The 72,089-nt window shown below is 38.6% G+C and overlaps 1 protein-coding gene and 2 long non-coding RNA genes across 3 annotated transcripts; 2 read left to right on the top strand and 1 right to left on the bottom strand.

Moving 5' to 3' along the window:
* The first annotated feature begins 44,135 nt into the window (after window positions 1–44,135).
* Window positions 44,136–47,510, top strand: LOC121649052. Its single transcript, XM_041999580.1, has 7 exons — window positions 44,136–44,400; window positions 45,700–45,950; window positions 46,051–46,236; window positions 46,433–46,510; window positions 46,603–46,650; window positions 47,216–47,272; window positions 47,349–47,510. The coding sequence occupies exons 1-7, from the start codon at window positions 44,295–44,297 to the stop codon at window positions 47,508–47,510; spliced, it is 888 nt and encodes a 295-aa protein (XP_041855514.1). The 5' UTR covers window positions 44,136–44,294.
* A 1,632-nt stretch (window positions 47,511–49,142) lies between these two features.
* Window positions 49,143–50,251, top strand: LOC121649003. Its single transcript, XR_006012057.1, has 3 exons — window positions 49,143–49,248; window positions 49,354–49,568; window positions 49,649–50,251. It is a non-coding gene; the product is annotated as an uncharacterized LOC121649003 (long non-coding RNA).
* Window positions 50,252–51,182: 931 nt separating this feature from the next.
* On the bottom strand, window positions 51,183–52,013 carry LOC121649004. Its single transcript, XR_006012058.1, has 3 exons — window positions 51,628–52,013; window positions 51,433–51,544; window positions 51,183–51,309 (listed from the first exon to the last, which is right to left on the bottom strand). It is a non-coding gene; the product is annotated as an uncharacterized LOC121649004 (long non-coding RNA).
* Between the last annotated feature and the right edge of the window lie 20,076 nt (window positions 52,014–72,089).

Below are 72,089 nucleotides of genomic sequence, written 5' to 3'. Positions count from 1 at the left end.
TCTGTACAGCAGCAAAGCTGGAAGTACTATAATTGTAAAGGAAGTGTAATTTAAACTGAGAGGCAAATCGCCACAAGGATTACACAGGGATCACAAGGAAGCCACTTGGGTGGCCCCATTGGCTACACCACATGATGTGCATGCCTCTCAAATCCTTACGTGTGTGTATGTGTGTGTGTGTGTGTGAGAGAGAAAGTGACAGCAGGGAAGAAGAGGGGTCCTGCTAGCAGCACTAGGCACCCCCATTCCCCAGGAGGCCCCCCAGGCCAAGACAGGCCAGAGGCAGCCGTCCAGAGGCCACGACTAGGCCACCACCAGAAGACCAGAAGACACCCACTCACCAGATATCCAGGTGGGAAGGAAAGGAGCTGAATAGTGGGAGAGTCCAGAGCCATGTGAGGATTTGGTTATTTTTAGAAATCCCCACCAAGCCACTAAAGAGGAACTGATATTGATGCTTTTGAAACACTTAAGTGTTTTGATGGTTGAGCTGATGAATGGCAGGTCAGGGATAAACAGATCCTCACACAATGCTTGCTCTACATCTAACCATGTTTCATCCACTGCTAGGTTTAAGCCATTTGGAGATATACTGCAGCTTGTTAGCTAAAAAAAAGTTGGGTAGCTCCAATCCACGTCTATCTTTAGTCTGTTGTAAAGTTTTTAGACTGATACGTGATAGCTTGTTTTTCCATAAACAAATTAGACATATGTGAGTCCAGTGACTTAAACCAGCTGGAGGATGGAGGATCATTGAAAACAGGTAGTTTACTTTAGATCATTTTAACTGTGGCAACCCTCCCCATGAGTGATATGGGTAAGCGCCTCCACCGTGAGAGATCATCCTCTATTGCTTTAAGTAGCTGGACATAATTTAGCTTTGTTAGTTCTGATAACCTGGGGGAAATGTTTATGCCTAGATATCTAATGTTTCCAGACTGTATTGTAGTATTGGGTGTGTTTTGTAGGTCACAGTTGATGGGCATAATAATAGTCTTAGACCAGTTAATAGAGTAGTCAGATATTGATGAGAATGTGTTAATAAGTGTGATTGTCTGGGGGAGAGACGTCGGTGAGTTCTGGAGGAAAAGTAATACGTCGTCAGCATAAAGACTTATCTTATGTTCTATATTTTTGGCATGGATTCCTTTAATCTCTTTATTTTGTCTTATGGCAGCAGCTAGGGGTTCAATAAAAATAGCAAAGAGTGATGGAGAAAGCGGACAGCCCTGACTGGTTCCTCTTTGTAAACAGAAGCTTGGAGAAGTTTGATCATTGGTCTTCACACATGCATTTGGGTTGTTATATAATATTTTTATCCAATCTATGAAAGATGAAAGAAATGGATGGATTCTGATTTCTGACATGTCAATAATCAACGAGCTGCTAGTTGTGGGATGGTGAGAGCGCCAAGCATCACAGAGAACAAAATCCTTCATATACTGCTTTACAGTTTCTGAGGATTTTCAGACTCGAGGACTTCCTATAGTTCTGTGTTTGTCCAATATAATGTTAAAATCACCTCCTATCATTAGTGTGTTATCTCAGTGACCATAGAGCAGTGTTTCTCAATCCTGGTCCTCAGGGACCACTGCCCTGCATGCTTTAGTTCTTTCCAACTCCTGCACACCTGATGCAGATTAACTGAACTGCTCGTCAAGTTCTTTGCAAGCCTGCTAATGAGCCATTAATTTGAGTCAGTGTGTTTAAGATGAATACCTCTAAAATGTGCAGGGCTGTGGTCTCCAAGGACAGGGACTGAGAAACACTGCTCTAGATCCTGTCTTTGATTTTTGTCATTGGATTTTCTATGCTGTTTTGTGCTGTTATCATTAGAGATCCTCAGTTCCTTACACTACCACTATGTTACCAGTCATTATTCATCTTCATTCACTCATTCTGTGATCAGTTTCAGTCTCTGGTCTCTTGATTTTTTTATTTTTATTTTGTTTGTGTGAGTAGCCTATGTGTTTGTGTTTTATTTTGTTTGTGTGAGTAGCCTATGTGTTTGTGTTTTATTTTGTTTGTGTGAGTAGCCTATGTGTTTGTGTTTTATTTTGTTTGTGTGAGTAGCCTATGTGTTTGTGTTTTATTTTGTTTGTGTGAGTACCCTATGTGTTTGTGTTTTATTTTGTTTGTGTGAGTAGCCTATGTGTTTGTGTTTTATTTTGTTTGTGTGAGTAGCCTATGTGTTTGTGTTTTATTTTGTTTGTGTGAGTAGCCTATGTGTTTGTGTTTTATTTTGTTTGTGTGAGTACCCTATGTGTTTGTGTTTTATTTTGTTTGTGTGAGTAGCCTATGTGTTTGTGTTTTATTTTGTTTGTGTGAGTAGCCTATGTGTTTTTGTTTTATTTTGTTTGTGTGAGTAGCCTATGTGTTTGTGTTTTATTTTGTTTGTGTGAGTAGCCTATGTGTGTATTTTTATTTTTTTATTTTGTTTGTGTGAGTACCCTATGTGTTTGTGTTTTATTTTGTTTGTGTGAGTACCCTATGTGTTTGTGTTTTATTTTGTTTGTGTGAGTAGCCTATGTGTTTGTGTTTTATTTTGTTTGTGTGAGTAGCCTATGTGTTTGTGTTTTATTTTGTTTGTGTGAGTAGCCTATGTGTTTGTGTTTTATTTTGTTTGTGTGAGTAGCCTATGTGTTTGTGTTTTATTTTGTTTGTGTGAGTAGCCTATGTGTTTGTGTTTTATTTTGTTTGTGTGAGTACCCTATGTGTTTGTGTTTTATTTTGTTTGTGTGAGTAGCCTATGTGTTTGTGTTTTATTTTGTTTGTGTGAGTAGCCTATGTGTTTGTGTTTTATTTTGTTTGTGTGAGTACCCTATGTGTTTGTGTTTTATTTTGTTTGTGTGAGTAGCCTATGTGTTTGTGTTTTATTTTGTTTGTGTGAGTACCCTATGTGTTTGTGTTTTATTTTGTTTGTGTGAGTAGCCTATGTGTTTGTGTTTTATTTTGTTTGTGTGAGTAGCCTATGTGTTTGTGTTTTATTTTGTTATGTGTGAGTAGCCTATGTGTTTGTGTTTTATTTTGTTTGTGTGAGTAGCCTATGTGTATGTGTTTTATTTTGTTTGTGTGAGTAGCCTATGTGTTTGTGTTTTATTTTGTTTGTGTGAGTAGCCTATGTGTTTGTGTTTTATTTTGTTTGTGTGAGTAGCCTATGTGTTTGTGTTTTATTTTGTTTGTGTGAGTAGACTATGTGTTTGTGTTTTATTTTGTTTGTGTGAGTAGCCTATGTGTTTGTGTTTTATTTTGTTTGTGTGAGTAGCCTATGTGTTTGTGTTTTATTTTGTTTGTGTGAGTAGCCTATGTGTTTGTGTTTTATTTTGTTTGTGTGAGTAGCCTATGTGTTTGTGTTTTATTTTGTTTGTGTGAGTAGCCTATGTGTTTGTGTTTTATTTTGTTTGTGTGAGTAGCCTATGTGTTTGTGTTTTATTTTGTTTGTGTGAGTAGCCTATGTGTTTGTGTTTTATTTTGTTTGTGTGAGTAGCCTATGTGTTTGTGTTATTATTTTGTTTGTGTGAGTAGCCTATGTGTTTGTGTTTTATTTTGTTTGTGTGAGTAGCCTATGTGTTTGTGTTTTATTTTGTTTGTGTGAGTAGCCTATGTGTTTTTGTTTTATTTTGTTTGTGTGAGTAGCCTATGTGTTTTGTTTTATTTTGTTTGTGTGAGTAGCCTATGTGTTTGTGTTTTATTTTGTTTGTGTGAGTAGCCTATGTGTTTGTGTTTTATTTTGTTTGTGTGAGTAGCCTATGTGTTTGTGTTTTATTTTGTTTGTGTGAGTAGCCTATGTGTTTGTGTTTTATTTTGTTTGTGTGAGTAGCCTATGTGTTTTTGTTTTATTTTGTTTGTGTGAGTAGCCTATGTGTTTGTGTTTTATTTTGTTTGTGTGAGTAGCCTATGTGTTTGTGTTTTATTTTGTTTGTGTGAGTAGCCTATGTGTATTGTGTTTTATTTTGTTTGTGTGAGTACCTATGTGTTTGTGTTTTATTTTGTTTGTGTGAGTAGCCTATGTGTTTGTGTTTTATTTTGTTTGTGTGAGTAGCCTATGTGTTTGTGTTTTATTTTGTTTGTGTGAGTAGCCTATGTGTTTGTGTTTATATTGTTTGTGTGAGTAGCCTATGTGTTTGTGTTTTATTTTGTTTGTGTGAGTAGCCTATGTGTTTGTGTTTTATTTTGTTTGTGTGAGTAGCCTATGTGTTTGTGTTTTATTTTGTTTGTGTGAGTAGCCTATGTGTTTTTGTTTTATTTTGTTTGTGTGAGTAGCCTATGTGTTTGTGTTTTATTTTGTTTGTGTGAGTAGCCTATGTGTTTGTGTTTTATTTTGTTTGTGTGAGTAGCCTATGTGTTTGTGTTTTATTTTGTTTGTGTGAGTAGCCTATGTGTTTTGTTTTATTTTGTTTGTGTGAGTAGCCTATGTGTTTGTGTTTTATTTTGTTTGTGTGAGTAGCCTATGTGTTTGTGTTTTATTTTGTTTGTGTGAGTAGCCTATGTGTTGTATATTATTTGTTTGTGTGAGTACCCTATGTGTTTGTGTTTTATTTTGTTTGTGTGAGTAGCCTATGTGTTTGTGTTTTATTTTGTTTGTGTGAGTAGCCTATGTGTTTGTGTTTTATTTTGTTTGTGTGAGTAGCCTATGTGTTTGTGTTTTATTTTGTTTGTGTGAGTAGCCTATGTGTTTTTGTTTTATTTTGTTTGTGTGAGTAGCCTATGTGTTTGTGTTTTATTTTGTTTGTGTGAGTAGCCTATGTGTTTGTGTTTTATTTTGTTTGTGTGAGTACCTATGTGTTTGTGTTTTATTTTGTTTGTGTGAGTAGCCTATGTGTTTGTGTTTTATTTTGTTTGTGTGAGTAGCCTATGTGTTTGTGTTTTATTTTGTTTGTGTGAGTACCCTATGTGTTTGTGTTTTATTTTGTTTGTGTGAGTAGCCTATGTGTTTGTGTTTTATTTTGTTTGTGTGAGTAGCCTATGTGTTTGTGTTTTATTTTGTTTGTGTGAGTAGCCCTATGTGTTTGTGTTTTATTTTGTTTGTGTGAGTAGCCTATGTGTTTGTGTTTTATTTTGTTTGTGTGAGTAGCCTATGTGTTTGTGTTTTATTTTGTTTGTGTGAGTAGCCTATGTGTTTGTGTTTTATTTTGTTTGTGTGAGTAGCCTATGTGTTTGTGTTTTATTTTGTTTGTGTGAGTAGCCTATGTGTTTGTTTTATTTTGTTTGTGTGAGTAGCCTATGTGTATGTGTTTTATTTTGTTTGTGTGAGTAGCCTATGTGTTTGTGTTTTATTTTGTTTGTGTGAGTAGCCTATGTGTTTGTGTTTTATTTTGTTTGTGTGAGTACCCTATGTGTTTGTGTTTTATTTTGTTTGTGTGAGTAGCCTATGTGTTTGTGTTTTATTTTGTTTGTGTGAGTAGCCTATGTGTTTGTGTTTTATTTTGTTTGTGTGAGTAGCCTATGTGTTTGTGTTTTATTTTGTTTGTGTGAGTAGCCTATGAGTTATATTTTTATTTTGTTTGTGTGAGTAGCCTATGTGTTTGTGTTTTATTTTGTTTGTGTGAGTAGCCTATGTGTTTGTGTTTTATTTTGTTTGTGTGAGTAGCCTATGTGTTTGTGTTTTATTTTGTTTGTGTGAGTAGCCTATGTGTTTGTGTTTTATTTTGTTTGTGTGAGTAGACTATGTGTTTGTGTTTTATTTTGTTTGTGTGAGTAGCCTATGTGTTTGTGTTTTATTTTGTTTGTGTGAGTAGCCTATGTGTTTGTGTTTTATTTTGTTTGTGTGAGTAGCCTATGTGTTTGTGTTTTATTTTGTTTGTGTGAGTAGCCTATGTGTTTGTGTTTTATTTTGTTTGTGTGAGTAGCCTATGTGTTTGTGTTTTATTTTGTTTGTGTGAGTAGCCTATGTGTTTGTGTTTATTTTGTTTGTGTGAGTAGCCTATGTGTTTGTGTTTTATTTTGTTTGTGTGAGTAGCCTATGTGTTTGTGTTTTATTTTGTTTGTGTGAGTAGCCTATGTGTTTGTGTTTTATTTTGTTTGTGTGAGTAGCCTATGTGTTTGTGTTTATTTTGTTTGTGTGAGTAGCCTATGTGTTTGTGTTTTATTTTGTTTGTGTGAGTAGCCTATGTGTTTGTGTTTTATTTTGTTTGTGTGAGTAGCCTATGTGTTTTTGTTTTATTTTGTTTGTGTGAGTAGCCTATGTGTTTGTGTTTTATTTTGTTTGTGTGAGTAGCCTATGTGTTTGTGTTTTATTTTGTTTGTGTGAGTAGCCTATGTGTTTGTGTTTTATTTTGTTTGTGTGAGTAGCCTATGTGTTTGTGTTTTATTTTGTTTGTGTGAGTAGCCTATGTGTTTGTGTTTTATTTTGTTTGTGTGAGTACCCTATGTGTTTGTGTTTTATTTTGTTTGTGTGAGTAGCCTATGTGTTTGTGTTTTATTTTGTTTGTGTGAGTAGCCTATGTGTTTGTGTTTTATTTTGTTTGTGTGAGTAGCCTATGTGTTTGTGTTTTATTTTGTTTGTGTGAGTAGCCTATGTGTTTGTGTTTTATTTTGTTTGTGTGAGTAGCCTATGTGTTTGTGTTTTATTTTGTTTGTGTGAGTAGCCTATGTGTTTGTGTTTTATTTTGTTTGTGTGAGTAGCCTATGTGTTTGTGTTTTATTTTGTTTGTGTGAGTAGCCTATGTGTTTGTGTTTTATTTTGTTTGTGTGAGTAGCCTATGTGTTTGTGTTTTATTTTGTTTGTGTGAGTAGCCTATGTGTTTGTGTTTTATTTTGTTTGTGTGAGTAGCCTATGTGTTTGTGTTTTATTTTGTTTGTGTGAGTAGCCTATGTGTTTGTGTTTTATTTTGTTTGTGTGAGTAGCCTATGTGTTTGTGTTTTATTTTGTTTGTGTGAGTAGCCTATGTGTATGTGTTTTATTTTGTTTGTGTGAGTAGCCTATGTGTATTTTGTTTTATTTTTTTTGTGTGAGTAGCCCTATGTGTTTGTGTTTTATTTTGTTTGTGTGAGTAGCCTATGTGTTTGTGTTTTATTTTGTTTGTGTGAGTAGCCTATGTGTTTGTGTTTTATTTTGTTTGTGTGAGTAGCCTATGTGTTTGTGTTTATTTTGTTTGTGTGAGTAGCCTATGTGTTTTTGTTTTATTTTGTTTGTGTGAGTAGCCTATGTGTTTGTTTTATTTTGTTTGTGTGAGTAGCCTATGTGTTTGTGTTTTATTTTGTTTGTGTGAGTAGCCTATGTGTTTGTGTTTTATTTTGTTTGTGTGAGTAGCCTATGTGTTTGTGTTTTATTTTGTTTGTGTGAGTAGCCTATGTGTTTGTGTTTTATTTTGTTTGTGTGAGTAGCCTATGTGTTTGTGTTTTATTTTGTTTGTGTGAGTAGCCTATGTGTTTGTGTTTTATTTTGTTTGTGTGAGTAGCCTATGTGTTTTTGTTTTATTTTGTTTGTGTGAGTAGCCTATGTGTTTGTGTTTTATTTTGTTTGTGTGAGTAGCCTATGTGTTTGTGTTTTATTTTGTTTGTGTGAGTAGCCTATGTGTTTTTGTTTTATTTGTTTGTGTGAGTAGCCTATGTGTTTGTTTTATTTTGTTTGTGTGAGTAGCCTATGTGTATGTGTTTTATTTTGTTTGTGTGAGTACCCTATGTGTTTGTGTTTTATTTTGTTTGTGTGAGTAGCCTATGTGTTTGTGTTTTATTTTGTTTGTGTGAGTAGCCTATGTGTTTGTGTTTTATTTTGTTTGTGTGAGTAGCCTATGTGTTTGTGTTTTATTTTGTTTGTGTGAGTAGCCTATGTGTTTGTGTTTATTTTGTTTGTGTGAGTAGCCTATGTGTATTGTGTTTTATTTTGTTTGTGTGAGTACCCTATGTGTTTGTGTTTTATTTTGTTTGTGTGAGTAGCCTATGTGTTTGTGTTTTATTTTGTTTGTGTGAGTAGCCTATGTGTTTGTGTTTTATTTTGTTTGTGTGAGTACCCTATGTGTTTGTGTTTTATTTTGTTTGTGTGAGTAGCCTATGTGTTTGTGTTTTATTTTGTTTGTGTGAGTAGCCTATGTGTTTGTGTTTTATTTTGTTTGTGTGAGTAGCCAATGTGTTTGTGTTTTATTTTGTTTGTGTGAGTAGCCTATGTGTTTGTGTTTTATTTTGTTTGTGTGAGTAGCCTATGTGTTTTTGTTTTATTTTGTTTGTGTGAGTAGCCTATGTGTTTGTGTTTTATTTTGTTTGTGTGAGTAGCCTATGTGTATGTGTTTTATTTTGTTTGTGTGAGTACCCTATGTGTTTGTGTTTTATTTTGTTTGTGTGAGTAGCCTATGTGTTTTTTGTTTTATTTTGTTTGTGTGAGTAGCCTATGTGTTTGTGTTTTATTTTGTTTGTGTGAGTAGCCTATGTGTTTGTGTTTTATTTTGTTTGTGTGAGTAGCCTATGTGTTTTTGTTTTATTTTGTTTGTGTGAGTAGCCTATGTGTTTGTGTTTTATTTTGTTTGTGTGAGTAGCCTATGTGTATGTGTTTTATTTTGTTTGTGTGAGTAGCCTATGTGTTTGTGTTTTATTTTGTTTGTGTGAGTAGCCTATGTGTTTGTGTTTTATTTTGTTTGTGTGAGTAGCCTATGTGTTTGTGTTTTATTTTGTTTGTGTGAGTACCCTATGTGTTTGTGTTTTATTTTGTTTGTGTGAGTAGCCTATGTGTTTGTGTTTTATTTTGTTTGTGTGAGTAGCCTATGTGTTTGTGTTTTATTTTGTTTGTGTGAGTATCCTATGTGTTTGTGTTTTATTTTGTTTGTGTGAGTACCCTATGTGTTTGTGTTTTATTTTGTTTGTGTGAGTAGCCTATGTGTTTGTGTTTTATTTTGTTTGTGTGAGTAGCCTATGTGTTTGTGTTTTATTTTGTTTGTGTGAGTAGCCTATGTGTTTGTGTTTTATTTTGTTTGTGTGAGTAGCCTATGTGTTTTTGTTTTATTTTGTTTGTGTGAGTAGCCTATGTGTTTGTGTTTTATTTTGTTTGTGTGAGTAGCCTATGTGTATGTGTTTTATTTTGTTTGTGTGAGTACCCTATGTGTTTTTGTTTTATTTTGTTTGTGTGAGTAGCCTATGTGTTTTTGTTTTATTTTGTTTGTGTGAGTAGCCTATGTGTTTGTGTTTTATATTGTTTGTGTGAGTAGCCTATGTGTTTGTGTTTTATTTTGTTTGTGTGAGTAGACTATGTGTTTGTGTTTTATTTTGTTTGTGTGAGTAGCCTATGTGTATGTGTTTTATTTTGTTTGTGTGAGTAGCCTATGTGTTTTTGTTTTATTTTGTTTGTGTGAGTAGCCTATGTGTTTGTGTTTTATTTTGTTTGTGTGAGTAGACTATGTGTTTGTGTTTTATTTTGTTTGTGTGAGTAGCCTATGTGTTTGTGTTTTATTTTGTTTGTGTGAGTAGCCTATGTGTTTGTGTTTTATTTTGTTTGTGTGAGTAGCCTATGTGTTTGTGTTTTATTTTGTTTGTGTGAGTAGCCTATGTGTTTGTGTTTTATTTTGTTTGTGTGAGTAGCCTATGTGTTTGTGTTTTATTTTGTTTGTGTGAGTAGCCTATGTGTTTTTGTTTTATTTTGTTTGTGTGAGTAGCCTATGTGTTTGTGTTTTATTTTGTTTGTGTGAGTAGCCTATGTGATTGTGTTTTATTTTGTTTGTGTGAGTAGCCTATGTGTTTGTGTTTTATTTTGTTTGTGTGAGTAGCCTATGTGTATGTGTTTTATTTTGTTTGTGTGAGTAGACTATGTGTTTGTGTTTTATTTTGTTTGTGTGAGTAGCCTATGTGTTTGTGTTTTATTTTGTTTGTGTGAGTAGCCTATGTGTATGTGTTTTATTTTGTTTGTGTGAGTAGCCTATGTGTTTTTGTTTTATTTTGTTTGTGTGAGTAGCCTATGTGTTTTTGTTTTATTTTGTTTGTGTGAGTAGCCTATGTGTTTTTGTTTTATTTTGTTTGTGTGAGTAGCCTATGTGTTTTTGTTTTATTTTGTTTGTGTGAGTAGCCTATGTGTTTGTGTTTTATTTTGTTTGTGTGAGTAGCCTATGTGTATGTGTTTTATTTTGTTTGTGTGAGTAGCCTATGTGTTTTTGTTTTATTTTGTTTGTGTGAGTAGCCTATGTGTTTTTGTTTTATTTTGTTTGTGTGAGTAGCCTATGTGTTTTTGTTTTATTTTGTTTGTGTGAGTAGCCTATGTGTTTTTGTTTTATTTTGTTTGTGTGAGTAGCCTATGTGTTTGTGTTTTATTTTGTTTGTGTGAGTAGCCTATGTGTATGTGTTCTATTTTGTTTGTGTGAGTAGCCTATGTGTTTTTGTTTTATTTAGTTTGTGTGAGTAGCCTATGTGTTTGTGTTTTATATTGTTTATGTGAGTAGACTATGTGTTTGTGTTTTATTTTGTTTGTGTGAGTAGCCTATGTGTATGTGTTTTATTTTGTTTGTGTGAGTAGCCTATGTGTTTTTGTTTTATTTAGTTTGTGTGAGTAGCCTATGTGTTTGTGTTTTATTTTGTTTGTGTGAGTAGCCTATGTGTTTGTGTTTTATTTTGTTTGTGTGAGTAGCCTATGTGTTTGTGTTTTATATTGTTTGTGTGAGTAGCCTATGTGTTTGTGTTTTATTTTGTTTGTGTGAGTAGCCTATGTGTTTGTGTTTTATTTTGTTTGTGTGAGTAGCCTATGTGTTTGTGTTTTATTTTGTTTGTGTGAGTAGACTATGTGTTTGTGTTTTATTTTGTTTGTGTGAGTAGCCTATGTGTTTTTGTTTTATTTTGTTTGTGTGAGTAGCCTATGTGTTTGTGTTTTATTTTGTTTGTGTGAGTACCCTATGTGTTTGTGTTTTATTTTGTTTGTGTGAGTAGCCTATGTGTTTGTGTTTTATTTTGTTTGTGTGAGTAGTCTACGTGTTTGTGTTTTATTTTGTTTGTGTGAGTAGTCTATGTGTTTGTGTTTTATTTTGTTTGTGTGAGTAGTCTATGTGTTTGTGTTTTATTTTGTTTGTGTGAGTACCCATGTGTTTGTGTTTTATTTTGTTTGTGTGAGTAGCCTATGTGTTTGTGTTTTATTTGTTTGTGTGAGTAGCCTATGTGTTTGTGTTTTATTTTTTTTGTGTGAGTAGCCTATGTGTTTGTGTTTTATTTTGTTTGTGTGAGTAGTCTATGTGTTTGTGTTTTATTTTGTTTGTGTGAGTAGTCTATGTGTTTGTGTTTTATTTTATTTGTGTGAGTAGACTATGTGTTTGTGTTTTATTTTGTTTGTGTCAGTAGCCTATGTGTTTGTGTTTTATTTTGTTTGTGTGAGTAGCCTATGTGTTTGTGTTTTATTTTGTTTGTGTGAGTAGCCTATGTGTTTGTGTTTTATTTTGTTTGTGTGAGTAGCCTATGTGTTTGTGTTTTATTTTGTTTGTGTGAGTAGCCTATGTGTTTGTGTTTTATTTTGTTTGTGTGAGTAGCCTATGTGTTTGTGTTTTATTTTGTTTGTGTGAGTAGCCTATGTGTTATGTGTTTTATTTTGTTTGTGTGAGTAGCCTATGTGTTTGTGTTTTATTTTGTTTGTGTGAGTAGCCTATGTGTTTTTGTTTTATTTTGTTTGTGTGAGTAGCCTATGTGTTTGTGTTTTATTTTGTTTGTGTGAGTAGCCTATGTGTTTGTGTTTTATTTTGTTTGTGTGAGTAGCCTATGTGTATGTGTTTTATTTTGTTTGTGTGAGTAGCCTATGTGTTTGTGTTTTATTTTGTTTGTGTGAGTAGCCTATGTGTTTGTGTTTTATTTTGTTTGTGTGAGTAGCCTATGTGTTTTTTGTTTTATTTTGTTTGTGTGAGTAGCCTATGTGTTTGTGTTTTATTTTGTTTGTGTGAGTAGCCTATGTGTTTTTGTTTTATTTAGTTTGTGTGAGTAGCCTATGTGTTTGTGTTTTATTTTGTTTGTGTGAGTAGCCTATGTGTATGTGTTTTATTTTGTTTGTGTGAGTAGCCTATGTGTTTTTGTTTTATTTTGTTTGTGTGAGTAGCCTATGTGTTTTTGTTTTATTTTGTTTGTGTGAGTAGCCTATGTGTTTTTGTTTTATTTTGTTTGTGTGAGTAGCCTATGTGTTGTATATTATTTTGTTTGTGTGAGTAGCCTATGTGTTTGTGTTTTATTTTGTTTGTGTGAGTAGCCAATGTGTTTGTGTTTTATATTGTTTATGTGAGTAGACTATGTGTTTGTGTTTTATTTTGTTTGTGTGAGTAGCCTATGTGTATGTATTTTATTTTGTTTGTGTGAGTAGCCTATGTGTTTTTGTTTTATTTAGTTTGTGTGAGTAGCCTATGTGTTTGTGTTTTATTTTGTTTGTGTGAGTAGCCTATGTGTTTTTGTTTTATTTTGTTTGTGTGAGTAGCCTATGTGTTTGTGTTTTATTTTTTTTTGTGTGAGTAGCCTATGTGTTTGTGTTTTATTTTGTTTGTGTGAGTAGCCTATGTGTTTGTGTTTTATTTTGTTTGTGTGAGTAGCCTATGTGTTTGTGTTTTATTTTGTTTGTGTGAGTAGCCTATGTGTTTGTGTTTTATTTAGTTTGTGTGAGTAGCCTATGTGTTTGTGTTTTATTTTGTTTGTGTGAGTAGCCTATGTGTTTGTGTTTTATTTTGTTTGTGTGAGTAGCCTATGTGTTTGTGTTTTATATTGTTTGTGTGAGTAGCCTATGTGTTTGTGTTTTATTTTGTTTGTGTGAGTACCCTATGTGTTTGTGTTTTATTTTGTTTGTGTGAGTAGCCTATGTGTTTTTGTTTTATTTTGTTTGTGTGAGTAGCCTATGTGTTTGTGTTTTATTTTGTTTGTGTGAGTAGCCTATGTGTTTGTGTTTTATTTAGTTTGTGTGAGTAGCCTATGTGTTTGTGTTTTATTTTGTTTGTGTGAGTAGACTATGTGTTTGTGTTTTATTTTGTTTGTGTGAGTAGCCTATGTGTTTGTGTTTAAATTTGTTTGTGTGAGTAGCCTATGTGTTTGTGTTTTATTTTGTTTGTGTGAGTAGCCTATGTGTTTGTGTTTTATTTTGTTTGTGTGAGTAGCCTATGTGTTTGTGTTTTATTTTGTTTGTGTGAGTAGCCTATGTGTTTGTGTTTTATTTTGTTTGTGTGAGTAGCCTATGTGTTTTTGTTTTATTTTGTTTGTGTGAGTAGCCTATGTGTTTGTGTTTTATTTTGTTTGTGTGAGTACCCTATGTGTTTGTGTTTTATTTTGTTTGTGTGAGTATCCTATGTGTTTGTGTTTTATTTTGTTTGTGTGAGTAGCCTATGTGTTTGTGTTTTATTTTGTTTGTGTGAGTAGCCTATGTGTTTGTGTTTTATTTTGTTTGTGTGAGTAGCCTATGTGTTTGTGTTTTATTTTGTTTGTGTGAGTAGCCTATGTGTTTGTGTTTTATTTTGTTTGTGTGAGTAGCCTATGTGTTTGTGTTTTATTTTGTTTGTGTGAGTAGCCTATGTGTTTGTGTTTTATTTTGTTTGTGTGAGTAGCCTATGTGTTTTTGTTTTATTTTGTTTGTGTGAGTAGCCTATGTGTTTGTGTTTTATTTTGTTTGTGTGAGTAGCCTATGTGTTTGTGTTTTATATTGTTTGTGTGAGTAGCCTATGTGTTTGTGTTTTATTTTGTTTGTGTGAGTAGCCTATGTGTTTGTGTTTTATTTTGTTTGTGTGAGTATCCTATGTGTTTGTGTTTTATTTTGTTTGTGTGAGTAGCCTATGTGTTTGTGTTTTATTTTGTTTGTGTGAGTATCCTATGTGTTTGTGTTTTATTTTGTTTGTGTGAGTAGCCTATGTGTTTGTGTTTTATTTTGTTTGTGTGAGTAGCCTATGTGTTTGTGTTTTATTTTGTTTGTGTGAGTAGCCTATGTGTTTGTGTTTTATTTTGTTTGTGTGAGTAGCCTATGTGTTTTTGTTTTATTTTGTTTGTGTGAGTAGCCTATGTGTTTGTGTTTTATTTTGTTTGTGTGAGTAGCCTATGTGTTTGTGTTTTATTTTGTTTGTGTGAGTAGCCTATGTGTTTGTGTTTTATTTTGTTTGTGTGAGTAGCCTATGTGTTTGTGTTTTATTTTGTTTGTGTGAGTAGCCTATGTGTTTGTGTTTTATTTTGTTTGTGTGAGTAGCCTATGTGTTTGTGTTTTATTTTGTTTGTGTGAGTAGCCTATGTGTTTGTGTTTTATTTTGTTTGTGTGAGTAGCCTATGTGTTTGTGTTTTATTTTGTTTGTGTGAGTAGCCTATGTGTTTGTGTTTTATTTTGTTTGTGTGAGTAGCCTATGTGTTTGTGTTTTATTTTGTTTGTGTGAGTAGCCTATGTGTTTGTGTTTTATTTTGTTTGTGTGAGTAGCCTATGTGTTTGTGTTTTATTTTGTTTGTGTGAGTAGCCTATGTGTTTGTGTTTTATTTTGTTTGTGTGAGTAGCCTATGTGTTTGTGTTTTATTTTGTTTGTGTGAGTAGCCTATGTGTTTGTGTTTTATTTTGTTTGTGTGAGTAGCCTATGTGTTTGTGTTTTATTTTGTTTGTGTGAGTAGCCTATGTGTTTGTGTTTTATTTTGTTTGTGTGAGTAGCCTATGTGTTTGTGTTTTATTTTGTTTGTGTGAGTAGCCTATGTGTTTGTGTTTTATTTTGTTTGTGTGAGTAGCCTATGTGTTTGTGTTTTATTTTGTTTGTGTGAGTAGCCTATGTGTTTGTGTTTTATTTGTTTGTGTGAGTAGCCTATGTGTTTGTGTTTTATTTTGTTTGTGTGAGTAGCCTATGTGTTTGTGTTTTATTTTGTTTGTGTGAGTAGCCTATGTGTTTGTGTTTTATTTTGTTTGTGTGAGTAGCCTATGTGTTTGTGTTTTATTTTGTTTGTGTGAGTAGCCTATGTGTTTGTGTTTTATTTTTTTTTGTGTGAGTAGCCTATGTGTTTGTGTTTTATTTTGTTTGTGTGAGTAGCCTATGTGTTTGTGTTTTATTTTGTTTGTGTGAGTAGCCTATGTGTTTGTGTTTTATTTTGTTTGTGTGAGTAGCCTATGTGTTTGTGTTTTATTTTGTTTGTGTGAGTAGCCTATGTGTTTGTGTTTTATTTTGTTTGTGTGAGTAGCCTATGTGTTTGTGTTTTATTTTGTTTGTGTGAGTAGCCTATGTGTTTGTGTTTTATTTTGTTTGTGTGAGTAGCCTATGTGTTTGTGTTTTATTTTGTTTGTGTGAGTAGCCTATGTGTTTGTGTTTTATTTTGTTTGTGTGAGTAGCCTATGTGTTTGTGTTTTATTTTGTTTGTGTGAGTAGCCTATGTGTTTTTTGTTTTATTTTGTTTGTGTGAGTAGCCTATGTGTTTGTGTTTTATTTTGTTTGTGTGAGTAGCCTATGTGTTTGTGTTTTATTTTGTTTGTGTGAGTAGCCTATGTGTTTGTGTTTTATTTTGTTTGTGTGAGTAGTCTATGTGTTTGTGTTTTATTTTGTTTGTGTGAGTAGCCTATGTGTTTGTGTTTTATTTTGTTTGTGTGAGTAGCCTATGTGTTTGTGTTTTATTTTGTTTGTGTGAGTAGCCTATGTGTTTGTGTTTTATTTTGTTTGTGTGAGTAGCCTATGTGTTTGTGTTTTATTTTTTTTGTGTGAGTAGCCTATGTGTTTGTGTTTTATTTTGTTTGTGTGAGTAGTCTATGTGTTTGTGTTTTATTTTGTTTGTGTGAGTAGTCTATGTGTTTGTGTTTTATTTTGTTTGTGTGAGTAGCCTATGTGTTTGTGTTTTATTTTGTTTGTGTGAGTAGCCTATGTGTTTGTGTTTTATTTTGTTTGTGTGAGTAGCCTATGTGTTTGTGTTTTATTTTGTTTGTGTGAGTAGCCTATGTGTTTGTGTTTTATTTTGTTTGTGTGAGTAGCCTATGTGTATGTGTTTTATTTTGTTTGTGTGAGTAGCCTATGTGTTTGTGTTTTATTTTATTTGTGTGAGTAGCCTATGTGTTTGTGTTTTATTTTGTTTGTGTGAGTAGCCTATGTGTTTGTGTTTTATTTTGTTTGTGTGAGTAGCCTATGTGTATGTGTTTTATTTTGTTTGTGTGAGTAGCCTATGTGTTTGTGTTTTATTTTGTTTGTGTGAGTAGCCTATGTGTTTGTGTTTTATTTTATTTGTGTGAGTAGCCTATGTGTTTGTGTTTTATTTTGTTTGTGTGAGTAGCCTATGTGTTTGTGTTTTATTTTGTTTGTGTGAGTAGCCTATGTGTTTGTGTTTTATTTTGTTTGTGTGAGTACCCTATGTGTTTGTGTTTTATTTTGTTTGTGTGAGTAGCCTATGTGTTTGTGTATTATTTTGTTTGTGTGAGTATCCTATGTGTTTGTGTTTTATTTTGTTTGTGTGAGTAGCCTATGTGTTTGTGTTTTATTTTGTTTGTGTGAGTAGCCTATGTGTTTTTGTTTTATTTTGTTTGTGTGAGTAGCCTATGTGTTTGTTTTATTTTGTTTGTGTGAGTAGCCTATGTGTTTGTGTTTTATTTTTTTTTGTGTGAGTAGCCTATGTGTGTGTGTTTTATTTTGTTTGTGTGAGTAGCCTATGTGTTTTTGTTTTATTTTGTTTGTGTGAGTAGCCTATGTGTTTGTGTTTTATTTTGTTTGTGTGAGTAGCCTATGTGTTTGTGTTTTATTTTGTTTGTGTGAGTACCCTATGTGTTTGTGTTTTATTTTGTTTGTGTGAGTAGCCTATGTGTTTGTGTTTTATTTTGTTTGTGTGAGTAGCCTATGTGTTTGTGTATTATTTTGTTTGTGTGAGTAGCCTATGTGTTTGTGTTTTATTTTGTTTGTGTGAGTAGCCTATGTGTTTGTGTTTTATTTTATTTGTGTGAGTAGCCTATGTGTTTGTGTATTATTTTGTTTGTGTGAGTATCCTATGTGTTTGTGTTTTATTTTGTTTGTGTGAGTAGCCTATGTGTTTTTGTTTTATTTTGTTTGTGTGAGTAGCCTATGTGTTTGTTTTATTTTGTTTGTGTGAGTAGCCTATGTGTTTGTTTTATTTTGTTTGTGTGAGTAGCCTATGTGTTTGTGTATTATTTTGTTTGTGTGAGTATCCTATGTGTTTGTGTTTTATTTTGTTTGTGTGAGTAGCCTATGTGTTTGTGTTTTATTTTATTTGTGTGAGTAGCCTATGTGTTTGTGTTTTATTTTGTTTGTGTGAGTAGCCTATGTGTTTGTGTTTTATTTTGTTTGTGTGAGTAGCCTATGTGTTTGTGTATTATTTTGTTTGTGTGAGTATCCTATGTGTTTGTGTTTTATTTTTTTTGTGTGAGTAGCCTATGTGTTTGTGTTTTATTTTGTTTGTGTGAGTAGCCTATGTGTTTTTGTTTTATTTTGTTTGTGTGAGTAGCCTATGTGTTTGTGTTTTATTTTGTTTGTGTGAGTAGCCTATGTGTTTGTGTTTTATTTTGTTTGTGTGAGTAGCCTATGTGTTTTTGTTTTATTTTGTTTGTGTGAGTAGCCTATGTGTTTGTGTTTTATTTTGTTTGTGTGAGTAGCCTATGTGTTTGTGTTTTATTTTATTTGTGTGAGTAGCCTATGTGTTTGTGTTTTATTTTGTTTGTGTGAGTAGCCTATGTGTTTGTGTTTTATTTTGTTTGTGTGAGTAGCCTATGTGTTTGTGTTTTATTTTGTTTGTGTGAGTAGCCTATGTGTTTGTGTTTTATTTTGTTTGTGTGAGTATACTATGTGTTTGTGTTTTATTTTGTTTGTGTGAGTAGCCTATGTGTTTGTTTTATTTTGTTTGTGTGAGTAGCCTATGTGTTTGTGTTTTATTTTGTTTGTGTGAGTAGCCTATGTGTTTGTGTTTTATTTTGTTTGTGTGAGTAGCCTATGTGTTTTTGTTTTATTTTGTTTGTGTGAGTAGCCTATGTGTTTGTGTTTTATTTTGTTTGTGTGAGTACCCTATGTGTTTGTGTTTTATTTTGTTTGTGTGAGTAGCCTATGTGTTTGTGTTTTATTTTGTTTGTGTGAGTAGCCTATGTGTTTGTTTTATTTTGTTTGTGTGAGTAGCCTATGTGTTTGTGTTTTATTTTGTTTGTGTGAGTAGCCTATGTGTATGTGTTTTATTTTGTTTGTGTGAGTAGCCTATGTGTATGTGTTTTATTTTGTTTGTGTGAGTAGCCTATGTGTTTGTGTTTTATTTTGTTTGTGTGAGTAGCCTATGTGTTTGTGTTTTATTTTGTTTGTGTGAGTAGCCTATGTGTTTGTGTTTTATTTTGTTTGTGTGAGTAGCCTATGTGTTTGTTTTATTTTGTTTGTGTGAGTAGCCTATGTGTTTGTGTTTTATTTTGTTTGTGTGAGTAGCCTATGTGTATGTGTTTTATTTTGTTTGTGTGAGTAGCCTATGTGTATGTGTTTTATTTTGTTTGTGTGAGTAGTCTGTGTTTGTGTTTTATTTTGTTTAGACACCAACCTGCTTGCAGGCTGTTTGGTCCTTCATGTAGGCTTTTCTCTTCACCATGGATTTTGACATAATATCGAGTATCTTCTTCACTCTGGACATCTAGGCTTTAATGGCAGCAGGTTTCACTTTGAACAGACTGTCTAACTTCGGGATGTGTAATCGGTACAATGGTCCTCAGTGGAAACAGGTAATTTCTTCTAAATCTGGAAACATCTACATTGACCTTTAAATGTTTTGAGTAACAAGAAACTGTGACGAATTTCATGTTTGCTACTTTTGACCTTAGGATGAACACTTCCAAGGATTTACAAGGTAAATAGCTGATCATCTAATCATAGGAAGCCTTCCTGTACTGTATGCTGCCTTCAGGTACTAGTAGGACCTGAAACGCTACAACAAGACAAAGAACATGATAATGTTTTTAGCAAAACACAAAATCTTGGTGTGTTAGTTCAACTCACTGCCAGCCACTGTCTTATTCTTTCAGTCTTCTTACCCTTCACCTTGGACTGAAGCTGACTTTGTAACCATGGCAACAATTCCTCCATCACATGGGAGGCCAGTATCTGTACATACACAATATAAAGCTGATGCATGTAAGTGTGTATGTGTGCATGCGTGCAGGGCAGTGGTCTCCAAGGACTAGGATCGAGAAACACGGATTTAGAAAATAGTCATTTATTTTGTACAATCAAACAAATACAAACAATACAAAACTTAAAGCACAGAAAAGAAAAAAAAAGTTCTGCGGGACATTTGATAACACTTGTTTTGCTACCAACTTTAAATACTGTTGAAAATCACTAGTTCACCTCACTGTGGCAGCTCTGCTAGAGATATATATATATATATATATATAGATAGATAGATAGATAGATAGATAGATAGATAAGGGTTTAACAAAAACACTAAATAAAATATTGTGTACCACCTTACCAACTATTTATAATTGCTAAATTAGGCTAAAATAGAAGCTCCAAATGATACTAAATGAAGAGGCATTTTAGGAGTCAAATGAGTCAGAAACAAAAGCGCTGAATCTTTAAAAAGAGCAGGACAACTAGAGCTAACTGCACCAGACTTTGTTTCCTCCCCCACAGGGCCCTGCACACTAGAGCAGCTAGAGTAGCACATTGATTAGTTCTGTGATATTGTGAACCACAACCACTATCCTTCCCCTTACAGCTGAGTCAAACCACACTTACCACCACATTCACATCAGTACACAATGCAGACACAACATGTGCAATGACCTGTCCACCAGCAGGTTCAAAGATAAAACCTTCCTATTGTACTAGTTTCAGCATTAATAACTGTGTCCCACACTGTCAATTGTATTGAAATTGTAAGTATGTGTGTCTGAGTGTGTGAAGCTTTTTTATTTTGTTGTTGTTTGTGTGCTTCCAGGACTTGTTGATAGTTCCTTTCAGAGTTTCAGCGGGTTTTACTGTCAGCAGTACTCTGTGGCCTACCTTGGATACTTACATCAGGAGGTGGAATCAAATAAAGAAGGCCGGAGTTAACTCCATCAATGGAGCTGATCAACACAAATTTAAACTAAAGTTATAGTATATTCTTGCTAGAAGCAGCAGATTTTGTCTTAATATCTATTGGTGTTTAAGTTTAATGGATTTCAACATGGAGGTAAAACACAGAAATGCAGGCCACACTTCTGCATGCAGAACATGGCATTTGCAGTTTAAATTACTTGTATCCATGTGCTGATTATTGTTGGCTGCGCTTGCAATCGTGGATGTGCAGCTAAGTTGGTCCTCCAGCCAGCAGGGGGCATTGTGTTCACCACTGAGGAGGAATCAAGAGCTCAGTTGGAGAAAACCTGCACCGGGATACTAAATGGTACTTAACAAAAGCAGTGATGTGTTAATTTCCAGGGAGTTTGTGGAGTTATGTCATAAACACAGATTATCAGCACTGACAGCTAATCAATGTGTCTGTAAATTTCAGGGTGGATGAAAAAGAAAATGTACAAAATACAAAAATTTGATGGCTCAATAATCAAAATCATCTTCTCAATATGTTAGATGTGGTGCTGGCTGCTCATAGACAACCTTTAAAGGGTTCCAACTCCACAATGTCATCTGTTGGTTTGTGGACTGAATGTTAAATGGATTGCATTATACAGCACTTTTCTATTCTTGCAAAATGCTCACAACAAATGACTTTCACCCATGCACACATTCATTCATCAGAGAATAAAAAATGACCACCATCACTGTGTAATTTGTTTTTCTAAACTGTGTATTACCAGAGAGTGGAGGATCTGCATGAAATCTAACCTAATGCTTAACTGTACAGCAGCAACTATAAAAATGTAAATACTGAGGTCACTTTCTAATAAGCTCTTTTAAAAGAGACATGTTGGTATGAACACTTTCACTACTAAAGGTGTATTTTCATTAAGATGTGCCTCACATTTTTTTCTGTGGGTCTGCGGTGGCCTTAAACTGGGGCTAGAAATCAAATATGTCATGTTTATTGTAATGTATGGTTAGTTTTAGTCTTTTATTAATTTCAAGCACAGAATCAAAACTAAATATTTTGAATTTTTTAAAGTAATTTACTTTAGCTTTTGTGATTTGCAAGTGACAAATTGACCACATCTCAACATTTCTCTGATATCTTATTATCATAATTTGAAAGCATGTCAAACAGGCAAAGGTTGATATTAGTTTGTAAAAGAAATGTAAACTAATAAACTACTCTGGGGTTAAAGAGCCAGGCTCTGTCAGTAACCCGTTTGTGTGTCATCGTGTTTATGTTTGTGCTCAGGAGTGAAGTTTTTACTCTAAAAGTCTACATGTGTGTGCTGTATCCTCTTAAAAATGCTTCCAATGTCATTCAAATTACCAAAATGTGTATTTAACAACTATTTAAATTATTCTTTTCTGCTTGGATGAGGGTCTGAAAATTTCATTGCTGTAAGTTGACTTCCCTAAAGCTTGTCTAATGTTGTGACAGTTGTCTGGGTGACAGATAAAAATATTAATGCTGCTGACTTCCTGTGTGGCTAGCTGGATACAAATCAAAACAGGCTATCAGGCTTAAGCTTGCAAAAAAGGCATGATATATCTACACAGATATCCTTAGTGCAACACAAAACAACATGTTGCTGGTCACCCTCGTCAGCTTAGCCTTAGATCATTTCAGAAGATCACACACATTCAACAGTGTTTCCTAATACCAAGTAACAGGGTTTTCCCTTCTTGAAATATTTCTTTAATTTAGTCACTTTCTTGTAATTTTAGACATTTGACTTATTGAAATAGTTTCTGGAATTTCTAGATATTATCTGGACACACTTTAGTCAAATGTCTCCATCATCTAAAGTCAGTAGCCGATTATAACAAACCTACAAAGAATTAAAACAGAACGTTGCAGTTCTCTCTGCTCTGTGATGCACTTCACTCAGTTTTAAACTTTACAGACTACAGCTAAAATTCAGCCCCTGTCAGGATTAACAAAACAGAAAATCGGAAAAATGAGACCAAACTCACAAAAAAGCAAACTGGAGCTGAAGATCTGATCTGTTGGTGAATCAATATGAATGACCTTCACATTATTTTGTTTTATTTTATTTATAACATCATGCAAGACATTCCTATTATACTGAAATTATATGTGAGTTAAGTGCAGATGTTTTATAAGTGAGTAGACAATCTTTTTAAGGATGTGGGGGTTGCACAATAGCAATTTTTAATTTATTTATTTATTTATTTTTAATCTCAAATGGGTATAGTGCAATATAATTCTGATCTGTTTGGTGTGGCTGATGGATTACAGTGATTTGCTGTTATGTTGTGTTGTGTATTGATGCCAACAAGGCAGCTATTATAACAGCACTCAAGTCCAAGCCAAATCTACAGACGGACACAACAAAGTGCGTTTTAATCATAATTTTAATTGTAAATTATTTCCTGTTGCTATAAGGGGAACAGAGTCATTTTACAGTACTGATCTCTTATCTAAAAGAGCAGAGAGGCCACCTGTTACACATAGACTCCAGGGAGACAAATGCACGTTAACAAGGTTTTATACAGAATAGTACTCGGAAGATAAACATACTGGTACCAGTACTGGAGGAGGTTGTAGGGTAGTAGGGTTGAGGAATCCGGGAATGGAGAGGGAGCGAGTCCATAAGGTGTGAGGTTTAAGGTCCGACAGGGAGGGACTGTGGTGCTGGTGTATATAAGGACTGGTGAGTCAATGGGGGACAGGTGTGACAGGTTGGGTTGATTGGAGAGCCGGGATCAGGGACAGGTGTGGAGGATCAGGGAAGTGAGGATGGAATGGAGTGACTGTCTGTAACACCACCAACACACACCTGTAGATGTAATCTGTACCTGTAAGTGTGTGACCCTGTTCTGAATTTGTGTTTGTGTCAGCATTAACGGAGCTTTCTGTTCCTTAAACTTTAAGAGGAACTACACAAAAACAGAATTCAATAGAGAGGAAAAATCAAAACTTAAAAATATATAAAAAAAACTAAAGAAATGAGATGTGAAACCAAACAGCAAAGAATGAAGCAATACTAAGTGGTATGACCATTACGATGGGGAAATCATGACTTAAATCATAAGCTATCTGCAGAGTTGGGAACATTTAAGAGCATATATAGTGAGAAAATTATAAGAAAACGTGCCTAAAATAAATATATATATTTTTAAAATAATGTTAGCGACTTTTTTTCCCCTAAAATGAATTAGCTGACAGTAAAATGATGATTGGAAAAGGAGATTTGAGGACTGGAATAAAGAAAATAAGACATTGTTGTTAATAGTAACCCACAGCCCTCTGTTACAACAGTACTTCTTAAAATACACTTTTAGAGATAAGTTCTTATGCAGCTAAATATTTAATGTTTCATCAAATTTTTCTCAGTAAATATTTATTTGGAACTTTTCTTTTGTTTGAATTCATCCTCATTCAGTTAGTATTTCTGGCAGCAGTTAAAATGAACTACAGTGTTGGTGTTAAAAGTGAGGAAGAAAATGAGTTGAACTTGTTCTAATGAGCTTAAAAAATAGACACGTATTCCCCAAGACATTAAAAGAACATGATTTCCACTAAATTCTCCAAAATCATAATAAAGACCGTGCTTGTGGCAGACCCCTGACCCATATGGAATAAGCAGTCAAGATAATGGATGGATGGATATATATTGTGTACCCAGTCACACACTTACGTTGCACAAATCTCCTTTAAAGCATAAAGGAACATACAACCAAAATATGTCATCCTCTGGTTGTTGTACATACAGATTCACGTCGTATGCTGTTTCCTCTATTCGAGTTAACCCAGATTCTAGGATCCTGTTTTATCTCAGTTCGGCCTTTAAAAGCTCAGCTCAGTTTCTGTCATGTCAGTCTACTGGTGCTTCCAGGTGTTTGTGATCACATCACTAACAAAATAAAATGCACTTTCAGCACCAAAGAAACACAGTTTAAATGTCCAGTCCATGTAGTAAAGAACTTAAATTTTGTGACTCAGTGGACACTGTGGACACTCAGTCCTGTGGAATCAAATCTTGCAAGAAAAACCAAAAGGAAACATCAGTTCAAATGAATTCAGCTCCATGCTGCAGCACTATCAAAGCAACTGACTGTGTTCTACCACGGTTTTTCTAGTGTGAATCATTGTTCTTATCTCCTATGTAAAGAGAAGAGTTGAAATCCAGAAGATGTCTTTGAACGCATCATTTCCACAGTTTCCCACACTGTGTACTCCTATGGGTGGCTCGTCATCTTGTTTCCACAATCTTTGGTATGTGAACACCAAGAACTTCTCACAGCAGGAAAAAAACCTGGCCTGTGTGTAATAGTGAATATCCAAATACACCAAGTTTCAGTCTAACAGAAGTTTGTACCAAGGCCGGCTTTACGCAGGGGCAAGAGGGGGCAGTGCCCCCTCAAACAAACATTCTGCCCCCTCAATCAAATGCGCCGAAATGGGCAAATCTCTCCAAACGCTCTCTCCCCTCTGTACTGAACTCTGTGTGTCGGAGCTTCACAGGATCCATTGTACTGTCTTCAACAAGTCCTTCCCACCACCACAGAAAACAGCCAATCAGTGTTTAGTATGCAAATGAGTTGACATACAGCCTGATCTTGCGGTGTCATATTTCTCCCCCTCGTAGAGAGAGCGGCTGCTGAGCTCCAGCGGTAAAACTTATAGAGTAAAGCTCTGTTAAATGTGTTGTAGCGATACTGAATAAATACTTATAATAACAGACGTATTTATTGCATCTATTCTGTCAACTGGGGTTTGTTTCTGTTCTATTTAAACGTGTCTACGCCTGTTAGTAGGAGCAGTGATCAATCACGCACGGGCCATAGATGTGACTGCCTCCTCGGTACAATACAGACTGAGGGAAAACGAGCTGCGCATATGAGACCCCTCAAGCTCCGCCCAGCCTTTAGTTCAGCATGCTAGTTTGAAGAAAAAAATAACAGAAAGTTTCACTCTACATTCCCGCTGCTTTCAGCAGTTCAGCTCAGAGCTTCATGTATGCCTTGTTGGTTCTTAAAATTTTGATGAAGGATCATTTAGTTTTTACTCATTTTCATTTATTATTATCATTATTTCCCCCTGAAGATTCACTGCCTTATTTTGGTAGGGGGTTTAATTTTTTGCTCTGTTATTGTTGTGCTTGATAGTTATGATTCTTTAATCATTATGGTCTATATACAGACAGAAACAAACACACAGATAGTTGAGTTTATTGTTATTAGTTTCAAATTTATTCAAAATGCTTAGACATCTAATGGCTGTCCAATAGGGCAATTGTTATTTTGTTGGTTGTTAAAGCTTTGATAATGGATCATTCTTTTCTTTTTTCTTACTTCATTTTGTTATTGATATTTTCTGTTCCCCCCCTGAGGGATTGCCACCTTATTGTGGTCAGGGGGTTTGCGTGCCTCAGTGACCCTAAGAGCTATACCAGCAGGAGCTTTGGTTTCAGGTGGGACACCCAAGCTGGACAGGTCTTAGAGTAGAGGCCTGACAAAGTGCAATCCATTTCTTTGAAGTTGGACTCCACTAACAGCACAGTTCCGTTAAAGAAACACTTAAAAAACAACAACAAGAAAATGCTGAAGTATGTACTCATAATGCCCCCTTCAAATTTATGCCTGCCCCCTCATGTATGCATTCCTAGAACCGGCCCTGGTTTGTACCTTAATACAGGTCAGTAGTCACTCAATGCCAAACAATGGCCTGTAATGGCAGCATCCTCACCATGCTTTCTTTTCTCTTTGTGTTCATGCCTGTAGCATGTTGCTGTTTCCATCTCACAACTAAATAAAACATCACATAGCTATGCCACATTGTCTTGATCACTCAGTAAAACAATTAACAACACATTACATGTGCAAAAGAAAGATCTCTGCTTTGTCAGAAAATGTTTAAACTCACCAAATCCGTGATCGGCTGCAACAAAACACAGAATCCCAGAATACAAACACATGAACAAAAACAGCTCCAAAAACAAAGAAAAAACAAGAGTAAAACAAGTGAATTAAACTAAATAATCTAATTTTTCTTAGTTTGGACTCTCTGCCTAACAAGCACACATACCTGTGTGTATCGGGTGGCACCGCAGGGTGTCGCTCTGCCCTCGGGGCTGTTCCTCTATAAAAGGGGAGGTGGCACCGTACCAGGGAGCGCCAGTTTCCTGTTGAGTTGCCAGGATGTTGCTGGGACACGTCAGTCTTGGTGCAGGTTGATTTTAGCAGCAAACAGGTAAATATGTTTTTACATGTTGAATTTTATATTGTGGATGAGTTTTTAAATGTAGCTTGTAATGCAGGGTTGGGATCTGAGTGATGTTGGTCCTTGGAATAAATAAGACTGAGCGAGGGAATTCAACGCTGCAGGTATGTTATTATTAATGTGTCTTTGAGATTGAAATAAAGTGTTTTGGTTGTAGTAATTTTGTATTTCTTTTTTTGCTGTTGTCGGGTACCGTTACCTGCTATCCTTTTAAGACTTTTGTTTTTCACTTTGGTCCGCTCCTGGTCCGAGTTATCTTTTATGGTTGTGATAATTGTAAGAGCGGACTGTTTATTTTTTCTGTTTGTTTGTTTGGTTTGTTTGGGTCACTCCTCTGAGAATGATTTTAGTCCTCCTGTCTGTAGCCGCTCGGACACGAAAGATTTTGTCGGGATGAAAATCTAAGTGGGTGAAAAACAGCAGGTAGATTATGTCAGGTGTAGCTCGAGCTTCTGTGTGTGGACGCTTGTAAATGTTCAGGTTAGCATCGGCTCGCTAGTTTTTGTAAAACCACAGGTTTCTGTTGTCCTACAACCGTGTGCTGGGGCCTATTTCCAGAAAGCAGGTTTAGTCAGAACTGAGTTATTTCACACAGGAAACTGATTTTTCTGTTTCACAGAGTTCAGCTGGACTCTGAGTCAGTTACCATGGTAACAGACTCTGAGACTTACTCTTAACTCTGAGTTTCTCCTCTTCAGCTGCACATTCAGATTGAACTAAATTGCTGACGTGGCGTCTCTCTTTTTCTTTTGAAAGATCAGTCGACATCAAATCCTTCACCGAGAGTCTGATCAGACCTGGTTTAGATATTTAATCCTGATGATCTTCTCTTGGAGAACTGTCGATTCTCCCTGCAGTCCGTTAGTTATCTGAATAATATTCTCAGCCCTCATTTAACTTTCCCAAATTCATCTAAAAAAAAAAAAAAAAAGAAAAAATCTTTTATCGTACTCCGGTTTATTTCTGCGAGTGGCAGTTTTCTGTACGTTAATGATGATGCGCAGCATGTTTCCATGACAACCGTTTGTTGATGCTTGTGTGCATGCAGCGGATGGAAGAGCTGCCGTGAACTCTGTATGTGCTACGCATGGATCCTTTAGAGACAGAAGAAGGATTTACAGAACTTCATTATAAATACTGAACTCAGAGGAATGACCTTACACAGGTGGGTAATGGTGGAGCTGACTGGGGGTACTGGAACCATGGAGCCAGGAAGAGAACAAGTCCATGTGTGGTGGGTTAAGGTCCGACAGGGAGTGAGCATGGTGCTGGGGAACATAAGGACCGGTGAGTAAATGGGAGGCAGGTGTGACTGATCTGGGGAGATTGGCTGTAGTGCAGAACTGGAGTGAATGTGGCCGATGCGAGGATCCGGGACCGGTGTGGAAAGACAGCACAGAATGTAACAGTATGCAGTAATTACTTCTAATTAATCAGTGTCATATAAAGACAAATACATTTCCTGTAAGTCGGTATGCAGTTTAGGATTGTACCATTTTCAAATTCAAATTTATATTTTACAACCTTTATTTATGAATCTCTTTTCATGTAACATGAAGTTTTTGTCCTGCAGGACATTTGATCATCAATTTGTGTCACAAATGTTCTAGTAATTATATTTCTATTTGGGTTTTACAGGTTTTTATAAGGTCATATGAAGTTTAAAAGTATACTTTCAAGTATACAACAAGTACACTCATCTACTGCCACTGTAGTAGTTATATACTTCTAATCCATATTTTAGTTTATTGAAGTATACTTAAAGTATACTTTATGAACTTAACATTTTCCAATTTAGTTCAAAGAAGTACTAAGTCAGTAAACTTTCTGTCTGCGTACCCCTTAGAAAATAGGTAGTTGCACTCCTGATGCTGCCACGTGTTTCTAGCATTAGTTTGGTTGGTAGGCGACACATGCGACGCGTTACCTCACGTTTATGTGAAGTAACGTGTCGCATGTGTTAGTTGCAGTTATTGACTTAAACACTAGAGACACACAAGCCAACATGAGTGTGGTACTACATGTTTATAAAGACTATACAGACTGAGCAGACCCCCCCCATTGACCGTATTGCTAATTATTTTCTGTGTGATTTAGTTTATGTTGGAAGAGCAGTGTAACATCTGGCCAACAGAGGGACTGTGGGCTGGTGCTGCTGTAAGCTGACACAACATCACCAGTAAAGTGAGATGTGAGGCAGACGTGTTTAACACTGCAGCACACGAGACACAGCCACTAAGTGCCTTATTGTTATATTCCAACAGGAATAAAAAGATTAATTGTGCTACACAAGAAGCAGACATGGAGTTATTCTCATAAGTGTAACGTGAGCATGAACACGAGGTCGGAGGTAACACAATGGAGGATAGGTTTGAAGACCGTCTCTCTGATCTTGTCTTCAACATCTGTATGATATTTTTTTCTCCTTGTTGCACAGTAATAAACACTCGAAATAGTAAGTTCTGGTCGTCCCTACATCTGACAATAAAAATATGTGTATATAAAACTCTTCTCTGCATTATAATTAACGCCAAACTGAGAGCAGACTTTCAGTCTGCATACATCAGATAGTTAACTGTGGTATCACCAATTATTCATCCTGTTACACATCATTTCATAGCTTTCATAAGAAACCCATAAACAAAAGAGGAGAATAAATGACACAGAGTAACCCCATTTTATGTACACAGACTGATGTACAAACCACAAGGACAACTTTCTTTTTAAGATTTATGAACCCTCTTTAGTATAACCTATAGAATAACTTTTCATGATTTACACAGTCAAATGCTTTAGAGGCATCAATTAAACACCTAAAAATTGTGAAATTGTGCTGATTATACAAATCCAGAATCCATTTCAGGGCAAAAAAAGACCCAAAAAACACATAAATGTTCCATCTTTAGTTTTAAAGACAAACTGGTTTTCAGAGATCAAGACAAAATATTCCATCATGATTAAAACAGTCCTTTCAAGAACCTCGATTAAAGTAATAGACATGGCTACAGGCCAATAATTACCCTCCTTTTTTCTTTAACCAGCTTCGTCTTTTATGATGGGTACCAACATATCTGGTGACATTAAGTCTGGAAGGATCCCATAAATTATCCCAGCTCCAGTTAGCTCTCATTTCAGAGCTAACCAGCATCATGCTGAGCTTTTAGCTGAACACGGTTAGCAAGACTTATCTATTAAACAAGGAGCACTTTATCAAAAGCTGGAGTCAGTGATTACTGTTTTCTTCATCTTTTAAAAAACTCCCCAGGCATCCATTTCAGTCACAGCCTCATGGTTTTATACGCAGCTGCAGGCGGAGTGGAAGGTGGGAATGAAAACATGGTACGATGACTTCACTGCATCTTTTTATGTCTCTGAGAATGTACAGCATCATGATCTCGTTCTCCGTCACCATGTTTATCGTCTGAAACTGATGTCAGAACTCAGGGATTCACTCTGTGCTGCCCTCTGGTGGACGTACCGGCTAACTACCATGTCAACATGAAGGACACGTGTGGGCAGTGATGTCTGACTATGCTTGAAGTGGAGCTAGCTATTTCTGTACAAAAAGTCATCATAAATGAGCCATAAAGCCACAAAGCCTCATTTATGCTGACTTTGAATGTAATTAGACAATACAGAGGATGGTGGTGGTCTGTGAGGCCATCAGAACGTTGCAGCTTCTTCTTCTTTGTTCCTTTCACTGGTCACACCTCAGCTTTTACCCAACAGTACCTGGAGCTCTGTTTGCTGCATCTGGGTACTCGTCCATCTCTGAAAACTGACTGAAATATGCACGTAATGAAGGCAGAAGATCGACAGAAAGCCAAAGTTTGCATATTTATTTCAGCATTAATGAGCACTTAGAATTTCTCCTGCAGCAGTCTGTTAAAGAAGGAGCTCCACGCTCCCTCCACCACGTCGTCTGGTGGGTATGGAGTATTGAATAGTGCAACATGGACATCTGATCTGAACAGTTTATTTTTTTATTGGTGAACCGTTTATGCAAAACAGCCTTTTTTATGGTGGATCATTCTCTGCAGCTTTCATGGAAATTAATTTTCTTATCACTCAGTTTGCATCCAGTCTCATCATGTAGTTACAACATAATTCATCATAAAGTATTTAATGTTCTCCTCTTTCAGCACACAACACACGAGTCACCCTGATATAAGCAGAGATTATGTAACTGCCTCCATTATTATCTGGAAGCTGAAGGTTAAACCTTCCTGTTTTTATTCTGACTTTCAACATTAATGTGAGTCAGACTTCAACATGCTGGCTGTGGAAATATGTTTAATAAAACTTGTGTCCTGATCTGTGGGTTCTAGTTTTCCAGCACACTGTGGTCAAAAACCAGACGAGAGAAGAAATCTCACAAAGGTTTTACTGGCCTGTAATGTCTGAACACATGACTTTGTGGGTCAGGGTTTAGTTTTAGATTCTTGACTTTGTTATGTTTGTACAATGCTTAATGTCCTGCAGGGGCAACAACAACATTTAATACACAACAACTCCACATGAACATGAATTTATAAATCAGATGGAGCTTTAACGCATTTCAAAACCTTCTGTAGTTTTACGTTATGAGTATTATATCCGCTCAGGTGAGTCCTTTTGTGGCAGCCAGACCAGCATAGTCCAGATCAAACAAGAGGTGGAGGACACACCAGTAAAGGTAAGAACTACTTCCTCTGTCACGATGAGAGGAAATAGTTTACATAAGTCTTAAAAACTAAATCATATTATTTTAACTACTTGGCATGGATCTGGTGGGGAAACTTAAAACCACATCTGGTAGTACTGGTAGTACTTATGTGATTACTACACCAAGTGGCTACAAGCTTATTCCTTAAAGAGTAAAAGTACTGAGGAGGTGACCCAGTGACCCAGAACGGGTCGGCACTGATCAGGAGAAGGAGTTTGTGAAGGAAGTATAACTGATCCAAGTCAGACCCAGATCTCACATTATAGTGTGACAGTGGAAAAAAAAGAATATTTTATTTAATGTGGTGGACGCCTTCATTTGTTTTCCTTGTTTAAAATTAATGTTTAATTAACATTTAATTTAAAAGAACAATAAATCTGACGTTACTCAGGAAGTAATCAGTACTTGAGTAGTTTTTTATTAAGTACTTTTTACTTGAGTAATTATTTGGATGACTACGTTTTACTTGTACTTGTCATATTTTGCTAAAGCAACAGTACTTCTGAGTATAATTTTAGCTACTTTACCCACCTCAGCATATTCTGTTAGAAGAGTCCAGACTAGAAGAGGAGGGACCTGGGTCACCATTTCTGATAGAGTTTAAAAGTCTAAACCAACAGCGCATATATAAACTTTTAATCGTGTACACAGTGGTAAACCTTCAACCTCTCAACCATGCAAACACACATTTACACACCGCTGTCAGAGGGCGGAGCTTCCTCACCGATGGATGTCAGAGCATGAATAATGTGTCTGTTCTGGTTTATTTATTACGGTTAAGACTGCATTTCGGTCTGTATTTCTTTTTTTTTTTTACTTTTTTTATTTCAGTTGAATGAAATAATTATGAACCTTACAGTCCAATGTTCAGTTGTACCACACACACATGTTCCACTGGGCAGATCATGGACCTCGTCTCAGTTGGTATATACAGACACTGTGGATGGTCCAAGAAGGAGGCAGGTTTTAAGTTTAGTTGGAGACCCGTTCTCTGGAGGGACGGCTCGCGCTTCACCATCTGGCGATGTGATGAAAGAGTCTGGGTATGGCACACACACACACACACACACAAAAAGACATAAAAGTGACACAATGAATTAATTAAATATATCATTAAATAATTACTTAAATAAAAATTATAATTAAATACATTAATGTGTTATTAATTATATTGTTATATATATATAATTATTTTACTATTTAATGAATTATTCATGGTCCTGTGTTGCATGGATTTATTTCATTGGTCAGCCCATCAAACTCAGTGGGCGGTTCCTGACGCCTGATTGGTTGCCCTTTCCACAAGTCCAGGCAAATACACTCCAGATAACGGATCAATGCAGAGCTGGTGAACACACTCCAGCACACTGTGTGGCCTTATTCCTCTACGTTGGTTTAGTGTGGCGTTACATCTCAGCCAAACTCTCCGATCCAGGAGTTTCAATTAATCGCAGGTGTGAACGCAGCACGTTGGTACAGCAAGTTCAGGGGTTTGATGAGGACGATAAGAAAAAATGTATGTTTAACCTTTTGACTAAGGGCGAGCAGAGTAATGAAAACTATCAACAGACTCATCTTCATGTGTCTGGTTTCTAACCTGTGGTTCAGGGTTCTGCTGCTGAGCTGCTGCCTCGGTAAACCGTCCCTGAGTGGACTCTGCTCCCCTTTCACCCTTCCTCCAGTTCCCCCAGACCCGCCTGCACCTGATCACCATAAAAAAATATCCTCTGTAAAGCTTTACTACATTTACATATGGAAAACATTCTGACTTAACCGTTAAGATATTTTCAATGGTAAAATAAACTGGCTGGTTTTTCATCCTGTTCCCTGCCAGTCGTGGGTTTTGTGTTTTTACTGTCTTACTTTCAATGATGAAAACATATAACAGGTCCCTGCTATGGTTTGGACATAGAAAGAGGTTTTATTGTTCACACACTCTCACCGGTTCCTTCCTTCCTGACAGCAGCATCACGACTGGCTTCTGGCTCTGCTTCTGACACTAAATCACAGTTTAAAAATGCTCATATTTCTCACCACAAATCTCCCTTTTTACAAAACCTTCTGATCGACTCAGGTCAGTTTAATTCATGTGGAGCTGAATCATCGATTCCCTGCCGCGTCCACTCTTTGTCCCGTCCACACTTATAGTTGGTGACTCCATCATTAGAAACCTTCGCTTTTTTAATGCAGTCACTCACTGTGTTCCTGGAGCCACAGTACCAATATTACTGAAGCAACTCCCATCTCTCCTCAACTCTGTCCCGGCCACAATCCATAGGGTAGTTGTCCATGTTGGTACACCAGCAATCCGAAATAACTAAGAAGGATTTCCGTGAACTTTTTTCTCTCCTTCGTTCCCACGGATTATCCGTGTTTGTCTCTGGCCCTATCCCCACTCTTCACCGGGGCAGTGGCAGGTTCAGCAGAATCTTGTCACTTAATACAAGATTCAGATCTCTTAACATGTGTTTTATTGATAGTTTTAATCTGTTCTGGGGACGTTCGTCTTTATTTCACTCAGACAGTCTGCATCCCAATAAGCTTGGTAGCCGCTTGTTAGCGGCTAATCTGCAACACGCCGTGCAGGTTTTCCCACGTGACTGACTATTTACACCACACACCACCTCAGCACATGCTCCTTCATTGCCTGAAACCATAACACTCAAACGCCCCTTTAGCGCCACCTGTATGCCTGACACACCACAAACACGTCCCATAAGGACTATAATCCGTGCCAGAGCCCCAAGGACAGTCTCTAAACTCATTACACGTCACAATGTAAATCTCCGCCCACTCAGTCGTGCTGACTCACGAGCTGTGTGCTCCAGCGGCATGGCTCAATGGGTAGAGTGGTCGTCCTGTAACCTAAGGGTTGCCGGTTCAATCCCGGCCCGGAGAGCTCACGTCGAGGTGTCCCTGAGAAAGACACCGAACCCCTACTTGCTCCTGATTGGTCATGGTTAGCGCCCTGCATGGCAGCTTCTGCCATCAGAGTGTGAATATGGGTGAATGTGACGTATATGTAAAGCGCTTTGGATAAAAACGCTATATAAGTACAGACCATTTACCAGCACTGTACGATCTGCGCTGGTGAATACTAGATCCCTTTCAAATAAAACTTTTATTATAAATGATTTTATTACTACACACAATCTGGACTTTCTTTTAATGACTCAGACATGGCTGAAACCAAGTGACAACAGTGCTTTCACTGAGCTCTGGGATTCTGGATATTGTTGCACCTTTTAAGTCTAAATCTACCAAACCCAAACCTGAACCCTGGCTCAATGACGCCACCCATGGCGTCAGACAGCGCTGCAGACAGGCGGAGTGCAGGTGGAAAAAGGACAGGCTGCATGTGTCTCTGGGAATTTTGAGAGACAGTTTGAAGGACTATCATAGAGCAGTGAAAGAGGCCAAGTCTCAATATTTGTCAGATATAATCACCAACAGTTTCAGTCATCCTAGAGTATTGTTCAACACAATTAACTCTGTTATAAACCCTCCCACTGTTCTGTCTAATGTTTCAGCTTCAACCTGTGAAAATTTTCTTCACTTTTTCACCAATAATTTGGTATCTGTGAGACAACACATTAAGAATAATATACATGCTTGTGCTGAACTGTAGACTCCTCCTGCACCGTCTGCTGTTTTGGAAAGTTTTGAGCAAGTGTCTCCATCACTTCTCACTGGTATTAAACCCAGTTACTGTCCCTTGGACATTGTACCTGCAAAGGTGCTTAAAGAAGCTTTTATTACTGTTGGGCCATGCCTTCTCTCTTTTATTAACAGCTGCCTCAGGTGTGAAATGTTTCCAGCTGCCTATAAACATGCTGTTGTCAAGCCACTACTTAAAAAACACAACCTTGACCCATCTGTTTTATCAAATTTTAGACCTGTCTCAAGTTTACCTTTTTTATCGAAGGTTTTAGAAAAAGTTGTTTTTATTCAGTTGCAATCATTTTTAGAGAACAACACTGTTTTAGACAAATTTCAGTCTGGATTCAGATCACGACACAGCACAGAGTCTGAGCTGTTAAAAGTGCAAAACGACATTCTTTTATCTCTTGATTCCAAGAAGCCTGTGTTGCTGGTGATGCTGGACCTCACAGCAGCTTTTGATACTGTGGACCATTCAGTCCTCATCACTCACCTGTCCCAACTGGTCGTCTCCGTGGGACTGTCCTGCAGTGGTTGGAAACTTATTTGACTGGTAGGAGCTTTAGGGTGATAATAATTGACCTCTCGTCCTCTACGGTCCCTCTAACCACTGGTGTGCCACAGGGCTCCATCCTTGGGCCATTGTTGTTTTCTCTTTATATGTTGCCTCTCAGCTCAGTCATCTACAAACATAACCTTTTCTTTCATTTTTATGCAGATGACCTTCAAGTATACCTACCCATTGGTCCTAACAATCCCAGTTCACATGTGTCCATACAAAACTCTTTGGCGGATATTAAGATGTGGCTTTCTCAGAATTTTCTGCATCTAAATGAAAGCAAAACTGAGTGTATTTTGTTTGGTCCTAACTTTTTTGAGGATGTACCTGATCTTGGTTCTCTTGGTCCGCTCTGTAAAGCAGATGTAAAAAACCTGGGAGTGAAGTTTGAAGCCTTCCTTTGTCAGAAGGACCTGGAGAAGGCTATGCATGCTTTTATCAGCTCACGTATTGACTACTGCAATGCTCTTTCTATCGGTCTGAACCAGTGCACACTCAATCGGCTGCAACTGGTGCAGAATGCTGCTGCTCGGCTTCTGACAAACACTCGACGACACAGTCACATTACTCCTGTTCTGTACTCCCTCCACTGGCTCCCGGTACACTTCAGAGTTGATTTTAAACTTTTAATGATTGTTTTTTTAAAGCCATTCATGGACTTGCACCTTTTTATTTATGTGAACTGTTATTTGCACATAAACCCAGCAGAGCCCTGCGTTCTGCAGGCCAACACCTGCTGGAGGTCCCCAGGACCAATTGCAAGCAGTGGGGCGACCGTTCATTGGCTGTAGCCGGTCCCAGACTTTGGAACACTTTGCCACTTGAGTTGCGGACGATCACAGATCTGCTTTTGTTCAAAACTAAGCTAAAAACTTATTTGTTTAGACTTATTTGCTACTTAACTACATTGCGACTCTTGTTTTACACTAATTTACTCTGAAAATGTTTTATTTTTGTCTAAGCTGTTATTGTTAACCTGTTTTTAGTTGTTTTTATTCTCTTATTATTGCACGTCGAAAAGCACTTTGGTTCAGCTGTTGCTGTTGTAAAGCGCAATATAAAAAAAGTTTGATTGATTGATTGATTGATCTCAGGGCACTTTTCATATAGAACAGGTCTAGACCGTACTCTTGGTTATATTAATGCTAATAATATTCACTGAATGAGTGATCCTACCTGCCCACTCTGGACTTGTGGGCTCATGGCTGCTGCTTGGTGCTGGATCTTGCTCTGGCTCTTCTTCTGTTTGTACAAAGTCCTGTACTGATGTATACATATTAACCTTTACCTCTGTATTATTTTAATTTCCTAAACTGTCATTTAAAACCTTCCTGATGGTCCCATAAGATTTTCTTTTATTTTCAGTTGAAACTGTCGTGTTTGTAAATGTTTCTGTACCTTGGTGCAGAGACCTCGATATACTCAGAGTCATGAGGACTGGCCTGCATCGCCTGCAGCTCACGCAATCAGGCTCATCTGCTCCACCTGGGTCTCATCAGCACTCAGTCTCCTCACCTGTTCATCATCCTATATAATCCCTCCTCGATGTCTGCTTCCCTGCCAGATGGTCATTTACCTTCCCTGTTAGATATTCTGCAGTAAATCTTGTCTTGTTTTAGAGCCCGGTTGCTGACCTCGCTGCCACTCAAGGACTCCCTGATTGCCTGATCCCTGCCGGACCATCCTGAACTCTGCCTACCTGGATTAGACCTTTATCTGGACCGACCTCAGCTACCTGCCTAGCCCCTCTTCTTGGACCTGGTTGCTGCTCCTGCCGTCCGTTAGCTCCTTTCCTGCATCTAATAAACTGTTAAACTCATCACCGTGTGGGCTGAATTTCTGGGTCTTCCTGAAACGATCATTACACAGAGTTACGACATCCATGGACTTCGCTTACTTAGAGCTTACTTTCATCTATTAAAGCCAGATGTGTGGTAGCAGGTAATGTCCCAGCAGTTTGGATTTAAAGTCAAAGACACAAAACAGACAAGAAGATCCCTTCAGACAGGATTCTGTCCTTCAGCTGCTTTTCAATGTTTGTATTTAAAAGTCCAAATCTGCACCGTCTCTCTTAAGCTGGATTTTTTTAACTTGATCATGCTTAGTTCATGTTCTTCCCTTTTTGTCTTTTAATTTTAAATTATGCTTCATATATTCTTATGTTTTAATGTCTTTGTAAAGTAGTTTGAATCACATGTTTTTGAATTGTGCTGTACAAATAAAGTTTCTTTGCTTTGAATGTAAAAGGAAAAGTCTCACTGAGCAACAACCTGGTTTAACTAAAAACTCACTGGTGGGACTGGCACCGAGAAAACAAGAAAACAAGGGGAACCTTTAAAAATCAACAGGGTAAGACGATAAAGTAAATAAACCAGTTTAATAAATCAGCATAATGAAATGATAGAATAAAGCTTGGGGGAGGAAAAAATAACAAACTGATAGATAGTCAGTGTTCCTGCCTGCTGCTCCTGAATAAAGATGTTTTTAAATGACAGTAATGGTTAAATTAGCTACAGAACATGAATGTAGAGCAGCTGTAACATGAGCTAATATCAATGAGTTTTACCAAATAAGCCAACAAGTATGTGTGGAAAAGTAAAGCAAGAGTAAAGAGGGAAGATAAAACAGGGAACGGGTGAAATATAAGTTAATTAGGAATCAAGTTTAAGTGATTATTACTCAGTTATTGGTGGAACATGGAAAGCAAAAGGGGACACGGTAGTTTTAATGAATATTTAAACAGTTTAAATATTTAAATATTAAAATTTAATGGAGAAAAGCCAGTAGGCCAACCACTCTGTGATTTCCTATTATATGTAATGGTTATATAACAGTCAGTCATGGTGAACTGTGCAGCATTTGGACGTCTGTCCGGTCTGAGAGGCTCCCCAATGTATGGATTTCTATCTTTTCTATCATGGTGGTGCAACAAGAAGTGTTTGATGTTGTTGTGATGTTATAATTTGATGTTGTACATAGCCATGTGTGAAATAAATAAATAAATGAAATGACATTTCAGAGGGACCCAGAACGGAGGAAGAGGCGGCTTGTAACGTCGACAGGAAGGATTTTAATACATCTGCACGAATAAACAGCAATAAGAAACTGTGTGCTACGTTATGTCTACAGAGGTGACAGAACAAAACCTTTTTATTAATTTTTAATATGTTTTCACTAACCTAAGTTATATTGAATATCAAATTCTATGAATCTATGAATAACACTTGATCAGTACACTGAATTAAATAATATAAGACCGTGACCACATTTATTCAAACTAAACAAAAGAGCTGGGAGCCATGAGGTAAAAGGACAACATCTAAACACACAAAGGCAAAATACATTTAAACAAAAACTTATCACACTGAACAGAAAGAATTATTTTATTACAGGACATCTGACAGAACGTACATGCATTTACGTGACTTATCAGACTGATGTTGCATCGACTTTCCTCTGAAAACGAACGGAAGCATTGGTGATGAACGCAGTCTGATCCGGTGTTTGGAGTTATTGAACATCTACAGTAACCCGGAAGTGTGCCGACATTTTTTGTACAAGGAGCCAATGAGAGTGTCGCGACTCTGAGTTTATCGAGGGTGGAATAAAGCTGCACCGAGCTCATGAATGAATGAATAAATAAATAAAGCCAAGTTCAGCACTGTTACCAGATTTAAGCTGAAAACCCTGCCAATCAGATTAATAGGAAGAGTTACCGCCCCAACAGACAAACACGCCCACTAAAGAGAGAGCTAGCCGAGTTTTCCAGAGAGAGCTACTGTGCTGCGTTCAGGGACCCGCGATTAATTAAAACTAGTGATCAGAGCAATGCTCTGCTGTTGAATTGATAAATATGCTCCTCGAGGTATTTACACTAAGTGAGAATCAAACAAAGTATTTAATTAAGAGCTGATCAGCAATGAGAATCCCACAGTCAAAGAAGTTTTGGCTGCACGAGTCTGAACAGATGGATTTGGGTTTGGTTTATAAAGGCCAGCATGACTGATCACATCAAGGTAAATCATTAGTACTCTGTTTCAAAGGAATGTTAGAAGATTGGAAGGGGAAGTGGAGAGCTCACTCAATTCTTATCTGGGTACCAGTCATCCTCCTTCCTCAGTAAAACACAAGACAAGGTTTTGTAACAATACAAAGTGCATGTGTATAAAATTTTCCATTACATGTGTTACATGTTTTCTCCATGTCATTTTGTTATAAGGTGAAACATTTTAGTGTTAGAAATATATTTTAATGCAAGTGCTTGTCTCGATCCAGCAGGAAGTGGGATGACACAGGCTGTCTTACATCATCAGCCATAAACAACATCAGGGAGAAACCGAAGTTTAACATCATGATAATTCATGTTTTAATGTGTCAGTGACGAAGATAAAGACTGCTTCCTGATGTTCAACCTCTAACAAACTAAAAATCATTCATTTGATTTAACTGATATTAACAGATTAAACTTCCATCAGGTTGAACGTTGACCAGAGCCCGATGAGTTTGCTGCGTGGATTTCAGGAGAGTGGAAACTTCATAGCTTGTGTCACAAAGAAGAAACAGGTTGGTGAGCTTCAGGGAAAACTTTATTAGCTATTGTAATAATTGATGTAACGTAATATACTATATGATACTATACAAAACTGTATTTTCATTGTACTATATACACTACCGTTCAAAAGTTTGGGGTCACTTTCCTATTGAATCCCATGACAAAGTGACCCCAAACTGTGTTGGGAACGGTAGTGTGTGTATATATATATATATGTATATATATATATATATATATACATATATATATATATATATATATATATTAGTATGTATTAGTATGTATTAGAAAACCCTTCCCTTACCCAACCCTCCATCTCCACTGGGTAGGCTGTGTGACTGTACATCTCAAGCTCGGGTCCTCTGTCAGTCCTTCAGTCCTTCATTTTTCTCCAGGTTCTCGTGTTCCTTTTTCTTGATATTTCCATCTTTGGGGATGGCTACATCCATGACTATGTCTGGTTGGTTGACCACCACTATTTTGTTGGTTTGTGTCTGGAAGTGCCACAGGATCTTAGCTTTCTCATTCCCCACCTCCTTGATTCTGAATGTGACCTAGGGGTCTCCAGTCTATATTCTGCACAGATGTTTCTGTACGCTGTGCCGGCTACTTGGTTAATATATCCATGTATTCTTTGCCTGCCAATATCTATCACCTTGCTATGAGGTGCTGGATTGTTTCAGAGGCGTCTTTACACAACCTGCAGCTGGGGTCCTGCTTAGTGTGGTAGATCTAGGCCTCGATTGCCCTGGTACTCAAGACTCGCTGCTGTGCTGCCATGATTAGCGCCTCTGTGCCGTCCTTCTGTCCAGTCCTTTCTAGTTATTGGCAGGACTTGTTCATATCTGCCACTTCAGCTATTTGTCGGCGGTTCATCCCATGCAGGGGTTTGTCCTCGATGATGGCTCCTCCTTTTCATTCTCCTCCAGGTTGCATTGCCCATCTTCCTGGTGTATCTATAGAACTTAGATGTTTCATCTTGGATAGTGGCTCTTACGCTCACTAGTCCTCAACGGAATCCTCTACGCATGGTAATCAGCTTTGTGCTTCAACATTTGTGGTTTGAAGTTCCATATATATATATATATATATATATATATATATATATATATATATATATATATATATATATTCCCCCAAAGAATATGTTGACAGCCAGCTTTGCAGCTGGTTTAACTAAATTCTCACCTACTGAATGAGGTTTTCCTGCTTTGGTGATCAAGAAGGACACCTTGTATGAAGCCTCTGCCTTTGTATTTTGTAGTTTGTTCGTTTTTTTTGTACGGACCAATAGTGAACCAGGGACCACACTTTGAGAAAGGCTGTAATATATACACTGCTCAAAAAATAAAGGAAACACTTAAACAACACAGTGTAACTCCAAGTCAGTCACACTTGTGTGAAATCAAACTGTCCACTTAGGAAGCAACGCTGACTGACCATAAGTTCCACATGCTGTTGTGTAAATGGAACAGACAACAAATAGAAATTATAGGCAATTAGCAAAACACCCCCAATAAAGGAGGTTCTGCAGGTGGGGACCACAGACCACGTCTCAGTTCTGCTTTCTGGCTGATGTTTTGGTGACTTTTGAATGCTGGCGGTGCTTTCACTCTAGTGGTAGCATGAGACGGAGTCTACAACCCAAACAAGTGGCTCAGGTAGTACAGCTCATCCAGGACGGCTCATCAACGCAAGCTGTGGCCAGAAGGTTTGCTGTGTCTGTCAGCGTAGTGTCCAGAGTATGGAGGTGCTACCAGGAGACAGGCCAGTCCATCAGAAGACGTGGAGGAGGACAACAACCCAGCAGCAGTACGCTACCTCCACCTTTGTACAAGGAGGACCAGGAGGAGCACTGCCAGAGCCCTGCAACATGACCTCCAGCAGGCCACAGATGTGCATGTGTAGCTCAAACGGTCAGAAACAGACTCCATGTGGGAAGTATGAGGGCAGACGTCCACAGGTGGGGGTTGTGTTTACAGCCCAACACCGTGCAGGACGTTTGGCGTTTACCAGAGAAAACACCAAGATTGGTAACTTCACCACTGTGTTCTTCACAGATGAAAGCAGGTTCACACTGAGCACATGAGACAGACGTGTTAGAGTCTGGAGACGCCATGGAGAACGTTCTGCTGCCTGAACATCCTCCAGCATGACCGGTTTGGCAGTGGGTCAATGGTGGGGGGTGGCATTTCTTTGGGGAGCCGCACAGCCCTCCATGTGCTCACCAGAGGTAGCCTGACTGCCATCTATGGCAAGCCGTTTTAACATTTAATAGTTAAACATGCCTATCCAGTCTTAAATACAAAGATATCACCAACGTAATTTTGACTAGTCATTGTTACATTTGGACTAGTCAAAATGTCAGTTAGAGATATCTTTAATTCAGTTTAGACTAGTCACAATTTACAGTTATGATATCTATAGTTCCGTTTTGACTAGTCAAAGCTCAATTACAGATATCTACAATGAACTTTACCTTCAACTCGTCACATATCTTACACAAAATAGCAGATATCTATAACTGAGTTTTGACTAGGCAGAAGTGAGATTAAAGATATCTTTAATGTCATTTTGACTAGTCAAAGCAGATACACGATGCCTTTTTAACATTTAATACAAAATCTGGATATGTAATACAGATATCTGCAACCTAGTTCTTCCTAGTATAAACTTTAATGTTAGATATCCACAACAGCATTCCTCCTATCCACACTTCACATTAAGGATATCCACTACGTCATTTCTCCTAGTCAAAATGACATCACGTTCTCCATTCATTTCTATGGGTGACGTCATTAGAGATATCTGTAATTCAATTACGGATATCCACAGTTTTAATTATGGATATCCTTAACAGAACTATGACTATCCATAATTGTAGTTTGAGATATCCACAATATGATTTTGACTAGTCATTACTCAAGTTAAAGATATCTAAAACTCCTCTTAATTAAAGATATCTGTCATAACTTTTATAGATATTGAAATGTGTGTTTTAACTATCAAAAATGTTTTATAGATATCTTAAACTGTCCATGTGACTAGTCGAAACTAAAATAAAGATATCTTAAGTTGTAGTTGTGACTAGTCATAATGTATTTTTAGATATCTGTTATTGAGTTGCAGATATCTTCAATCATTTTTTTATTAGAGATATCCACAAGAGGAGATATCTTTAACAACTGTTTTGCCTAGTCAGAAACAAATTATAGATATCCATGCACAGAATTCTTACTAGACGAAATTACATAACAGATATCTGTAATTACAGCATAACCGCGTAACAGGGCTATTTAAAATCGACCGAAAAGGCGGTAAGCACCTGTAGCAGCAGCAAGCATATGACAAGCAAGCATGTCAGGCCAACAGCAAGAAATAGAAGGTGCTGTTTTTGACCGTGTTTTTAGTGCTGCGGCCCGTGCAAGGCAGGAGTTTTCAAGAAATGAAGACAGCTTATTTTCGTCCACAAGACAACTTTTTCGCCGAAGGCCTGCATTAATTCGAGGTAGGATTCATTAGGCTAGTTATCTAACTAGCTAACGCTAGGTGAGTTTGACACAGCAGCTAGTTAGCAGTTATTTGATGTTTTTTATTTCGTTTTCAGCTATATTATGTAATCACATTAATGGGGTTAAACGTTTTTATGGCAATACGCTTGTTGGTCAGTTTTTATCATTGTAATGCATTCCACAGTCTTGGACTTGTTTGTTGCAAAGAATGAGATTATTGTGTTGCTACGGTGATATGGCTGGAAAGAGGTCATGGTCAGAGGCTCAGATTTTACATTTAGGGACTACTCATGTCGCGTTTACAGATTGCGTTTACATGGCACATCATATTCAGATTAAGCCTCTTAATGAGATTAAGCTCATACTCCGTTTAAGGTGTTTACATGAACAGCTGGAATTGTAATATTCCATTTGTACCTGTTAACATGATATAAGCATGTTTTGACTAAGCTAGTTCCGAGGTAAAAAAAAAACAAAGACAGAAAAGAAAGAAAAAGAAACGATTGATATTATTATTAGAAATTATTAAATTATTAGAAATTGTGTTAATGATGTAAATCTTTTTTTCAATGTCAAATTAGTAAATTATAGCAAATTGGTAACATTGTTTTAGTAATGGGTAGGCATTTTATAAGCTACTTGCTTCAGCCTACACCCTTTCGGTCTTTGTTTTTTTTTGTTTTTTCCTTTCTGTAATATGTTTTATTTACTTTCACTATGCCGAAATAAATAAATAAATAAAAATAAATAAATATATAAAATAAATTTAAGCGGACATTTCAAACATTTTTGTGTTGCCAAATTGCCTATATTAAAGAAAAGGATATGGTTAATCTTAGCATGAAGCCTGTGGGTAAAGCTAATGCTACAGTGAACGCTTTAGCCTATTTATAAATATATGTACATGGACTATTCCAGTTGGTAGTATGAGTTTATTCTTATTATGTACATTATTCGGAGTAAGATGTGCCTTGAATACGCAGTCATTGCTTTACATTTACGTTCGTTTTATGTTTTTTTTTTTTTTTTTTTTTTACCTTACTTGCAAGTTGTTCGAGCCAGATATTAAGCTCTGCTAGCACACAATGTTTTTATTCTTATTCTATTGTTTTCTGATTGGTATTTGTATTTGTAGGAAGTTCTGGTGGTCGCATGCAGCACGTCATATGGAAAACGAGCCTATTTCTTCTGCCTGGGCCAGATAATGAAGTGCTGCCTGCAACAACAGAGTTGGTCCAAATGGCCAAACATGGACTTGGTAAGTACCATATAACAGTGCACCCACATTTGATGTAAAGTTAGTTGTTACAGCATCTAAACCAAGGCATTAGTGAAAAGTTATATTCATTGTCTTTTCTAAGATTATATTACAATACATTTACATTGTTAGTCTCGTGATATTGTGTTGTGATACAGTTGTTGTGTTTCCAGGACTCAGTGAATTTAAAGCGCCAACGGTAAAACCTTTAACCTCTATGTACTGTGTGGCCCTGGTCCATTCTATCACTCACCTGTGTGGTCCTGTTCCAGCCTAGCACTCACCTGTGTGGTCATGCTCTATTTTAGCACTCACCTGTGTGGGCCTGCTTCATCCGAGTACTCACCTGTGTGGTCCTGCTCTATTCTAGCACTCACCTGTGTGGTCCTGCTTCATCTGAGTACTCACCTGTGTTGTCCTGCTTCATCCGAGTACTCACCTGTGTTGTCCTGCTCCATTCTAGCACTCACCTGTGTGGTCCTGCTTCATCCGACTACTCACCTGTGTTGTCCTGCTCCATTCTGGCACTCACCTGTGTGGTCCTGCTCTATTCTAGCACTCACCTGTGTGGTCCTGCTTCATCCGACTACTCACCTGTGTTGTCCTGCTCCATTCTAGCACTCACCTGTGTGGTCCTGCTTCATCTGAGTACTCACCTGTGTTGTACTGCTCCATTCTAGCACTCACCTGTGTGGTCCTGCTTCATCCGAGTACTCACCTGTGTGGTCCTGCTCCTTCCTAGTACTCATCTGTGTGGTCCTGTAAAGCTCTAGTCTAGTACTTACCTGTGTGGTTCTGCTCCATCCGAGTACTCACCTGTGTTGTCCTGCTCCATTCTAGCACTCACCTGTGTGGTCCTGCTTTATCCGAGTACTCACCTGTGTTGTCCTGCTCCATTCTAGCACTCACCTGTGTGATCCTGCTTCATCCGAGTACTCACCTGTGTTGTCCTGCGCCTTCCTAGTACTCATCTGTGTGGTCCTGTAAAGCTCTAGTCTAGTACTTACCTGTATGGTTCTGCTCCATCCTAGTACTCACCTGTGTGGTCCTGCTCCTTCCTAGTAGTCACCTGTGTGGTCCTGTAAAGCTCTAGTACTTACCTGTGTTGTCATCCTCCTGCAAAAAATAACACTTTTTGTTCTTGTACATCTGAGTCATGTTTCATACACTACATATTTAGGCTTGAGGCGTGTGAGCACCCCTAAATCAGGTGGAATGAAGCTTGAGACTTGGCTTTTGTTTTCACTTGCCATTAATAATTTAGTATTAATATATATTTATTCTTTCTCTTGTTTTTAGGAAAACCTGCACATGAGTCCCCCTGCACAAGAGTGAAGTCAAAAATTGATCTAAACTGGAGTTTATCTGATTTGAATAATTTCATATGTCAAAGTTATCCAAAATTTAACTTAAATTTAGTGGGGTTTCAATTGGCACGGACTGGGAAGGGAAGGAAGATACAAATACTAAAAGTGGCCTCAGTACAAGAACTAAAGAAATCAGTGGGGAAAAGCCGACTTTACATCATCCCACAGGGCCCCATTTTGCAGGTACGGATATGATGTCTCTCTGAGAACTATGTCTTTTCATTATCTGTGTGATTAGATTTTTTTTGTATGTGAATTAAAAATGCAACATGTCCCCACATAGATTACTCAGACTACTCCATCCGATGAACCAGTCTCTGTTGATGAACCAGTCTCTGTTGATGAACCAGTCTCTGTTGATGAACCAGTCTCTGCTGATGAACCAGTCTCTGTTGATGAACCAATCTCTATTGATGAACCAATCTCTGTTGACGAGACAGTGAGTCCCCCAAGGGAAGTTCGGGATCAGGTAAAGTTTTTTTTTTCTGCTGAGTAAAATTTTATATTTGTGTGTGTACTATCTTTACTGTCATGGCAATCTTTTTCTGTACCTGACTTAACACTTACATGGTTATCTACCTTATAACTTTATACTTTGCTTATTACTTGATACTTTCATGAGCCCCTACCTCATAATATACCATAATTCTACATTTTTAATCTAGGCTTTGCAAGAATGGAGAAGGTTAAGAGAAGAACAGGACAGAGACTACAATCAATCTTTAATTGCTGATCAAGAAAGCGTAAGTGTATTTCTGTGAGCATATGACATGGCAATTTCATGTGAGTGTGGTCCAGATATTTTTCCTGATCTTTCTTGTTTTTTTTTCTACAGAGAAGGAGGAGGTTGGCTTTTGAGGAAGATGAGAAAAACCGTCTTAAGGTGAGTCTGAGCTATACTTTCAGTTAATTTAAAGACTCACTATATGTTTTATAATAAAAGAAATTACCTTTTAGGCAATTGAGGCGAGGCGCCAGCATATGGCCTTGTTGTTGGAGCCAACAGGTGGTGTCCCATTAAAATTTAAATATCCTGATGGGCACATAAAACAACGAAGGTTCAACATGTCGGAGCCGATCCATGTGAGGATTTCCCCATTTTTAGTATCAGCCAAAACTCACTACACAGTTGATTAAAATTTTGTCTTCTGTCCTTGGACCATAAGTTTAGAGTAATGACACACATTTCAAATGTTTTAGGTTTTGTTTGACTTTGTTGGTCAAATTGAAAGTGCAAGTGAGGTTTTTACTGTGCAAGAGGCCACTGCACAATTCTCCATCAAAAGCACATGCACAGGAATAATATGGGGCCATATAAGAGGACCAACCACCTTGTATGTTCTTTGGCTGTCATTTCATGAAGTTAAGGTAAATTGAACTAATGCATTTTAAATTACTTTAACAATATTTTGTTATAACAGTAATCAGATTGTCTGTTCTCAAATCAGGAGATTCTAGGCCAGGAAAATCATGAGTCCCCTACACAATCACTGTCTCAACCTGAGGTAAATTAAACTGCATTTTAAGTTCAACAGTATTTTGTCATAACAGTAATCAGACGTCTATCTGTTCTCACATCAGGAGATTCAGGAGTCCCCTGCACATTCCCCGGCTCAGCTTACCACAGAGGGGCCACTGGATATTTTCCCAGTTGAACCATCCCCTCCAGTCATTATTATTGACGAAGGGCCTGGTCAAAGCGAACCCCTGGATATTGAGGAGTATGAACATTATATTCCATAAATGTTCCATAACACCTTAAATGTTTTTTTTTAACATACTACATGAATCTGTGTTTTTGGTAGGAATAATCTTGGGAACATACTATTGAAGCTGAACAGCCACGTCGACGCTGACTCGTCCCAAGTCAGTAATCAGATTAACATCTGTAGGGACAGTGTTTTCAATTGCAGCCTTAGAGCCTTCAATAGAAAAAATTTCAACCCTGAAGCAAAGCTGGATGTCGTCTTTATAGATGAGGGTGAAAATGCTGAAGGGGCAGTTGATGAGGGGGGTCCCACTAGAGAATATATTAGACTGTTGATTAAGGACATTCATAAGTGTCCCATTTTTGAAGGCCATGAAAAGAAACGTCAACTTCGCCTTGATACACATGGTTAGTACATTCTTAATTGTATGTCCTGTATACTATGCCTTCACAGATAGTAGTATTTGTTTCTCTTGTTTTCTTTGATGATCTAAAAATATAATTTGTAACTTCACACTTGATTCTATAATTGGCAATAAAAACATATTCCATAAAATTTAGGACATTAAATGATAATTATTCAGCATTTTCTATGTCCTTTTCCTTTTAGCTTTCCAGACGAAACTGTACACGGCAGTAGCAAAAATGCTCACTGTGTGTACTGTCCACGGGGGAGTGGGTCCGCACTTTTTCTCAGAGAGGCTTTACAATCAAGTGTGTGGACTACAAAGTCCTCCTACCAAGATTGAAGAGATTGGGGATCATGCCTTTCGAGAGCAGTTGATCAAAGTAAGTGGACAATAGCTGGCATGTTTATCACACGTATCATTTTTAATGGGGTTAGGGTCCTATATTTATTTTGCCAATACAATTGGCCTTCTGGCCTTTGGGATACAAACAGATTTCAAAGACTACCACTTGAATTTTATAGCTCGCCATGGAGCATAGGCCATTGACAACTCCTCGCCAACGCACTCGGTTCTGGGCTTAGTCCTGGGATAGGCATGGTTTAGACCTGGTTTTCAACTGGTTCAAATCTGGATTAAACCTGGTTTGCTTATTTCTAGTTTAGAAAAAAACAGGTATAATCCAAATCTGAATCCAAATAAAAACCAGGTCTAAACCATGTCTACCCCAGGACAAAACTCTTGTGACTGTTTCCATTTCACTCACCTGTCTTTAGTCCAGTCTGTGTCCATGCTTCCTTCTCACTCACCTGTCTTCAGTCCAGCTTGTGTCCATCATGCTTCCTTCTCACTCACCTGTCTTCAGCCCAGCCTGTGTCCATCATGCTTCCTTCTCACTCACCTGTCTTCAGCCCAGCCTGTGTCCATCATGATTCTTTCTCACTCACCTATCTTCAGCCCAGCCTGTGTCCATCATGCTTCCTTCTCACTCACCTGTCTTCAGTCCAGCTTGTGTCCATCATGATTCTTTCTCACTCACCTATCTTCAGCCCAGCCTGTGTCCATCATGCTTCCTTCTAACTCACCTGTCTTCAGTCCAGCTTGTGTCCATCATGCGTTCTTGTCACTCACATGTCTTCTTTCCAGACAGGTTAAATTGTTTAGATTATTCCTTTTTTGTGAATCAGTTCTAGATACATGAAGCAATGACAGTTACAGAGGCAAACTCTGCCATTTTGGAAGCAGCAGACAGCGTTGGCATGATTGGTGCCCTAAGGCATGTGTCCAGCTTGGACGAGAAGGAATCACTCGTCCAGTCTGCTGCAGACTTTTTTGTAAATGGAAGACTACAGGCTGCCCTAAACCAGTGAGCAATTTTGGAATAACTTTTATTTATTACACTGTCTACTGACTAGGTTGACAACGGACACAGTCTGACATATTTCACATTTTTTTTGTTTTGTTTTTCTAGGTTCATTGAGGGATTCAAAACCCTTGGGTTATTAAAGGAAATGAAAAGGCACCCAGCTCTGTTCCTGCCTCTTTTTGTAAATGAGGACATCCCGCTGCAAGCTAAAGACTTGGTAACATTGTTTAAGGTGGACTTCTCTGTACAGGGAAGCAACAGAAGAGCAAAGGAAAACCGCACCATCTGCTTTTGGCGCAACTTATTAATAGAAATTGAAGGTAATTTTATTTATATCCATAATTAACCTAATTCTAAACCACAATGGTCAGGTTAACACTTCAAAATTATCTTGTTGCAGAAGGAGAATGCTCTATCACCCTTGAAAATATCTTGGAATTTGCCTCCAGAGCATCATCTGTGCCTGTCGTAGGTTTTCCTCAAAGGCCGCAAATCCATTTTCTTCATGAAGAAAACCGACCGTTCCCAGAGGCAAACACATGCCTCATAATCCTTCGTCTACCCATTCATGGGGATTATAATACTTTCAAACAACACTTCATTGATGGTATAGTTCAAGCTCCTGTGTTTGGATTTGCTTAAAGAGCCATTGTAGAGATTTTCAAGGTGCTGCCACAGGTGGTCATTAGAGAAACAGCAGTCAGTATCCTGTTCTGTGTTTAGAGGTTTAACCCTCAAATCTTTTGCTATTAAAATGTTTTTGTTCATGAAACAGGATAAAACACATCAATTGAAGCTGTATTATTGTTCAAAGTTATACATCTGTTACTTTACTGTTATACATAATTCAAAACTATATAACATATCAGAGGTGGGATGTAACAACTTACATTAATTATTTTATGGGCGCTGAGGGGATCAGACAGAGACCTGTGGATATATCTGCTGCATTTTGTAAAAGATCACTTTGACATGTTTATGTTCACAAATAATGAGTTAATAAAACATTTGAACCTTAAACTGTTGACTTCACTCACATATTTCACTCAACTGTCTTTTGTCCATCTCACTCACCTGTCTTCTGTCCAGACTCTGTCCATCTCACTCACCTGTCGTATGTCCAGACTGTGTCCATTGCCAACCTAGTTTAGTCCTGTGTTAGACATGGCTTAGACCTGAGGGGTATTGCACGAAACCAGAATAAAGAAATCCAGGATAATTAAGCAAGCCCAGCTTGACCTAGCTTGCGCGGCCTATCCTGGCTTATTTGGTTGCACGTTTGCTGAGCCAGGATGAGAAGGTGCGGCTAGGTTAAGCCAGGTGAAGATAGTTGGGATAAGTGCGTGTGCACGGCATACTGAAGCAGACCTCGCGATCGCTCACAGAATCACAGATGGGGAAATGGATAAAAGTAGCGCGTCCTACGTCACGGCCGCTGAACAACAGCTCCTGACGGAGTTCTCTGACGAAGTTAAGGATATTATAAGGAAAAAAGTGGACAATAAATAAACAGTGCTCCACTGGAACTGTCATAATTAGGCTACAATTAAAGGAGTTACAATTATCCACAATGTGTCATTTAATCTATTTTCCTCATGTAACGTTTTTATCTATTTTATCTTTCTGTCCTTCATAAAGGACAAACCTGTCTGGCCATAAAAGGACCTGGCAGCAAGAAACCAGCATTTTCTACAGCCAGAGTTTCCACCTGCTTCTGGCTGAATTCTAGTGAGTCACGTAGCACCTGGAACTCTTTGTGGAGAATTTCTACCAGGCTCAAACGTGAATCAAAACTACTCTCCTTTCTTAGGCCTGCAATGTTATGCAGTACTACGCATGCAGCAATAACATCACAGGCTCTGTCTGGGGAAATCCTCAGGTGGTGCAGGCACTGAAACCGAGATTTCAGAAGGCCGAAGGTCACCTCGATTCGAGCCCTTGTCTTGGTGTGTGCATGGTTGTAGGCCTGCTGTGGTGGGGTTTGGGGATCTGCAAGGGGAGTCAAGAGGAATGACTCACATGCGTATCCTTTATCTCCCAGCAGCACACCAGAGAATTCACCTGATAATACAAAATATAATTTAGAAAACAGAGTTACACACACACACACACACACACACACACACACACACACACACACACACACAATGTCCAAGGTGCTTACAGTACAAATGGGTGGGCTACCTTGTGAAAGTCTCTCATAAATTGGACTAGCCCGAAAGACTCTAGAGTCATGCACTGAGCCAGGCCACTTTGCCTCTAAATTGCTCACAAGGCAGTCAGCATCACAGATCATCTGACATACTTAGTTGTAGCCTATTAAGGTCATTAAATGCACAGAACAGATTCATGTAGGTCATAACCACAAATCACTCTTACCTGAACATTGATGCTGTGGAAGGATTCCCTGTTAATGTAATCTCCCTCATGTTCACCTGAGGGGCGTCTGATTCTTATGTGTGTGCAATCCACTGCCCCAATGATGTTAGGGAAAGCTGTAACAAAAAATAGTGAGTATCCAACTGTGACGGATATACTTAGAAACTAATGGGTGCACATTAAAATTGAGGTTACCTGCAATCTTGTAAAACTCCTCCCTGATGTAGAGGGGTCTTCTGTGGCCAGGGAAGGTGATGAATATATTGCTGAATGATTTCAGCGCCAGACAAACGCATCTGATTGTCCGGCAAATGGTTCCTTTATTGAGGTTCTCTGCATCCCCAACAGAATAAAGGAAGCTCCCACTCGCAAGCCATCTCAATGTGACACAGATGAGGGCATGGCTACATAAATATCTCAGTCCATCACCCGAAAATCTGTATCTCTCAATGAGATAGTCATCTCCAAAGGCCAGGGGATGTGAGCTGTCCCTGAAGACTCGTTCACTTCTGAATGCTCTTCTGAGGATGCGGGCTTCCTCGTCCAGCACATCCTCCGATAAAGGGCAAGCCATTATGAAGAGGGAACAGGTGAAGGGGAGTTGGACCTATATATTCTACATTGTCCTCGTCACAGATTAAATTGAAAACACCTTTGAAACCTCATCAGCTGTGTTTTGTAATCTCAATTACTGCAATAAAACACATATTTATAAAACCTCTGACAGCAATTTGACAAGCAGTCTTCATTAGCATAGCAATATAACACTTGGCCTGATGAAATCATGCACTTATGACCAAGTTGATATTGTGTGATGAAATCGTGATCCTGTATTTAAATAAAATGACTAAAAAAAAAAAAATAAGAAGTAAAAAAATAAATAATAAAAAAAAAAAAATTATATGCACTGCACTAGCACTACACGACAGCACCTGGGTCCAACTGGACTCAAAAGCGGTCTGACTAACACTTAATTATGACGTCCATCTTGTTTGAATTCATGCTTGTGTTGTTCTTACTCTCAAATGTAAGTCGCTTTGGATAAAAGCGTCTGCTAAATGACTGTAGAATAGAATAGAATAGAATAGAATAGAATAGAATAGAATAGAATAGAATAGAATAATAATACTGCGACTCGAATCCATATAAAAAGGCTGTTGCGATTACGAACAGATTTGGATTAAATGTACAGTGACTGTATATGTAATATTTTAATACTGGATGATTAAAATGACGCGCCATACTTAGGAAGACCATGGACATGCTGTAAAACACATTAATTCCTCATAGAATTGACGTTGGACATGCAGGTGACTCACTAGGATTAATCTTAGCCTGAGCAGTTAGCCTGGTCTGGAGCAGGCTCGCTGCAGCGGATAAATCACCACAGTAACTTGGCCGGGTTTAGTTTGAGCTGCTTTCATGCAACCGACTTAGGGCTAAATTCAGCCAGGATAACCAACATATCCCGGCTTAATCGCTTATCTTGGTTTCGTGCAATACCCCTCAGGACTAAACTAGGATTGTCAACATTAAGGTCTAATCCAGACTTCACTCCGCTAGAGAGCTCATGTACATCCAGCGGTACTCAAGATTCCAGAAATTTATTGTCATTTCAACATGAACCACATTGAAACAAAATGGGTACATGCAGCCAATAAAATGCACAAACATAGTAAAAAATACATCAATAAAATCTCACTTTTTGAGGACCACTGTTTCGTGTGTTCATGATGGCATTGTTTACCATTTTTTTTTGTGTACACCTCAAACATTCCCAGGAAAAACACCAGAGATTTAATGAAGCCGACCAAGCACTACAATGAACATAACTTAAACAACACATAATGGTGACAAAAAAATCTCCAAGCAAATCACACAATATTAACAGGTGTATTACATTTATTTGTGTTTCAGGTTTGTATGATATTAGAAATTTCCACACAGCATGTCAGATACTTTGTTTTCAAATCAGGAATGTTCTCAATGACATGACAGATGGAGTCCTTCTGCTGCTGACTGAGATTGATGTTACACTGTTCTACAGTTACAGCGGGTAGTTCATCATCATCTACTGTGGGTAAATGGTCAATCCCATGTTGTGCCAGTAGAGCCTCCAGATTTTGGTGCTGATAGGGATTTTCTCCAAACACATTGTTGATTGCAGCATTGTCTGTAGCAATATTGGACAGCATCCCTTGTGTCCAAATTTGAGTGGGTGTTCTGTTATTTTCTGTGCGTAAAGGATGGTTGTTCCATGCTTCTCTAAAGAGTTCAAGACTTTTTTGAATCTCAGGAAGATAGACAGGTTGAAGAGACAGTTTGTGAATGTCATTACTGAGATCCAGGTGCTCTGCATCTTCAAGAGAGTAGAAAATGTTGTAAAATGATTGTAGTACATGTAAAAACACATCCCTCCAGAGGCGTTCAATTCTTTGGTTGTGTACGGATTCCCCTGTAATGACACTTCGGTGCTCAACCCCCTGAATCAGATTCATGACCAAGGCCACCAGAAAGTTCTCACCACCATAATCAGACCTGACTCTAGATGGGAGACCATAAAGACATGTGGCTTTAATAAAGTGAGACAAGACAGTATAAGCTCGATTGTCACTGCTGCAATTCAAATATGTAATGAGCCGGGACTTTCCATTGATGGCACCATGGACCACAAATCCCCATCTGAAAAGAAAGACAAAATAATTTTTAGGTGATTGATTTTATACCAGTGTTAAAATAACAAGTGACAAAAGTAAAAAATGTTCAAGCAGTATTTTAAAGTGTGGAAGGACCATAAGAATGCAATGCACAATGTATGTAATACTCAGGTGAGTGAGCAGGAAGCCTGATGGACACAGGCTGGACTAGTTTAGTCCTGGCATAGACGTGGTTTAGAACTGGTTTTCAACTGGTTCAAATCTGAATTAGGTCTAATTCATTTCTGATCCAGATCTGAATTAATTGAAAACCAGGTGTAAACCATATCTATCCCAGGACTAAATTAGGTCGACGATGGACATAGTCTGAAGACTGGTGGTATGTGTATTTTGTGTGTTGTGTGTATATGACTAAGAGGCATGTGTGTGTTTTGTGGGTTGTTTGTTTTTATGGACTTATTATAACACATAAAAAACACTCCTCAAACACACATATACCCCCCCGCCCCTCACACACCATTCAACCAGACCATTAAAACACTCCATGACACACACAGAACCCAAAACATATGCCAGTATTGTCCAAAGAACCTCATATTTATTATTATTATGATCGGGTCCGTTGGCGTGTGTGTGTGTCTGTAAGCAAGATCACCTAAAAACTACTGCACGGAATTTTTTAAAGAATATCCCACTCTCAGCCCTGGTGCTGCTCTCTATAGAGCAGTGGTTCCCAACCTTTTTTCCTTGAAGCCCCCCCCCCCCGCTTGTGTCCAAAACTAGTCGCGCCCCCCCTCAGCCCCAACTTCTGCTGCACCGACACATCTTAATAATAAAATGATCAGTTACAAACCTTTATTTACACCTGTAAACTGCTGTTATATGTTTTTTTGTTCCTATTCTCATTGCTTTACAACGGGTATAAATGTCTACAGATTAATTTTACTCAAAAAAATCACCTTGATAATCTCACTACCTCTGAGCAGGCAAAGCTCTGGGGACCCCCTAACATCTCTGGCGCCCCCCCCCCCCAGGTTGGGAACCACTGCTGTAGAGGACACTGGCACCCTGCTGAGTAGAGTACAAATACAGTATGTACACAAGCAGAAAGACAGTACAGACCACATAAGGAAATTCCACAAAACCATTTACATGTGCATAGGGAAAATTAGCTGTCCTGGCGTCAGTCTGCACTCTCCGAGCCATTTTGTCAACAAAAAACACATATTTCATCTCTTCTCAACAAGAAAAAAACATCAACAATCAATAATGCTAGATTATTAGTGTCATGGAAAATCAATGAAAAAATGTCATTATTGTGGGAGTCAATGGAGGGAAAAAACACAAAATAGGACATGCAAATTAAAATTACTAATCTTTGACACACCCAAAACTGTGATAAAGTAAAATTCCAGTCCACAGTTGATTTTCATATTAAACATGTGTACTTGTGTGTATTTTTTCTTCAGATTTGTGACATTGCTCACAAAATTCAGTCATTAAATAATTAAAACGTATGTTTTTTTTTTTTCAATATTTGGTAGTCTTGATTAGAAGAGAGGTAGATGGACATATTTATGCAAAAAAAAAGTTGAATAACAGAATTATCTAATATTTTAATCTATTTATTATTTTAAATAATTGTATTTAAGCCGTTTAATTTATGGGATTTTAACATCCACCAACCACAAAATGCAGTGGTAGTGGTTTTTAACAATGCATGAAGGTTAAGTGCCAAGAAATAGTCAAGAGCTGATGTTGTATTCACATGATATGACTAACTTCAGGTCACAGATTTTGCATGAGCAAGTCACCTTTATAAACTAACCTTATGGGGCGCATATTGCCGTCTATATGCCACAGACTGTTAGGGTAAGGTGTATAATACACCCGCCTTGCCACTGCACAACTCCACCTTCGGGCTGTAGCTGTTGGGTTAACCAGAGCTAACATCTCTCTAACCTTCCATCGTTGAACAAAAAATCCATCGGCTTTTAACAAGGCCCTCATCATCTGAAACAGTAAAAAATAGAATTAAATAAAACAAAGATTTAAGGATTGGAAACAAATTAATATTTACCTCATATCCCAAGTTTGGATATTGTGCCTGAAGTCTTCTGACATGGGCCTCGAGTTCTGCATTTTCTAATGTAGAGAATCTGGTTCTTACAGATACACCAAGAGTCTTTGTTGTCTTGTACAAAAATGAAGAGGAACACCCAAGAATTTTGGCCATTTGCTTAACTGTGTTGCCTTGGTTCATAAGAAAGGTGATCTGATCTCTTGTCACTTTAATGGCTGGTTGCCCTCGCCGCCCTGAAAAACAAGAAATTGTGTTGTAGGAAGCCATATAAATTACAATTAACCTTTTTTTAATAAGCATTTCGGGGATGTACCAATGAATTAATGAATTTTTCAGTCAGGCCCAAGACAACATCATACAGTTACACCTCTTTTTAAAGTCCCAATCAATTTGTTATGGATAATGAAAAAATATACAATTTTCAACCTATAATAATTGCAAAGGATATATAAAGGATCTTTGTTTTTTGCCATTGTACCACACTAGATTTCATCAGTGCCATCATATACCCAATTGTATAGGTCTGACTGGTGCAGACAGGGTCTACTCTCCACTGGACCAGGAGCAAGCACAATTCATGCACATCTATCTAGTGAATGTAGTGAAGCTGCTGCATAATTACTTTATGATTGAAAAGGCAAAGTTTTGGTGCTATCACAAAAACATTTAAAAACTATTCAAAACTAATGTTTATTAACTATTAAATGATATATAACTAAATACAAGGTTTAGATCCAGATATATTTTTAAATAAAAAACAAAAAGTCATGCCATAAAGGGTTAACTGGAGAAAAAATTTAGCTAACTGGTAATGACTACACAAAACTCACCTGAATGAATTCGAGGAGCTGAAAACCCCCCATTTCCGTCTGACATTTGTCCGTTGATTAGTGTTCTGAGATCGCTCAGGCTTTATTGTAGGTCCTCCAACACACGCGGAGACAACAAATGTTGAATACGATTTAAGTTACTGTGGCAACTGGCAAGTGAACGCATCTCCCGCTCCCCACAGACCCCATTATTATGTGCGCGTTCAATTTCGTGGCACTTTCTGATTATCTTATCAACAACAACAGCCATTTCAGTGGTTTGGATAGTAGCCCTTCTCACGATTGCGCCTTTTAAACCGGAAGTCACTGCCCCAGTCACTTATCAATGCTTCCAGGGATTTTAGCGTTAGCAAAGGTGTAAAATGATCAAAAGTTCAGTAAATTTTTTTGGGACTGGGCTTAATTATACATCCATAGACTAGACAGAAAGGAGCCTGACACAAGAGATAATTAATTAAATTTATTTGAGACTACTAAACTTGCCAAACATTTACTCTCGAATCCAGCAGATGGCGGTAATACTAAACCCTCATAAAACATCACGAAGAAGAAGTTTTGAATGGTTCTGACAGCTTTGACTAGATAAAATGACGTTAAAGATATCTTTAATTTCAGTTCTGCCTAGTCAAAATTCAGTTATAGATATCTGCTATTTTGTGTAAGATATGTGACGAGTTGAAGGTAAAGTTCATTGTAGATATCTGTAATTGAGCTTTGACTAGTCAAAATGTAATTATAGATATCATAACTGTAAATGTGACTAGTCTAAACTGAATTACAGATATCTCTAACTGACATTTTGACTAGTCTAAATGTAACGATGACTAGTCAAAATTACGTCAGTGATATCCGTGTTTTTGTAACAAAATACGCAATTACAGATATCTGTTATGTAATTTCGCCTAGTAAGAATTCTGTGCATGGATATCTATAATTTGTTTCTGACTAGGCAAAACAGTTGTTAAAGATATCTCCTCTTGTGGATATCTCTAATAAAAAAATGATTGAAGATATCTGCAACTCAATAACAGATATCTAAAAATACATTATGACTAGTCACAACTACAACTTAAGATATCTTTATTTTAGTTTCGACTAGTCACATGGACAGTTTAAGATATCTATAAAACATTTTTGATAGTTAAAACACACATTTGAATATCTATAAAAGTTATGACAGATATCTTTAATTAAGAGGAGTTTTAGATATCTTTAACTTGAGTAATGACTAGTCAAAATCATATTGTGGATATCTCAAACTACAATTATGGATAGTCATAGTTCTGTTAAGGATATCCATAATTAAAACTGTGGATATCCGTAATTGAATTACAGATATCTCTAATGACGTCACCCATAGAAATGAATGGAGAACGTGATGTCATTTTGACTAGGAGAAATGACGTAGTGGATATCCTTAATGTGAAGTGTGGATAGGAGGAATGCTGTTGTGGATATCTAACATTAAAGTTTATACTAGGAAGAACTAGGTTGCAGATATCTGTATTACATATCCAGATCTTGTATTAAATGTTAAAACGGCTTGCCATAGAAGCCTGTCCACCTGAGTACTCTAGCTTTAATCACCCAAGATTGTCTGGTCGTGGAGGTGGAATTGAGGTGATCTATAAATCTGATTACAAATGCTCCGCCCTCCCTAATGATACGTTTTCTTCATTTGAATCCCTGGTCTTTCTTCTCTGTGGCCCACCACCAACATTCTGTGCAGTTATCTATAGGCCACCTAAAGCCACCACTGAATTCATTGAAGAATTCCCGGATTTTCTTGTGTGCACTATTGCCAAATATGATAGGGTGATAAATGTTGGTGATTTTAACATACATGTGTGTTGTCCCAGTTCTTCAGGTTTTACCACTGATTTTATTAGTCTTATAGATTCTTTTAACTTAGTCCAACATGTAAAAAATCCAACCCATAACAGAGGACATACTCTTGACCTTGTCCTCTCCCTGGGAGTTGACATTGATAATGTAAACCTCTTGGATTTCTGTGTTTCTGACCATAAGGGTGTCTCATTCAAAACTAATTTGCATTCTACTATACAAAAGCTTACATCAAGCAGCCGTACTCGCAGTTTCAAACCCAACTCAACAAACAGTTTTAGCACCATGTTTCTGGCTGCACCGATTAGCAATTTGCAAACAAATGTGTCATCAGTAATTGAACTCCTGGACAATTTCAATAATACATGCCAGGAAATTCTAGATATTATTGCCCCGTATAAAACAAAACCGATCAAAAGGAATTTCCTACCCTGGCTTAATCATCATACAAGGCAGTTAAAACAACAATGCAGAAAAGGAGAACGCAAATGGAAAAAAGATAAACTTGTGGTATCTTTAGAAAACCTTAGACACCATATGCTTGCCTACCAATTGGCAGTGGAAGAAGCACGCAAATTGTATTTCTCAGAGTTAATCTCAAACAGCAACAACTCTAGAATATTATTTAAAACAATAAACTTAGTTACTTGCCCTCCTACCCCTCTTATCGATGCTTCTGCTGCAAAATGTGAGCAGTTTCTCATTCATTTTGTTAATAAAATTGCCAACATTAGGAATAACATTCCACCTGCCCCTGGCAACTTTGATGTCCTGAACCAACCTGGATCCTCACTGACACATTTTAAACAAATTTCTTTATCCAATTTAAAGGATCTTATTCAGCATGCAAACCCTACTACCTGCAAATTAGACATTCTGCCCACTAGATTTTTAAGGGACATCTTCGACACCGTGGGTCCTCACATCCTCTCTATTATTAACAGTTCATTGTCGTCTGGTTGTATCCCCCCTGGTCTCAAGAGTGCTGTAGTTCGACCGATTCTAAAAAAACCCTCACTTAATCCTCTGGACCTGAACAATTTCAGACCTATATCAAATCTGCCTTTTTTAGCCAAACTTTTAGAAAAGACTGTTGCCACCCAGCTGACTGAGCACATGAAAAATAACAATATGTTTGAAAAGTTTCAATCCGGCTTTCACTCACACCACAGTACTGAAACTGCCCTTATAAAAGTCACCAATGACCTGCTCTTAGCTGCTGATACTGGTCTATGTTCAATTTTAATTTTACTTGATTTAAGCTCAGCATTCGATACAGTTGACCATGCCACTCTGTTAAAGCATCTCAAAAATTTCATTGGCATTACTGACTCTGCATTATCTTGGTTTTCCTCTTACTTTTCATCCCGGTCATTCTCTGTAGTACTTGGAGAGTTTTCATCTTCCTCTGCCCCCCTATCATACGGTGTTCCACAAGGTTCCATCCTTGGGCATATTTTATTTTCCATTTACATGCTTCCCATAGGTCAAATCATTCAAAACCACAATATAAATTTCCATCTATATGCAGACGACACACAACTATACGTCCCGCTGGCTATGAATGACCCGGAATCTGTCACTCCCATTTTTAACTGTCTTTCTGACATAAAGGTCTGGATGTCCCAAAATTTTTTAGAACTCAATGAATCAAAAACAGAAATAATTCTATTCGGTCCACCTCAAGTCACTCAAAATCTCTCTTCTCTTGATAGTTTATCCAATCTGGTAAAACCATCTGCCCGTAACCTGGGGGTTATTTTAGATTCACAATTTGATTTTAGCCCTCAGATTACGAAGGTTGTCCAATCTTGTTTTTATCAGATTCGTAACTTAGCCAAGATCAAACATTTTATTTCCCAGTCTGACCTGGAAAAGGTGATACACACACTAATTTCCTCCTGGTTGGACTATTGTAATGCACTATACGCAGGTTTAGGTCTGAAGTTGCTCAGTCGTCTCCAGCTGGTCCAAAACTCTGCAGCAAGACTTTTAACAGGCACTAAAAAACATGAACACATCACCCCTATCATAGCTTCCCTACATTGGTTACCGGTCAATTTTAGAATTTATTTTAAAATCTTATTAATTACTTTTAAAGCCCTCCATGGTGTAGCCCCCACCTATATTTGTGACATGCTCTCCCCCTATGTCCCTGGTCGGTGCCTGCGCTCCTCAGGTCAGAGCCTCCTGACTGTGCCCCCCTCCCGTCTCCTCACTAGAGGAGACCGGGCCTTCTCAGTCAGAGCTCCTACACTTTGAACTCTCTGCATGAGGAGCTCAGGGTAGCCAACACTGTAAGCACTTTTAAAGCTAAATTAAAAACTTACTTTTATAGAATGGCTTTCTTATTGTGAATTTGTTTTTATTAATTTTATTGTCTCCTTTGAATTCATGTTTTATTGTTTTACTTTTGTGTATGTGTTCTTAAATGCAGTAAAGCACTTTGTAACTTTGTTTCGAAAAGTGCTATACAAATAAAGTTATTATTATTATTATTATTGTTGGCAATGACAGAGGTCAGACGTTTTCTGGCAGGTTTCCACACACTGTCGCTGGTATTTTGGCCCGTTCCTCCATGCAGATCTCCTCTAGAACAACCATGTTTTGGGGCTGTCGCTGAGAAACACGGACTTATAACTCCCTCCAAAGATTTTCTATGGGGTTGAGATCTGGAGACCAGCTAGGCCACCCCTTGAAATGTTTCTTACGAAGCCGCTCCTTCGTTGCCTGGGCGGTGTGTTTGGGGTCATTGTCATGGTGAAAGACCCAGCCACGTTTCATCTTCAATGCCCTTGTTGATGGAAGGAGGTTTTCACTCAAAATCTCACCTTACATGGCCCCATTCATTCTTTCCTTTACACGGATCAGGTTTCACCTGAACATATGACCACTTTCTTTGTCCCACCTTGTCTTAGCTTGTTTAATATCCCAGACACCTTTTATTTCATTCTTATTCTCATTTAACATATTCCTATAATATATAGTTTTTACTAGATCTTATTATTTATGTTAACTTGTTTTTAAAGTTGTTTTATATCTATTTTCCCCTTCTTTTTTTCTTAATTTAATAACAGTTCTATAAAGATAAATTTTCATATATATGATAATATAGATGTGTATCAGGACTACTCAAGTTTGTCTGTATGAGGGTTGCAGTCCTGCCGGTTTTCAGTGTTTCCCTGCTCCAACACCTGACTCAAATTAATGAGTCATTATACAGAACTTCATAAGTTGTTTAATCCATTTAATTTGAGTCTGGTGTGGTTATATATAAATATAATTAAATATTTATATAACAATCAGAAAGTAAGTTTGTTGGTAGCTGGTAAGCTAGCTCGTATGCAGGGAGATGGGGTTAGAGGGAGGGACAAAATCACAGATGGTGATGCAATGACCTCTTCCCGGGTTTTTGACCAGGTCTGCAGAGCCAGGTGGTGTGATGGACATCTGTGTGGTGTGGTGTGAAGAGGTTTATGATGTGAACCACATTTTAAATGTCCTCTCTGCTGTGAAGTAAATTACGTGAGTTTATACTGTATGAGCTGTAAAAGATGAGTCCAGAAGTTGGATTAAGGAGTGATAGATACATCATTTCTTTACTGTTTTCCATCCATCCATCCATCCATTCTCTTCCGCTTATCCGGAGTCGGGTCGCGGGGGCAGCTGCCTAAGCAGGGAAACCCAGACTTCCCTCTCCCCGACCACATTCACCAGCTCATCCGAAGGGATCCCGAGGCGTTCCCAGGCCAGCCGAGAGATGTAGTCTGTCCAGCGTGTCCTGGGTCTGCCCCGGGGCCTCCTTCCGGTGAGACCTGCCCGGAACACCTCACCAGGGAGGCGTCCAGGAGGCATCCTAACCAGATGCCCGAGCCACCTCATCTGGCTCCTCTCGATGTGGAGGAGAAGCAGCTCTACTCTGAGCCCCTCCCGGATCACCAAGCTTCTCACCCTATCGCTAAGGGAGAGCCCGGCCACCCTGCGGAGGAAACTCATTTCGGCCGCTTGTATTCGAGATCTCGTTCTTTCGGTCATTACCCACAGTTCATGACCATAGGTGAGGGTAGGAACGTAGATCGACCGGTAAATCGAGAGCTTTGCCTTTCGGCTCAGCTCTCTCTTCACCACGACAGACCGATGCAGAGCCCGCATCACTGCGGACGCCGCACCGATCCGCCTGTCGATCTCTCGCTCCATCCTTCCCTCACTCGTGAACAAGACCCCGAGATATGTAAACTCCTCCACTTGGGGCAGGACCCCATCGCAGACCCGGAGAGAGCACTCCACCCTTTTCCGGCTGAGGACCATGGTCTCGGATTTGGAGGTGCTGATTCTCATCCCAGCCGCTTCACACTCGGCTGCGAATCGCTCCAGTGCGAGCTGAAGATCACGTCCCGATGAAGCCAACAGAACCACGTCATCCGCAAAGAGCAGAGACCCAATCCTGAGGCCACCGAACCGGATCCCCTCGACACCTCGGCTGCACCTAGAAATTCTGTCCATAAAAGTTATGAACAGAATCGGTGACAAAGGACAGCCTTGGCGGAGTCCAACCCGCACTGGAAACGATTCTGATTTACTGCCGGCAATGCGGACCAAGCTCTGACACCGGTCGTACAGGGACTGGACAGCTCTTACAAGCGAGTCCGGCACTCCATACTCCCGGAGTACCCCCCACAGGAGTCCCCGGGGAACACGGTCAAATGCCTTCTCCAAATCCACAAAACACATGTAGATTGGTTGGGCAAACTCCCATGCCCCCTCGAGGACCCCAAAGAGGGTGTAGAGCTGGTCCACTGTTCCACGACCGGGACGAAAACCACACTGCTCCTCCTCAATTCGAGGTTCGACTATCTGACGGACCCTCCTCTGCAGCACCCCTGAATAGACCTTACCGGGGAGGCTGAGGAGTGTGATCCCCCTGTAGTTGGAGCACACCCTCCGGTCCCCCTTTTTGAAGAGTGGGACCACCACCCCAGTCTGCCAGTCCAGGGCGACTGTCCCCGATGTCCACGCGATGCCGCAGAGGCGTGTCAACCAAGACAGCCCTACGGCATCCAGAGCCTTAAGGAACTCTGGGCGGACCTCATCCACCCCCGGGGCCCTGCCACCAAGGAGATTTTTAACCACCTCAGCGACCTCAGCCCCAGAGATAGGCGAGCCAGCACCAGCTACCCCAGACTCTGCTTCCTCATCAGAAGACGTGTTGGTGGGATTGAGGAGGTCTTCGAAGTATTCCCTCCACCGCCTCACAATGTCTCGAGTCGAGGTCAGCAGCCCCCCATCCCCACTGTACACAGTGTTGACGGAGCACTGCTTTCCCCTCCTGAGCCGCCGGATGGTGGACCAGAATCTCCTCGAAGCCGTCCGGAAGTCATTCTCCATGGCCTCTCCAAACTCCTCCCACGCCCGAGCTTTTGCCTTAGCGACCGCCGAAGCCGCGCTCCGCTTAGCCCGCCGATACCCATCAGCTGCCTCTGGAGTCCCACAGGCCAAAAAGGCCCGATAGGACTCCTTCTTCAGCTTGACGGCATCCCTTACTGTCGGTGTCCACCAACGAGTTCGGGGGTTACCGCCACGACAGGCACCGACGACCTTACGGCCACAGCTGCGGCTGGCCGCCTCGACAATAGAGGCACGGAACACAGCCCATTCAGACTCAATGTCCCCCGCCTCACCCGGGACTTGGTTGAAGCTCTGCCGGAGATGGGAGTTGAAACTCCTTCTGACAGGGGACTCTGCCAGACGTTCCCAGCAGACCCTCACAACACGCTTGGGCCTGCCAGGCCTGACCGGCATCCTCCCCCACCATCTGAGCCAACTCACCACCAGATGGTAATCAGTTGACAGCTCCGCCCCTCTCTTCACCCGAGTGTCCAGAACATGCGGCCGCAAGTCCGACGACACGACTACAAAGTCGATCAACGAACTGCGGCCTAGAGTGTCCTGGTGCCAAGTGCACATGTGGACACTCTTATGTCTGAACAAGGTGTTCGTTATGGACAATCCATGACGAGCACAGAAGTCCAACAACAAAACACCACTCTGATTCAGATCAGGGGGGCCGTTCCTCCCAATCACGCCCCTCCAGGTCTCGCTGTCATTGCCCACGTGAGCATTGAAGTCCCCCAGCAGAACGAGGGAGTCCCCGAAAGGAGTGCTCTCCAACACCCCCCCCAAGGACTCCAAAAAGGGTGGGTACTCTGAACTGCTATTTGGTGCATAGACACAAACAACAGTCAGGACCCGTCCCCCCACCCGAAGGCGGAGGGAGGCTACCCTTTCGTCCACCGGGGTAAACCCCAACGTACAGGCGCCAAGTTGGGGGGCAATGAGCAGGCCTACACCTGCTCGGTGCCTCTCACCGGGAGCAACTCCAGAATGGAAGAGGGTCCAGCCCCTCTCGAGGGCAGTTGTTCCAGAGCCCAAGCTATGCGTCGAGGTGAGTCCAACTATATCTAGCCGGAACCGCTCAACCTCGCGCACCAGCTCAGGCTCCTTACCCGCCAGAGAGGTGACATTCCACGTCCCTAGAGCTAGCTTTTGCTTTTTACTGTTTTATAGACGGTATTAAAGGTTTCTAAAAAAATAACTCATAAACAGACCAGAGAAGATTCAGACTTTCTACAACTGTTTTCCTGTAATAATGGTTCCCTCATCGAACACACATCCCTGCTTCATCCAAGTCTTTGCTTTATTTTATTTTTCAGGATCTTGACGTCCTGTTGGCACTTACTGAGAAACAGAAGACAGACGACTGGTTGCTAACAGCTTCAGAGATCTCACACAGATACAGCCAGAAACTTCTGATCATGACGGACAAAGACAAGTCAACGAGTGACAGAGTCCACCAGGAATACTTCATGGATCCTCGTTACTCTGAAATAGTCAGCGAGGAATGTTTGTACAATGAATCCTGTGTACCAGAAGTAGGCAGCAGCTCTGTAGTGAAAATATTTGGAAGCGTTTCAGAGGACGGACAAACTGTTTCTGGTCTTTCTGCTTCATCACTTGCTAATCTGATGCTGAAAACATCTCTGGAAGCAGCAGGAGTTTTCTCTCTTGATGGAAACACGACCACAGAGTTCCAACATAACTTCATGAGAGCTTTTATGGTCCGGGGACTGAAAGCAGTCTTAGAAACCAACCAGGAGAATCACCAGATTTACCAGGTGATGGGTCAGCCGGACTCAGTCTCCACGTACAGAGTTCCTCAAAGAGAAGTGGATCACAGCACCCAGTACGACCACCAGCAGATAATCATGTTACAGGATGATGAAGTGGTCAGAAAAGCTGCATCTAGGTGACGCTTGTGGCAGGTAAGTGACGCTAATGCTGTAGGTGACGTAGTTCCGGGGGAGACGGCAGATTCAAACTAGGCGCGCCCAAACATTTATACTTTCATTCGATTGTATTTTGTGCCAACCTAATCAAAATATTCTTTAAAGTAGGAAAATAGTGTCTTTAAAAGGTACACTCTGGAGCACAGCGGGGAGGATTTGGCCAGCCTGACAGATTTTATAGATCGTTGTTACGACAGAATCGTCATGGGGAAACCGAACAACACGTCCACCCCCTTCACCTCATCCAAGTCCAAGAGACAGCGAAATGAGGATTTACCTGGAGCTATTTCACCACCGGGGAACGACTCAACAGATGTTCTGATCTCTATAGATAAGAAACTCAGTAGTTTTGATGCGCGTTTGAGTCTGGTAGAAATTCTCCACAAGGAATTCCAGGCGCTACGTGAATCACTAGAATTCAGCCAGAAGCAGGTGGAAACTCTGGCTGTAGAAAATGCTGGTCTCAGAGAGTCGGTAAAATCCCTCACCGAGGGCTTGACCCGTCTCTCGGAGGAAAATAAGAAGATGAAGGAAACGGTGATCGATCTGCAGGCACGGAGCATGAGAGAGAACCTGGTGTTTGCAGGGATTCCAGAGCAGACGGAGGAGGACCCCGAGACCACGGTGAAAAACTTCATCAAAACCCACCTGAAGCTCCCGGAGGAAACGGTGAAAAACATCTCCTTTCACAGAGTCCATCGGCTCGGCGGGAGGAAACCCGGGTCCAGCAGACCAAGACCCATTGTAGCGAAGTTCGTCAGCTTCAAACAGAAGGAGCAGGTGAAGAACCAGGGCCGCGAACTGAAGGGAACGAACTTCGGAGTAAACGACCAATATCCGAGAGAGATTCTGGACCGACGGAGAGTCCTGTTTCCCATCAGGAGGAAATCTATTGCTAATGGCGCTCGCGCTGTCATCGCGGTGGATAAATTATTTATCAATGGACAGCTGTACCGCGACCCGGACATCACTCCGTGGCTCTACTGACTTGGTATGTGCTTTAATTTTCCTGTTTTCTCACTAGATCATGTCATATCCATAAAACTGCCATAAAAGATAATTTAGTTAACAGTAAATCCACTGCCCGTCTCCACTACACTGCTCTCAGTACAGATGCGTTTTTTAAATTACTTTTTTCCTTTGGCACTGTCGCTCTTTTCACTCTTTACACTTCTTCTCTCCGACCCTTTAACGGTTAACGGTAACACTTGTCATTATATTATATACACATCAGCACTTTTCATGATTCACAGGAACACACACAGAACAGCACAAGCGCACATACATCTCTGTCACAACCAGCTGGCACATACAAATGCATGCGGAGAAGCAGTGGGATGCACGCACAGACGCTTCAGTAATATGCATATAGCCCTCATTTCTGTGGTTTGTTCATGAATGAACTCACATTTGTCACTTGGAATGTGCGTGGAGCTGGCACAAGGGAAAAGAGGTTAAAAATTTTTAATCGTTTGCAAGAAATGAAAGCAGATATAATATTACTCCAAGAGACTCATTTATCAACCTCAACAATAGATCTTCTCTCAACAACCCAGTTTCCACACGTGTATTCAGCTTGTTATAATTCTAGGCAGAGAGGAGTAGCAACTCTTATTAATAGAAGGTTAAATTTTGATATAGATAATACAGTCATAGATCCAGAAGGCAGATTTATAATAGTTACATTATCTATTAAAAATGTTAAGTTATGTATTGCAAATATATATGGTCCAAATGTAGATGATCCTCCTTCTTTCACTCCCTCTTCACCTCACTCTATGGTCACTCAGATAACACATTAATTATAGGAGGTGATTTTAACATTATACTGGAAAAACAAAGTACCACAGGAGCTCATCGAGTCTGGAAATCCTCAGAAACTGTAAAACAGTACATGAAGGATTTTGGTCTCTGTGATGCTTGGCGCTCTCACCATCCCACACTAAGAGCAGGGCCGGCCAAGAGTCATTCATGCATCAGGCCACCCTGGTCTTGACCACACACGCATGTTCACACACTCACACTTATAGTGAATTCCAGATAAAAGACCACCTATGGGACCTACTGTAATTTTTAAGGTTGAAATATACAGTAACTTTAATGCTGTATTTGTGATAGTACTAAGAGAATAAATATTTTACATAATAAGTAGTGCCAAGGTTAGAGCTAAACATAATCATGTCATGTAGAATATCAGCATCTAGAAACCAAACACCAACATAGAGGGAAAGCTAACGCTAACTAGCAGTGAAGTACTGAAGCCTTCAACAGCATCTAGTAACCAAATATCAATACTGGAGGGAAAGATGGTGGAAGTTTTAACAAACAAACAAAAAAAAAAGAGAAGAATCAAAATTAGAGAGCAAAAAACATCTGTCATGGTTATCAACTTTCAATTGTAAGTCTCTTAAAACTTAAAATTGTAAGAAAAGTTCATGAAATACATAAATCAGTGTCATTAAATATTTTATATGCATTTAAATATTTGATAAATTAATTTACTTTTATGTATTTAATTCGAAACCTAGTATTGTTCGAATATATTTAATCACTTCACCATTTTATTGATCAAATTAGCATATTTTTCCAAGTCCCTTTTTTTGCTGTAGTTAAATCTACTACATATATTGTGTCTGTCAGCCTGACTTGAGCCTTTAAATGTGTTCTTGTAGGAGTTGATTTGATTACATTCTATGAATTATCAACATATCAGGCCTCTTGTTTTATGTGAAGTGTCACATACAATCATATATATAACACATATATACAATGATATATGTATCATTGTGGTGGTGTCATTGCATCATGTCATACTTTAAAAGGTTTTAGCTGTTAAACTGGAAGCAGAGCTGGTTTAGTTATTCAATATAAATTATACCAAAAATGAGACCAATTAAACCAGTACGGTGTTCGAATGGGCCCCGGACCAGTTTGTACTGGAAAAGTTGGGCCCCAGTGCATGAAAGGTTAAGAACCCCTGGTGTAACCTATGTCTTATTTATCTTCATTTCAAGGCAAGGGCTACACAGGCTACATATTTACACTGTGAAGCCTGAAAGTGTACAGCCTCAAGGACCCTTGGGTCCTTGGACCTCATACTGTGTTTAAAAGAGTATTTTGTATCAAAGTTTTGTGTGTTTTTTTTAAATAACTTACTTGTAGACGCATCTTTTTTTTTTAATGGTATGGGGAGCCTGAATAAGTCTGTGACTTTAAGGCATTTCGCCGCATCATCCTCCAGCGCCTTTCTTTTTCTCTCTCTCTCCCTCTCGGCGCCGCCTTTCCTTTTTCCTCGTTGGGAGGAGTCCATCCCGTCGTTTGCTAGCAGTAGCTACACCCCCACACCGTAGCACCAGACACACGTCTCATCCCTCGACACGCGCTGTCTGTGTGGTTGCTACGGACTATTAGGGCGGGTGTTAATTGTAATAAACCAATCGTCTTGCCCTCCTTACATTCTACTGGCCTGAGTGGCCTCTGATTGGCCTTGCCTGTCTCCTGGGCGGGAAGAGAAAGAAAAGGAAAATAAAAAAAAAAAAAGAGACGCAGGCCAGCAGGCCAATCCTAGACCGGCGCTCCGGGAATACTCTCGGTTCTCCCTATGGCCAGTCCGGGCCTGGCTGCTGACAACGCCTACGGCAGTCAAGATAGCAGAAAGACCCAGCTGGATACATCTCAGTCACTGTAAACTAGAGATGGGATTTATGGCTCTTTGAAGGGAGCCGGATCTTGAGGAGCCGTTCCTTTTAAAGAGCCATTCAAAAGACTGGCTCGTTCTCACAATATCTTACAAAATTTCACAATATATAAGAATGACAAACAATGAAAATATGTACCTATATGAAATCTACTGTACAAGTGTAAAAAATTATAGAAAAATATAGATAAAAAAGGATAAACCTGAGCAGTCAGTGCAAATTCTAGTAAATGTTTTGGATAGAACTCACAGTATTTGTTTCCAAACAATTCTCTCTGCCCATAGATGCTTCACATGAATGGAGCGTGTTGGACATCAGACTTCTATGATGTCACATGTTATTTATTTTATTTTCATTTGACTCAACTGTGCTACTTCTTATTTACTTATTTACTTATTTATTTATTTATTCATTCAGTCAGTCTTAGCTGGAAGGGGGGCGGGGATTGGGCTTGGCGTGTGTGTGCGCGTGTGACTGTGTGAAAGATTTCATTGAGTGTTTTTATTCTTGTGTTTTTAATCATGTATGTCAAGTACTTTGTGTTGCCTATGGCATGAAAGCGCTTTATAAATAAAGTTTGATTTGATTTGATGAAGGCAGAGCATGGATGTATTATAGGAACTGGATAACGGACTGAAAATGGCGGCCCATTCATTTCTATGGAAGTTGCTCACCCAGCGCATACGCCGAAAAAGTTCTCAGGCTTCCGGGTTACTTCCGCATATTGGGCCCATAGAGCATGCGCAGTAGTGTCACCTCCCATCATGCTTCACGTCACTGTGAACGAGCAATGCGCAGCCCAGTGACCTGATCCAGCGACGCGCGGTCACGACATTAATCTGCAGTATGAGAGCTGTACAAACTCAGATGATGATTTTCTACGGTACACGATCGGACCTCGATGTAAAGTAATGATATAATATACGTGGAAAAAGTTGTGTAGTAATTGTTAAAATGATGGTTTGTTTTAATCTGATGAATTTCTATATGGGATTCGTAATAGCCCAATATAAGTCAGTCTATATTGTATATTTGTATAATCCCGTGTCAAATTTTCACGATGACTTACAATTCCTACCTTTATTCATGAATAATTTCAGGCACGTCTTTTGTAATAAATGTTAGAAGTCCTTGTTAATGCATTATTTCATTGTGCTACCCATGCATATTCTCTTTATTTTTCTGCTATTCCCTGGATGACACCAAGATTATCAATTGCGTCTCTTAAAATGTTCCTTTCTTGTGTTTTGCCGGATTCCACTTTGTTAAATGCTGCAGTTTTTTAATTGACAAAGAAAAAAAAACTTTGTTTAAACTGAGGACTATGTTAAGGAAAACTAGGCCACTTGGGTTATCACCATTCTATATTTATTATGTAGTTATGTAGTTAGCTAACTCGTTTGCTAAAGTAGCCGGCTATCTACCAGCTGTTATTTTTCTGCCGTCGTAACTACAACCTAGAGCTAATTAGAATTTAGGTCACAATACGTTTAAAAACAGGAACTATCATGCATGTAATATCAAACATTAAGAATACAAATGTATTAAGTTACTCGATATCAGAAAAAAGAAACTTAACTTTAACTTAACTTTTACGAACAGCTTTCCCATCATATTGAAGTCAACAGCCGTCCTCCTCGCTCCCGACACAGCATGACCGCGCTTCGGCAGTGCATGTGCACAGCCGTGACGTCACCGGAGAAATAGAGACTTTTCTGTGGCTTTAATGGCCTTTTGAAAAACAATTGACGGATTAAATGTCCATGAATTAAAAATATTGAATAGAAAGATTAGTAATTAGCTGTGTTTAAAGCTGAAGACGTCCTGTCAACAGTTTTACAGCCGTGTCTTTTACCATTGTGGCCTATGGGAAAAATGCTTTTTGGGCCCCATGGGATTTTTTGTTGCAGTACCACGAGTGGCCACTGGGAAAAATCGGCGTGCCGTCCTTTTTCAGTCCGTTATCCAGTTCCTATAATACATCCATGAGGCAGAGTCAAAAATTT

The sequence above is a fragment of the Melanotaenia boesemani genome, chromosome 11 (genome assembly GCF_017639745.1).
Source record: "Melanotaenia boesemani isolate fMelBoe1 chromosome 11, fMelBoe1.pri, whole genome shotgun sequence".
In the NCBI taxonomy this organism is placed as follows: Eukaryota; Metazoa; Chordata; class Actinopteri; order Atheriniformes; family Melanotaeniidae; genus Melanotaenia; species Melanotaenia boesemani.
This window is presented reverse-complemented; position numbering and strand designations above follow the sequence as displayed.

What these genes read in the sequence shown, in the direction of transcription:
- LOC121649052 (XM_041999580.1), top strand. Translation starts at nt 44,295, where the DNA reads ATGCAGCACGTCATATGGAAAACGAGCCTATTTCTTCTGCCTGGGCCA. An exon ending in AATGGCCAAACATGGACTTG is followed by an intron (nt 44,401 to 45,699) that starts GTAAGTACCATA and finishes TCTTGTTTTTAG; the next exon opens with GAAAACCTGCACATGAGTCC. An exon ending in AATCACTGTCTCAACCTGAG is followed by an intron (nt 47,273 to 47,348) that starts GTAAATTAAACT and finishes TTCTCACATCAG; the next exon opens with GAGATTCAGGAGTCCCCTGC.